Below are 72,033 nucleotides of genomic sequence, written 5' to 3' on the forward strand. Positions count from 1 at the left end.
GCAGCTTCAAAGAGCTTTAAACCATACCAGACGAGGAATAAGGGTCTTATCTAGCGAAATGATCTGTCATTTTCGAATAAAAATGTAAATGTATGCTTTATATGTAAACAAATGATCTCCTTCCAAGTGGTTCTGCCAAAACTGCACTTCAAAAAGTTTACGCTGTATGTCCTACGCCTTCCCTATTCAACTTACGGAAAAAATGTAACTGTCGCTGTGTTCGTTCCATAAGTAGAATAGGGAAGGCGTAGGACATACAGCGTAAACTTTTGAAGAATACGAAAGTGCGGTTTTGGCAGAAGCACTTGGAAGGCGATCATTTGTTTATATAAAGCATATACATTTACATTTCTTCGAAAATGACCGATGATTTCGCTAGATAAGACTCTTATTCCTCGTCTGGTATCATTTAAAGCTCTTTGAAGCTGCACTGAAACTGTAATTTTGACCTTCAACCGTTTGGAGTCCACTGAAGTCCACTATAAGGAGAATAATCCTGAAATGTTTTAATCAAAAACCTTAATTTCTTTTCGACTGACGAAAGAAGGACATGGACATCTTGGATGGCATGGGGGTGAGTAAATTATCAGGAAAATTTTATTTGAAAGTGAACTAATCCTTTAAGCTTGTTTAAGCGTGATGCATTATTTGGCCTGATCTGTTTGTCTACATAGAAGGCTGCTTTATTAATGTTTTAATAATGTCTTTTAATATCACTGTCTTGATGCATTAAGTGTTTTTTTATAATGGTATTTTAGGAAAATGCTTAACTTGTTGGCTAATTAATTGCGTTAATTTTGTGTGCTCATCTGCTTATGTAGCTACATATACTTTATTACAGTAATAAGGTGTGTAGGCTACTGAATTCAGGCCTCCAATATCCCTGTCTTAGTACATTAAGCCACATTGAGAGTTTTTCACGTTAAGTGCTTTTAAGAATGTCTCGCGTTGCTGTGGGCATGTTGCCGTCAGTATCGCGACAGCATTTCGCTTGGGTATCAGACCCCTCATGAGTGAGAATGGGTTGACTTTTTAATGGGAACAAGAGGGGAGCAATGTCACTCATCATCATGTTGGTACAGGTGTTCTGCAATGCCCGTTTCAGTTTTAAAATCAAGTCATGTATTATCATGGTTTCAGAGTAATGGCTCTCGAAAGTGTGGGAGAAACAATAATTTAACAAAAGAACTTGCAGATTGACATTTTTTTCGACATGAATCTGTTAATTTTTAATTTTAGTTTATAAAGATGCAAAACGTAATTAAAAAATCTAAAAATTGGTCAATATTTTATTTTGTGCACATGAAGTTTGTGTATACGGGTTTAATTTAAATTTTGGTATTCCACATAGCATTTAAAAATACAACAAGCATTCTTTCTTTTTGCTTCCATGGTTAAAAAAGGAAAAATAGAATGGATGCAAGAGTACACAGACCCGTACCATTTGTGTATTACTTAGTTGTTTTTTTATTGTTACATTTATTTATAATTTTTTTCAGGTTTGGTCCTCCAGGGAATAACAATGAGCAATATATTTATAACTTTTGTTAAATAAAAATGTAATTATTCATTGATTGTTAGTTTTAGTTTCATTATTTTAGTTTTAATTTAGTTCATCAACTAAATTTAAAAGGTACAAATTTTGATTTTTAGAATTTTAAAAATGTTGAAATTAACATTAACTAAAATTAATAAATGCTTTACTTATTGGTGAAAGTTCAAGTTAACTAATGTGAACAAAGTCTTTGAGAAAAGTGTATGTACTTACATTGATAATGTATTTGATAATCAGTTGATTATAAAGCTAATAAAGATACCAGTAAAATCAAAGCTTTGAAAAATAAATACTTACTGCGGGGACATCATTTCTAGTCGATTCACTTCACCTGTATTGGACATTAAGCATTTTCAAAGATTACTCTAATGATAATTTATAACTAACAACATGCTGCCTGTAAAAAGGTAGCTTAAGTGATTGCAAAGGGTTTTGTCTTTTGTTTTGTTTTTAGGAAGCTAGAAGCAAAGCTGATCAGGTAATATAGTCATCATCATCAGATAGAATGGTTTACTAACTTCATTGCTGACCAAAAATGGTACTTTATTATTAATAGATGATTTTTACCTTTCTTTGCTCAGATCAGAAATTATGAATTAAAGCACATATATGATTTAATGTATTTCAGTGTTAATAGTAAATGTTGCTGCAGCTAATCCAAATTAAAATGAACCCAAACTAAATGAAGAATCAGCATACGGATCTGAAAAATGGTTACATGCTTCATGCTGCAATACATGATGGAAGCTATGAGTTTTAGTCTTTGGTGAAATTGTTGAGATTCATATGCTGATTCTTGATGTCTGTGTGTGTCATAAGATTTTTTTCCTCCATAATTTAAAAATTCTAATACAGAAATTCTGATCTGTTGCAAGAAAGTATTGTTTGTGAATATAATCTATTAATAACCACTTTTGATCAGGGATAATAGTATTCAAAAAAATCACACCTGATTTTTTTTCTGGACCACCCTTACAGAATGAAAGTATATTTCCTTATATGTATGATCAATATATTATATAGTGTAAATATACTGAATAATATATGAAATAATGTATTATGGTAATACTACATTATATTGAATAATACATAAGGAATTGCTTTTCATATATTGAAAAATGTATTTACAGTATATTTACACTGTAAAATGTCATTAGGTGAGGATATACTTTGAGAACATGAGGAAAAAAATAAATTTAAATTTCTCAAGGATGTTTTACTCAAAGTTGTAGGTTTCTAATATAAAAACATACAAAAGAGTGTCAGGACGATGATAGACTGTGTATTTATTAATCTGCAAATACTTTGTGTGTGTCTGAAACTTAAATAAAACAATTAACTGAAACAATCAACTTAAAGTTGTTAATAGAAATGAATGCAATACACTTATGGCCTTTTAAATAAAGAAACATGCAGCATATCATCAATGTTTCTTTGTCTTCTGCTGGACTGGAGAACAGGCTATACTCTTTAGCACAATGGTGACCCACAAACTCAGACCCTTTAAATCCCAACAGGTCATTAAACACTAGATCTATCAAGATCTCATCAGAGGAGGGTTAAACAACAAAAACATTACCATTTAGATGGGCTCTTCAATTTATAACATTAGTTTTTCTCTAGCTGCTTTAACTATGTGTTTATAATACACAGTCTTTACAGCAAAAAGCTGAAAGAAATGCAGGGGATTATTTGTTGGGTGGTTATTGAAGATATACTCATCATCATTAAATATCTTGTGTTACAGATTTCACCCCAAGGTTCAAACATCTGTTAGATCATCAAATGGATTTAAAATAATGTATTTTAAACAGTGTAATACTGTAACGGTTTTTGACACATTGTGCACAAACCATATTGAAATGCAACCATTTTTAGACACACACACATACATCAAGAATCAACATATGAATCTCAACAACGGTGAATGCTGCAATTCATGCTGGGGACCATGGATGAGTTTTATAATATAGTAACTTCCAGCATGCATTGCAGCATGAAGAATGTTTTGTGTAATATATTGTATGTTTTTGTATTAGCAGCTTACAATTTTTAGTAAAACATCCTTGAGAAGTTTAAGGCAGAAATGAGTCCTTACATGATGTTGAAAATATATCTGCAATGACCAGATATGAAGTAGTTTTTAATCTTATACAGTGGTCCCTTGGATGTCTTAAAAATACATTATAAATGCTTTCATTTTGGGTCCTCAGGGGATGTCTTTTCAATGTTTGACAAATATGGCATAATGAAACAACATTCACAACATTCACAACTGAAAAAGCCAATACTCTCTTTGTTGCACATTTTTTATTTAAATTATAATATAAAAGTTGACTGCGTGCACATACTGTATTTGGAGTCCTCCAATTTGTGTTATTAATGTATTACCAAAATCACCTAAATTTAATTACCTAAAATTTTCACCTGTTAATTTTAATGTAAAAATTATTAATGTAAATTCAACTCACCTGGAATACGTATTAGCTGCCTAATTGAACCTCACGGAAGATCTCAACTATTATCTGTAAAACAGTGCAGTTATATTTGCACATAAACAACCAATGTATTTGTTTGTAAGAGGAATACTATGCCCTGTTAAATAATTTCAAGAAAGGAAAAAAAGTATTTTTACACACATTGATTCTGTGAAGATTGTCTGGCTGAACAATTTTCAGCTGAAATACTGCTCTATTTATTGAAGAATTAAGTCCCTCCCAACCAAATCCAATTGGTGAGTATGCAATACACCTTTATACTGTATATGTGTGCTTTCAGAAATGTGCATTTACATTTATTCATTTAGCTGACACATTGTTGTATTTGTTACACCCTTCGACTAATAACCAACTATGTATAGTTGGTTATTAGTTCTGATACAAGTTTCATAATTTATAATCATCATAAAGAGGAGGAACTTATTCATCACCCTATTTGGTAGAAGAAAAGAAAAACATAGTTCATGGAAGGAAAAAAAAAAAAAAGCTATAGTAAACACACACACATACTCCCCCTCAGTTTCCTGTTAACCTTTATATTCTATAGTAAGTATAAGCTAAAATGCATAGGATGCGTTTTCCTTCTGCCTTCAACCGTTGGTGGTTTCCTCAATCTACAAAGAGATACATAACACGTTGCATAGCAAAAGCGAGCAACTTTAACCTACCAAACTTCTAGCTTCTTTGAACTACACACACATTTCATCTGGCCCCAATTGTTTCCAAGACCACAACAGGAAGTCAGTTTTACAGTCAGTCAGTAACAGGCGAATTTCTATGCACAGTAATACACAGTGATGCAATTCCCCCTCCCAGATAGAAAAACTGGCCCAGATCTGGAGCAAACTTTGCACTTTCATTTGGCCCACTTTTAGCAGGAATGATGGCTCTTGGGCGGTCCGCTCCTGTTTTCCAGATTTGGGCCACAAGCAATCCATACCAATGCCGCATGTCAGCCATAAACAAACGGATAAAGCAGAACTGGCCCACTTCTAGGCAACAGTTTATTTTACTTCTGGCCCAGATCCAATACTTTGCTCTGGCCCACCAACCAGATGGGTGTCCGCTCCTGTTTTTCAGATTTGGGCCACAAGCAAGCCATGCAAATGCCGCATGTCAGCCATAAACAATACGAATAAAGCAGAACTGGCCATAATCAGGGCACCAGTTCATTTTAATTCTGGCCCAGATCCAACACCTTGCTGTTACCCAGATGTGAGCCAGTTCTGCTTCATTTGTTTTGTTCATGGCTGACATGCGGCATTACTGTGGATTTCTTATGGCCCAAATCTGGCAAACAGGAGCGGACCACACAAGTGCCATCATTCCTGCCAAATGTGGGCCACATGAAAGTGCCAAGTGTGTGCCAGATCCAACACCTTTGCTCTGGCCCACATACCTCATGGAATGATAGCACTTAGGCGGTCCATGCCTGTTTGCCATTTGGGCCACAAGCAAGCCATACCAATGCCGCTTGTGAGCCATGAACAAAATTAATAAAGCAGAACTGGCCCATATCTGGGCAACAGTTCATTTTAATTCTGGCCCAGATCCAACACCTTGCTCTGGCCGACAAACCGCGTTGAATGATGACATACCGCGTTGAGTGGTCCACTCCTGTTTGCAAGATCTGGGCCACAAGCAAGCCTTAGAAATGACACATTTCTGTCACAGTTGATTTTTATTCTAATCCTGGTCTTTCCCACACTCCGCATGTGGCTCACATGCTGCCTAGAATGGTGACATTTTGGCAATGCATTACTGTTTACCAGATCTGGTCCACAAGTCAAGTCATCTTTTTTTTAACACTTCATAGACTGTTTCAAAGCAGCTTTACAGGTATAAACAGGAAAAAAATTAAATTATTCCAACAGAGTTCAATTCTGCTGTAAAGCAGCTCTAAAAAGAAAATAGTGACATTGTTCAGCTAAAGTCAGTTTAGTTTTAATTCAGTTCTGTTCAATAGCTGTGTAGAGTTAATCAATTATGAAATCAGTTCAATTCATTGTAAAGTAGCTCTGCAGAAAACAGTGATGTCATCGTCCGGCTCAGTTCAGTTCTCATCTGATAGTGTTAGCGCAATCAAATCAATATTATTGCTGAATATCAAGTGTCCTTAACTTAGCAAGCCAAATGCAACAGGTGACAGAAATGACACTTGGCATTACCACAGTATCTCTTAGTTGAATCAAAAGTTTAAATTAGAAATAATAAAAATATACACTCTTTCATGACATGTATGTTTAAAGAGTCTTGCTGTTGTATTTACAAATTGGCTAGTTGACATGACCCATGTGCCTCTGCATGTAGAAGTTGTAATGGTCGTCTGTTTTGTGTTTTTAACATATCTTTAATTTTATATCTTTATTTATTTATTTTGCAGAATCTAATGTTGTAACATCACAGGGCTGCTGCAATCAGAGATTGAGCTTAGAATGATATCAGTATACTTTATACTATAAAAACATAACATCTGAAAATATTTTCTCTGTGCTTTATGTGCCATAACAAATTGTTTTCTAAACACAAAGTTAAAACAGCCAGAGAAAAAGTGCTGTTAAAAAGTCAAAGGGTCAAGAACCCAACTAAAGGAAACACTGATCACCATAACGGTGACACAAAATGGTGACTCTTCCCTTCAGTGATTCTGCTTGTTCAAATCAGGTGTTCATCACTAATGGACATTCATTACTCAATCACTTAATGATCTCGTTACCTTTAACACTGCTTCAGAGTTAATTTTAACACTCTTGAGTGTGGACTCAAATTCTGAGGAGTGTTAATTTAACACTGAGGTATTTGCTATGTTGTGTGAATAGGCTTGTTTAAGATGCATTGTCGCTGCACAAACAGATCAGCATATGACATCAAAGTATCAAAGCGGGAGCAATTTGAAAGTATAAGGAGACGTAGGCTCTCCAAATGCTCTTGCGGTACGTTGATGTCATACGCCAATCGGTCACAGCACCAATGTATCTCGAACAAGCCTAATGTAATCTGGAAATCATGATGTCATTGTGTCACAGTCACAGTCTGTCTCACCTTCCCCGGACTCCGTTTCCCAGCATCCCTCTGGTTCTTCACCTGCACTCACCAATCACCTGCATTTGCAAGCTATCACCATTGTTAACACTCATCAGCACACCACTACATAAGCCCCATGTTTACTCCACCACGTTGTCTGGTCTTGTCAATGGAAAGCACTACATCTCACATACCTGGAATCCTTACATGTTACTCACCTGAGATTCCATATCCACTTCCATTTGTCTTTCATCGTCTGTTCTCCGTTCCCTGTTGACCTTTCACCTATAAAGACATCATCCGTTATTCTCCAGCTAAGTGAATTTTCTAAAGTGCTTGATCATTCACTCGCCTACATTCTTGATCTGCCAGTGTCTGTGCCTCTGTCTAAATAAACCTGCCTGCCTCCGTCTGTGTCCCTGACAATTGTCATGTGAGTTACCAGCATCAGTTGCAATGTTTGGATCAGGGTACATTTTTCCTACTGTTATATGAATAATGTGTGAAAAGGAGCATCTGGCTTGAAACCAGTGGGACTGTTGGTGAGAACAGATCCAGAGTTTTTATTGCAGATCCAAGCATGAATTTATGGGAGTTCATGAGCATGTGTAAACCAGTGTAACTGAAACTTTACCACAAAAGTGAAAGAAGATCACCCATATTTATTTCTTTGTATTTCTTCCCATAAAACAAAATCACGCCAGGAGAATCAGTAGACTAAGCCTTTTTCATTTTTTCTACCACATTTATTTGTCTCCACATCTTTTTCTCTGTTGGTCATTGCTACTGTAATTCTTTTGAAACATGTTAATTTGAATGTGCCTAATTTAAAGTGCTTTGTTTAAAGCGATTACAGCTTGGGGAAAGAAACTGTTTAAATGGCGATCAGTAGAACATTTTACCGAGCGATACCTTCTCCCTGAGGGAAGCATCTCAAAGAAGGCCCCTGCAGGATGGCCTGAGGCATCGTTAACAAGTTTTAATGCTCGGTTCAAGAGTCTAGCTTTATATGTAACCTCCAGGAGCGGCAAAGTGCAGCCAATGATCCTGCTGGCTGAGCGAACCACTTTGTTCAAAGCCTTCTTCTCTTTCAGGGTGAGATTACCATACCACAAAGTAATACAACTAGTTAGAACACTCTCAATTACACAATAGTAAAAATTCAAAAGAATCTTAGTGTTTTGAGTAAACTCTTGAAGCCTGCGTAAAAAGAAGAGGCGCTGTCTCGCTTTCTTAGCAGTGCTAGTCGTATTAGAGCTCCAGATCAAATCATGAGAAAGAGTCACACCCAAAAATTTACATTTCTCAACAATCTGCACATCAGAATCATAGATAGTAATAGGCAACTGATTCCTGTTGTGACAAAAATCAATAACAAGTTCACACGTTTTTGAAGTGTTCAAAAGCAAGTTATTTTTTTTTACTCCATTGAACAACATTCTCCACTTCCTCGCGATACTGAGATTCATCATTTGAACTAATCAGCCCAATGATAGTTGTATCATCGGCATATTTGATTATCACATTATTATCATAGGATGCTACAAGGTCATGAGTATACAATGTGAACAATAGGGGGCTCAAAATACACCCCTGTGGTGAACCAGTGCTAACATACAACTCATCTGAAATACAGCCATTAATTTTGACCCTTTGTGGTCGACAAGTGAGGAAGTTTAAAATCCATTTACAAATGGCATCATCGAGTCCAAGACATTTCAATTTGTGAAAGAGCTTTGTTGGGACCATTGAGTTAAAAGCTGAACTATAGTCTATAAATAGCATTGTTGTAAGATGCTTATAGACAGAGTTCAAAGCAAAGGAAATGGCATCCTCAACACTTCTGTTTTTCCTATATGCAAATTGTAGTGTGTCCACAGACATAGGGATTTGATCTCTAACAAAGTCCAACACCAACCGCTCAAAGGTTTTCATCAAGACAGATGTGAGGGCCACTGGCCGATAGTCATTCAAACACGTCACAGGTGTCTTCTTGGGCACTGGAATTATGATTGATCTTTTAAAACTAACTGGAACAGTACACTTCCCAAGTGACATGTTAAAAAGATCAGTCAAAACAAGAGCAAGTTGCTCGGAGCACAGTTTAAGGACACGAGGAGGAATACAATCCGGACCAGGTGCCTTCCTAACCTTCGTCCTGGACAGGATCCTCTGGACATCCTCCTGAATGATTGTAAAACTCTGCTCATTACAAGCCGAAAAAACAACAGGTTCAACATATCCAGTTTCAAAACGACAATAAAACTCATTTAATTCGTTTGGCAAGGATGGATCAACATTAATGATAGATCCTCCTTTAGGTTTCCAATCGATGATAGAATTTAACCCTTGCCACATATGTCGAGGGTCCGCCTCCATGAAATGTCCCTCTATCTTAGCTCCATAGCTTCGTTTAGCAGCTTTAATAGAGCGCTCCAAAGAGTATCTGGACAACTTATAAGTAACAGCATTACCAGATTTAAAAGCCACGGCCCGCTGTTGTATTTTCCTATTTACATCCGCATTGTACCACGGGTTCTGACTAGCATGCCGTTTTATTACCTTTTTTGGAACACAGCAATCAATGCAAAAGTCGATGTACCCAGTCACTGCATCACAATACTCATCCAAATTTTCTGAATGGAACACAGACCAATCAGTAGCATCAAAGCATCCCTGTAATTTCACTTCACTCTCCTTCGTCCAGCACTGAACAATACATGACGAAGGTTTTGATTGTTTACTCCTCTGTATATATGTAGGAAGAAGTAACATAGAAGAGTGATCTGATTTTCCAAAAGCTGGTCTAAGACTAGATTGATAAGCAGATTTTACATTACTGTAACAGTGATCCAGGATATGTGCTCCCCTAGTTGGATGTTTAACATGCTGATAGTAGTTGGGAAAGACAGTTTTAAAATTACACTTATTAAAATCACCAGCTACTATAGCCACGGCATTAACATAGGAGTTCTCAAATTTGTGTACAATGTCACTTAGTTCACTCAAGGCAACAGAAATGTCCGCCCGTGGATGTATATAAACACCACACAGGAATATTACCGAAAACTCCCGTGGAAGATAAAAGGGGCGGCATTTCAAAATAAGACATTCCAAGTTAACGTTGCAGGTTTTATTCACGATGACACAGTCCATGCACCAAAGTTCGTTAATTAAAAAACACACACCTCCACCCTTCGATTTCCCGGTACGCTCCTTCACTCTGTCCAAGCGGTGGACAGAGAAACCCGGCGGCTGGAAAGAAGAATCCGGCACGCCGCTATGTAACCACGTCTCTGTCGGCAAAACACGGAGCAGTCCCGGGCCTCACGCTGGGCCTTAATACGACTCAGTAGATCGTCCATCTTATTTGGCAATGACTGAACATTCGCCAGGTAGATGGCCGGCAGCGGGATCCTCGACTGATGGCTGCGCAGTTTCACAAGCAACCCCCCTCGCTTCCCTCTGTGTCTGCGCTTCTTCCGCTGGTAGCCTGTAATGTCCTCGCTCAGGGGCTCAAATGTACGGCGTGTGTAGCGAGTCCTCCGCCCAGTTCTTTCTCTCTGCTCCCGACCTCCACGGCCCGACTCCTGGCCTCGCTTGCCTCAAGTGGGGCACACATCGAAATCAGCACACCTTAGACCAGTATTGATGAATGACAATCCACAACCTTCCTCACGAATCCTCAACAATGTCTCGCGGCCGTAACTTAAAGTGGCAAGTGCATTGAAGACAAAAACAAATAAAAAACAGACAGCGCACAAAAGAGCTCTTGCTACGGCGCCATACCTCGGCGCCATCTTGCGCAATCAAGTGTGATCAAGTGTCAAGTGTCAAGTCTTGACAACACATACGTTTAAAGAGTCTTTCTGCTGCTGTATTTACAAATTGGCTAGTTGACATGACCCATGTGCCTCTAAGTAGAAGTTGTAAGTCAAGTCACCTTTATTTATATAGCGCTTTTTACAATGCAAATTGTGTCAAAGCAGCTTTACAGCGATAACTGGTATATAATTTTGGCTGCACAGCAGCTCTTAAAGAATAGTGTCAATGCAAGCAGATCAAAGCACTGTTGAATATCAAATGTCAAGTCAAATGTCAAGTGTCCTCAACTAAGCAAGCCAAAGGTGACAGCGGCAAGGAACCCAAACTCCAACAGGTGACATCAGGTGGCAAATAGGTGTTAAAATGGAGAAAAAAACCTTGGGAGAAACCAGGCTTAGTCAGGGGGCCAGTTCTCCTCTGTCGAACAGTGCTTTGTTACGATTCAGGTTGCTGTCATAAGTCCGATAGGATCGCAACATTCAAAGTATTTATTTCAGTTCAATCCAGTTGAGGATTGTATTCATCACTGCGGTATGGACGGTTTGTTGAGGAACTGTGCTACTGTCTTTCATGTCGATGAGGCCTTCACAGGGGATGATCTAGTTCAGTGGTTCCCAACCACATTCCTGGAGGCCCACCAACACTGCACATTTTGCATGTCTCCTCAATCAAACACACCTGATTAAGGTTATCAGCTCATTAGTAATGACTCAAAGATATAAAATGGGTGTGTCAGACAAAGGAGACATGCAAAATGTGCAGTGTTGGTGGGCCTCCAGGAATGTGGTTGGGAACCACTGATCTAGTTGACTCAATCTCTGCTGATACTTCAGGGCTGCGTTGTGGTCGTGTCAAGGCGCCGGTCCTCGGTCTCACCTGGATACGGCCCAGATCCGGTTGACTACGGTAAACCTCGGGATAAACAGAAAGACTAATATTAGCGTAGATGCCATTCTTCTTCTGATGTAACGAGTACATCTGGTGTTATAGGAAGTGTTCCCGGTTCCGGCTGACCTAATTTATGCAGCTTAATAATCCTTTAACGGATTTGAAAATATAAATTGATAATGTGTTATGTGTATGCCAGGTTAAAGAGATGCGTTTTTAGTCTAGATTTAAACTGACAGAGTGGGTCTGCTTCCCGAACAATGCTAGGAAGATTGTTCCAGAGTTTAGGTGCCAAATAGGAGAAGGATCTACTGCCTGCGGTTGATTTTGATATTCTAGGTATTATCAGCTGGCCTAAATTCTGAGATCGCAATAGACGTGAAGGACTATAATGCTTTAAGAGCTCGCTCAGGTACTGGGGAGCTAAACCATTTAATGCTTTGTAAGTAATTAGCAAGATTTTAAAATCTATACAATGTTTAACAGGAAGCCAGATGACAGAACTGGGCTAATATGGTCATACTTCCTAGTTCTAGTAAGAACTCTAGCTGCTGCATTTTGTACAAGCTGTAGTATATTTGTCAAGCGAGTGGAACGACCACCCAGTAAAGCGTTACAGTAATCTAGCCTTGAGGTCATGAACGCATGAACTAACTGTTCTGCATTTTTCATTGAGAGCATATGTCGTAGTTTAGATATATTTTTAAGATGGAAGAATGCGGTTTTACAGATGCTAGTAACATGGCCTTCAAATGAAAGATTGGTATCAAAGAGCACACCCAGGTTCCAAACTGACGATGAAGACTTAACAGAGCAGCCATCAAGTGTTAGACAGTATTCTAGGTTATTACGTGAATACGTTTTTGGTCCAAAAATTAGTATCTCTGTTTGCGGTACTCCATAGTGAACTTGTGATCTCTTCGTTTACTACTACGAACTGATAGCAGTCAGATAAGTATAATTTGAACCATGACAATGCAATTCCACTAATGCCAACATAATTTTTGAGTCTATTTAAAAGAATATTGTGATCAGTAGTGTCAAATGCAGCACTAAGATCCAGTAACACTAATAGAGAGATACAACCACGATCTGATTATAAGAGCAAATCATTAGTAACTCTAATGAGAGCAGTCTCAGTACTACGGTACGGTCTAAATCCTGACTGGAAATCCTCACAGATACTATTTCTTTCTAAAAAGGAACATAGTTGTGATGATACTGCCTTTTCAAGTATTTTTGACAGAAAAATGAGATTTGAGATCGGCCTGTAATTGACTAAATCTCTAGGATCAAGTTTTGTTTTTTTAATAAGAGGTTTAATAATATCCAGCTTAAATGTTTTTGGTGCGTATCCTAGTTATAAAGATGAATTGACGATATTAAGAAGAGGATCTATGACCTCTGGAAGCATCTCTTTCAATAGCTTAGTTGGTATAGGGTCTAACATACATATTGTTGATTTTGATGATTTAGCAAGTTTAGACAATTCTTCCTCTCCTAAAGCAGTAAATGAATTGAATTTTTCCTCAGGGACACGACAATGGACTGTCTGACTCGTTACTGTAGTAGACGGTTGCATGGTTATAATTTTTTCTCTAATATTATCAATCTTGCAAGTAAAGAATTTCATAAAGTCATTACTGCTGTGCTTTTTGGAAACATCAGAAGTTGAAGCTTAATTTCTTGTTAATTTAGCCACTGTATCAAATAAATACCTAGGATTGTGCTTATTTTCTTCTAAAAGTTTTGAAAAATAGGCAGATCTAGAAGTTTTTAAGGCCTTTCTGTACTCAATCATTCTCTCTCTCCACGAAACGCGAAAAACTTCTAGTTTTGTTTTCTTCCAGCTGCGCTCCATTTTTCTGGCTGCTACCTTTAGGGCCTGAGTGTGCTCATTATACCATGGCGTTGGATTAATTTATTTAATCTTTTTTAAATGCAAAGGAGCAACTATTGCTCATTACAGTCTATTGTGCTGGAAAAGACAGAGGCAATAGTTTCTGTTGCAACATCGAGGTCTTCTAAGCTGCCTGGTATGCTAAGGCAATGAAACTGATCAGGAAGATAATTTATAAAGTGATCTTTAGTGGTAGAAGTGATGGTTCTATCATATTTATGGCAGGGAGGCAGTTTTGCTGCCTTGACTAAATGTAGTATACACGAGACTAGATTATGATCTGAGATGTTTCAACAGCATCAATATCGATTCCATGTGACAATATTAGATCTAAAGTATGATTACGACAATGAGTGGGACCTGACACGTGTTGTCTAACACCAATAGAGTTTAGAACAGTGGTCTCAAACTGCCGGCCCGCGGGCCATTTATGGCCCGCCCTCCCTCTCTACCCGGCCCGCAACTGATCTCAAAAATAAAACATAATCCGGCCCGCTAAATTATTATTATTATTCTCTAGTTGCTACCTGTCTGATATGCAAAGAAAAAGTCGCCGTTCTATGGGATCATTCACATATCGCGTCACATAAGCGGCTGAGCCGCATTCTCCTTCTTTCCAAAGCGCTTTTGCTCCAGTGGCGTCTGTCGTTGCTATGCAACCATGAGCCGCGCTCTCAACCGCGTCGCTTCTATTATGAGCGCGCTTGCCCAAATTACAGTAAAAGCACTCGACTTTAAGTCACGAGCGTCGATTTAAACCACTGAAACACGTCTGATGCAGCCATTAAACGTTACCGATGCTCAAGCGGCATCTTGGACAAATGCGCTGCCAGGTGTCTGTCAAGTAACAGAAGAGTGTACAAATGTATTCAGGGATTGTATTTGTTCAGTACAGTGTTGGTCAGTGCAAAATTTTAATGTTATTTAAGCTAACATAATGTAAGGGAAAATACTTCCACTAAATATTAAAAACTAATAATGTATGTAACAATGAGAGATTTTTATTTTTTGGCAAAATAAAGTTGATATATATAGCTCCAGTTTTTTGTTTATTTCTGACCCCTCCACACCACAAGCGTTGATGGTTTTGTTCCTAAATTACTATATTTTTTTTATTCCATGTTGGATGTGAGAATTTGCACCAGACTATTGCAATTAATAGTATATTAGGCCTAGTAGTATTATATTAGTAATAGTATTATATAATTATATTACACTCTGTAACAATGAGAGAGACACTGCTGTTTACATTTAGTATGGTAAATAGAATATTTAGAGTATAGGTATAAAGATATTTTAGTAGGCACATTTGATGTAAATGAGAAATAATGCAAAGGAAAGTAAATTTTCTGAAATGTTGCGCTTTCTTGCGCTTGAATGTTATGGCCCTCCTATGAGGTGTCAATCACAGAAACGGCCCCCCGCCAATTTGAGTTTGAGACCCCTGGTTTAGAATGTCTGCAAATGCCAATCCCAATGAGTCTTTTTTATTATCTACATGGATATTAAAATCACCAACAACAAGGACTTTATCTGCAGCTAGTACTAATTCTGATAGAAAATCGGCAATTTCTTTGATAAAGTCTGTATGGTGTCCTGGTGGCCTGTATACAGTAGCCAGCACAAATGTCAACTTACATAATGTTACGTAAAGTACCATCACTTCGAAGGAATTATATTTGAAAGACTTCTGGCTGATACTGTAAATATTACTATAAATTACAGCAACACCACCCCCTTTGCCTTTCTGACGGGGATTGTGTCGATAATCATAACCTTGAGGGCTAGACTCATTTAAAGTAATGTAATCGTCCGGTTTTAGCCAAGCTTCCATCAAACACAGCACATCTAAAATATCATTTTAGATGTGCTGATAATATCATTTACAATTAATGCTTTTGAAGAAAGGGATCTAATATTTAACAAAACAAGCTTTATCATTTGTTTATCATTATTATTTCTATTTTTTATTTGTTGAACATCAATTAAATTTTTACCATTAAATGGGTTTGGAAGTTTTTTGTTTTTACTAATTCCAGGTACAGACACAGTCTCTATGTGATAATATCTAGGTGTAAGAGTTTTTATGTGTTGGGAATTATCTGACTTCTGTAACATGAGGCAGCTAGCAGATGGCCGGTTTAGCCAGTCTGTCTGCTTCCTGACCTGGAACCCAGTTTGTCATGTTTTAGTTCTAAGACTATGTGCCATATTACTAGAGAGAAGAGCAGCAGGTCAGGTCAGGTCTGCCCCAAAAACTTTTCCAATTGTTTGTGAAACCTATATTATTCTGTGGACACCACTTAGACAGCCAGCCATTGAGTGATGATAATCTGCTAACTATCTCATCACTCCGACGAACAGGAAGGGGGACCAGAGCAAATTACTAATGTGCCGCGTCACCCCCTGGGTGGTTTCTGCCGCGACCACGTAACACTTTCTTGGTCATGAGCCACTTCCTCTATTCATATTACTCAACTCCTGTAAAAGGTTTACCTTTATAGATTCAGGAGGAGTCAGGTAGGCGTACAATATTTTCTTTTTAGATTATATTATCTCAGGGTCTACTTCTGATCACTACCGTACCTCCTAGGCCTACAGTTCAGTTATCAACCAAGCCTACCTGGGTGGGGTGGGTTAGCCTTCCGTTAAGTGCACCACAGCTGGCTCTTCGCCCTCAGAGGACAGCTATGCCTGCTAATGCACTTCCACGGCCCACTCTGTTGCGACTGGTTGGCAACCTTGACTGACTTTGTAAAGTCCGTCGGGATATCTTTATAAAAATCTTTATATCTTTTTCAGACAGTCAACTTCTGATACCCCAAAAGGATTTTCACTCTACAACAATAAACAGACTGAGACAGTACTATCAGAGTTTGAGGGCAGTCCCCATTCTCATTTTATTATTTCTTGCAAAGGCAAAAGCTAAATACACCACTTTATGCCAGCTAAGCTGGAAGTTCCATGGGCCAGATAAATAATTACATTTTTAAAGCTTACCCTCTTCTCTATTCAGTATATGTTCTTCTCTAAGAAAATCAGGTGTCTTCTTTGATCTTCTGAGGGCTGTGGTCTGGCGAAGGCTTCCTCTTGCTGCTTGCTTGTATGCTCTTTCTTTCTTCAGCAAAACTACACAACTATTCTATTTCTCCTACTACAACTACTATTTCTATTCTCTTCAGAGAGCTAAAAAGGCCCCAATATTTGTATTCTCTTTTGACGCACTTTATCTCTTCATTTACGCACATGTGGTTTCTACTTGGATCAATTGCTAGGTTATTTGTCTATCACCTTTTTTCACTTGCGTCAATGCATTTCCTGTTTGCGTCAATGGCTTAAGCAATACACACATTTTTTTATTATACATTTTTATCAGATTTCTACCTTACTAGACATTTATTTCCTAACTGTCTTCATTCTTATCAGTTACACACGACAATGTCTCTATCCCCCAGAACCCATGTTCACTTACACACATAAAGCAACATCTGTCATTTTTACAGGATGTGGTATACACTTCACTTGAGCTCACAGCATGTGTTTTTGCATGTCTCATTTATGAAAACTTCATAGACCCCAGAGATTCTTCAAGTTTAGCAATTTTCTGCTTTTTATTATATCTTTTAAAATCTTTATCAAATTGTTTGGAAGAGAACACTCCATTTCTCTTGACACCCCCTCCTTGGAGTGTGATCTTCCCATTATAATTCCCTTCTCTTGCTTGAATTACTATAGTTTCCCCTGTACGTTTGTTCAATAAAATATACAATTTTCCTAACATCTGGTAAGTTACAACTTCAATTCCTTGCTTCAGCGGAGTCTCATCTCGGTATACCAGCCAATAACGTCTTAAAAATCGACCTTTTGTTTTTATTTTTAATATCAAATCTATATATACATTTGCAATTGGCAACCTAACCACTTCATTAATGAGGATGCGTTTTTCACGAGTAACCCAAATCCCGTAGTCTGGTGTACCTCGCTCGCATTCCCCACACTGGACCTGAATTCAGGGAGTTAAAAATTTAGATGCCACAATCATGTCTCTTAAAAACATAACATTTATTAAAGCCAATTCTATCCTGTTGATTGGCATCTCAACTTCTCTTGTCAAAGAGGTTCACTTTCCGGTGAGGCCCCTTTTAAGACAGGTTCTGCATAGGGTGCGTTTTTCACGATTAACCCAGATCTTGTTGCCTGGTGTATCTCGATCGCACTTCAAATGCTAGACCTGAATTTTTAGAGTTGTTAGTTCAGCTGCCAATACTCAGGAATCCCCTTTTCATTTATACTTTTTAATATTTTACCCCCATGGCTGATATATCTTTCTGTGAAACCCCCTGAAAGTCTATTCCACACTATTTCGCATGTTTTTAGTTCTAAATCTCTCTTATCATAATAAGGTCCTCTAACTAAAATTTCTCTTTGCCTCTGTCCAATTACTTTGGGTTCTGGGTTTTCTTCATTTACAACAATTTTCAACTTTTCCTCTTTTACTATATATATTCTTCCCATTTTCTCCTTTTCCTTTTGCTCCATCTCCTGCTCCCATTCTTCCAATTTCTCCTCCATCATTTTCTCCACCTATTTCAACATACTACATTAGATCTACTGATCCTTTTCCTGACATTGCTTCCCTAGCAGTACTTCTATTATTTTAAGTTTGCTCTCTGCCATACTCCAAATTGGTACTATTTTTTCTATAATAATCTTTACAGTTTTTGCCACATCTTCTATCCACATTTGCTTTCTATCTTCTACCATCTGCCATTCCCGTTGATTCCTGTACTTCAACCCTCTAACTATCCTAACATACCCAACTATCACTGCTTCTATTTCTCTTGCCAAATCTATCTCCTCTTGTTCTCTTTATCCAATCAAATTGGCCAAACAGTCTTCTAATTTATCAATATTCTCCAAAATTTTATCTTCCTCCTGTCGTGCTCTTTTTCTCTCTGTGGCAGAATCATCACTACTCCCATAGCTATACTCTTCCTCCACTGTGTCACTCTGGTTCAAGATTTCATCACATTCTTTGATCAAATCAGCCAATCGATCACATCCTCCACAATCTTTAAAATTATCAATTTCAGGCATTGACAAATCTGAGGGTTCTATATCAGTAAAATCATCATCATTGAAATCTTCTTTATTTTCACCCCCATTGATCTCCATCAATGTACGACTATCAATTTCTCTAAGAGGGTAATCTAAATAATTTTGGGATAAGGTTTCATGCTCAGTGAGATCCATCACCCCTCTAATTCTTCTTAATGAGGAGCCCATAGGTCCCCTAGGCAGCCCCCTCTCTTCTCCTCTGTTGCTCACGAAGCTCCCGTCTTCATCTGACATTGTTCCTGTCTAAGAAAGCCCAATGTCGTTAACTCTTTCTACTTTTTGCCTGTGGAACAACACTTCAAATAATCCCAACCACAAAATGATCAACATTTCAATTTTCTTTACTTTATGTGCAATTGCCAATATGGTCAGTACCATTACCCACATTATTCCTTTACCTATTATTATTTTAGTCTCCAATTTTTTCACATGTCCTTTCATTAATTGCTTAATTGGGTTCACAAGATCTGAAACTAGCATTATAGCAGTTGTTATCTCTAGCACACTGAAGGCAATCATCAGATTTTCAATTCTTACTTGTGGAATTTCAATTACACAATCCAAAAATCCATATGTAACCAGCATTGTTCTTTGGAAGTCTCCCATGCTTCCTTTTACAAATTTAAATCTGGTCATAAAACTCAAAATCCATAATTCCAAAATCAGGTTAAACCTGTTGTAGACTAATCTTAATATTTGTTTAATTATCATTAAAAGTCCAATTCCAATCCTCATGCTATTTTCCTTGTTTGGGTACCAGGACCCTGGTAGGATGCAGTACATCCACCAAACAAAAATTCTTAAGGAAAATCTCACCCATTCCAAATTGTCTTCAGTGCATTCATAAGTTCTGGTGAAGTTGCTTGAATTGCTTGCCATTGTTCTCTTTTTCTTCAGACCCTTTCAGTCTCGTGTCTTTGGTCAATAATATGTGTAAATTGAAACACTTGCCTTTTTATACTCACCCCCTCCTGCTACTTGTTGGGCGCAAGTTACCCCTCAAGTTAACTTTCGGTCATGGCCTTTTGAACTTGAACTCTTTGAACCTATTGTTTGGAACACTGCCAATGCTCACTCTTCTTTGAATGCCCTTTTCACCTCGTCTTCACCTGCGCTTGTGGTTTTACACCTCTAGCAAGCTCTCCAGCGAAGCCTGTCTGCTTTTTATATGTAGTTTGGGTCCCACTTTATATCAAGCAGCCCCAATCACCATGCACCCACGTCAAAAAATAAGTACAATGCACTTATTGGGTTCATATTGAATTGCAAAACACTTTTGCTGACAATGTAGAAACATGTATGTACACAACAAGTGCATTGCATCAAATGATTAATTTAAATGTAAGTACATAGTAGTCAAGGCCACCCAACACAAAGCGGGTCTGTATTTTGCCTAATTACCATAGGCATATTTTTCCCTGGCCCATGGAACTTTGGTATATCAGCCTGCCCACTGCAAGCCCAGCTCTGTCCTGCCCTAAGTCATTGTGGCTGTACTATCTCTTTTCCTCTAATTTGTTTTTCCTTCCTGTACATCTTTCAATATTTCCATAATTCCTTTTTTTTATGTACCATTAATTTTGTAGATTTCCTGATTTATTATTTCAGACCATTCCTTCACATTACAATTTTTTTGCTATATAATTTTTTTATTATTCCAATTGTTCTATCTTCATTAGCTTGTGGAGTGTAAGGAGGGGAATAAACTCTCTCAATACCATGATTTGCACATAGCCCATCTATCAGCTTATTCCTAAACGGCGTCCCGTTGTCGGTTCTAAGCTCTCCAGGTGGACCAAACATTCCCACTGCTCTGTCTAATAATGTTTTCACCCTATTTGCATTAACTACCCTACAACATTCTATCATTGCATAACCACTTTTACTATCTACCAACACTATAAAGTATTTTTCTCCTCTTTTTCCCCTTACTGATAACTGATAACACTGCCCCATACATTTCTCGATTTGATACTCAATATTTCCTTCCTTTTGGCCCTTCTTCCTGCATTATGCTGTGAACAAACCTCACATTTCTGTAATACATTTCTTTCTTCACGCAAAGTTAAATCATAGCCCAGTTCTTTAATTTTATTATAAGTTGCATCCCTTGATGCATGTCCTATCTCTTCATGTATTCTAATAACCAATTCTTCTTTTAATGCTTCCGGTACCACAACCTTTCCTGACTCGCTCATTTCCCAATCTTTAGCCCCTATCACCACTAACCTTTTACTTTGTACCAACTTATCTACCTCGCTGTTTCCTTTCCAATAATCTCTCTTTTTTACATGACTTTTTTGATGATGCACTTCTATACTTGCTTTTTGTCTTAGCTCATTTATTTTCAGCCATTCCCCTTCATGACTTACGACTTTACCTTTTGCTGTCCTAAATCCATTCTCAATCCATACACTTAAGTCATCCGTCAAGGCCTGGTAGCAATAATAACTATCCAGGATTACCTTATAGCTTCTGATCTTAAGCTGCTCACATAGGACCATACCCTCCAACAGTGCTTGCACCTCCACTTTCTGCACACTCCTCTCTACTCGGCCTTTCTTAGTTTTCATAGTTCCATTTCTCTTCATTAGGCCTTACATTACATTATATATAACTTTATCTAATCCATTCAACAAGGAGGTGATGCCACACTGAGTGTAGGCCCTCTTGAGTCTTTTAAGTAACATGCACAAATCAGGATCCCCTTTGCCTCAGGGTCCCTGACCAGACAAATACCACAGACAATTAACCAAGGTCCCTGCTCTGGTCTCAAGAGCCTTCTGTATTTGCCTATCCTCTAGGCTGCCTTGCTGTAACAGCCTTCTGACCCTATTGTCTTTACCTTGCCATCCAGGTCCCACCAGCACAATAGATAGTTTTACCATCATTGTCGCACTAATGAGGCTTTCAAATAATAGACTTGCGTCAAACGCCCTAAGTAGTCTTGATCAGCAGAGTTCTGGTTGCGCTCTGTCTGAGGGACCCTCTACTTCGTTTCCTTAGCAATCCTATTTGAAACAACTATCCACACACAAAAGGTAGGCCGTTTTCCTTAGCCACCTAAATTCAACACAGAGTTCGCTCGTGCCCTACACGTTGGGCGCCAAAATGTGCCGCGTCACCCCCTGGGTGGTTTCTGCCACGACCACGTAACACTTTCTTGGTCACGAGCCACTTCCTCTATTCATATTACTCAACTCCTGTAAAAGGTTTACCTTTATAGATTCAGGAGGAGTCAGGTAGGCGTACAATATTTTCTTTTTAGATTATATTATCTCAGGGTCTACTTCTGATCACTACCGTACCTCCTAGGCCTACAGTTCAGATATCAACCAAGCCTACCTGGGTGGGGCGGGTTAGCCTTCCGTTCAGTGCACCACAGCTGGCTCTTCGCCCTCAGAGGACAGCTATGCCTGCTAATGCACTCCCACGGCCCACTCTGTTGCGACTGGTTGGCAACCTTGACTGACTTTGTAAAGTCCGTCGGGATATCTTTATAAAAATCTATCTTTTTCAGACAGTCAACTTCTGATACCCCAAATGGATTTTCACTCTACAACAATAAACAGACTGAGACAATACTATCAGAGTTTGAGGGCAGTCCCCATTCTCATTTTATTATTTCTTGCAAAGGCAAAAGCTAAATACACCACTTTATGTCTTGCAAAGGCAAAAGCTAAATACACCACTTTATGCCAGCTTAGCTGGAAGTTCCATGGGCCAGATAAATAATTACATTTTTAAAGCTTACCCTCTTCTCTATTCAGTATATGTTCTTCTCTAAGAAAATCAGGTGTCTTCTTTGATCTTCTGAGGGCTGTGGTCTGGCGAAGGCTTCCTCTTGCTGCTTGCTTGTATGCTCTTTCTTTCTTCAGCAAAACTACACAACTATTCTATTTCTCCTACTACAACTACTACTTCTATTCTCTTCAGAGAGCTAAAAAGGCCCCAATATTTGTATTCTCTTTTGACGCACTTTATCTCTTCATTTACGCACATGTGGTTTCTACTTGGATCAATTGCTAGGTTATTTGTCTATCACCTTTTTTCACTTGCGTCAATGCATTTCCTGTTTGCGTCAATGGCTTAAGCAATACACACATTTTTTTATTATACATTTTTATCAGATTTCTACCTTACTAGACATTTATTTCCTAACTGTCTTCATTCTGTCACAGACACGTCAGGTTCCAACATCCACCAATCACAGCGCACACCTTCCCCAGAGTATGATCACCGCCACCTGCACCTCATCACCTCACTCATCAGCAGCACCATAAAGAGCACACGCACACAGCACTCCATGTCCGGTCTCGTTCGCATATACCTGTGTTAATGCTTACCTCAAGGACTCTTCTCTCCATACCTACCAGTCTCCAGCGTGTCTCCTTCCCTCTGTGTGCCTCGTCTACTGTGTGTGTGTGTGCTTCTGCCAGCTCCAGTCACCTCCAGTGATCTCCAAGCTCCAGCGTATCCATTCATCTCCACATCTGAAAGAAAAGGACAGTAACTATCTCCATTATTATCATCATAACATCCTTTGACTCACCTCTGCTTACCTGTTGAATGCTCCGTGCTCTACTGGTGTCAAATAAAGACGAGTTACCTGTTTATATCTGTGTCTGCCTCCTGTGTACCGTAACAGAAGACCGGACCAACACCGCAGACCCAGTATGAGCCAGCCGGATCCATTCCAGGCCTTGGTGGATGCGCTTCGGCGAACCCTCACCACCAATCCACCGCCACCATCTCCAGTCACTTCTCCCTCACCTGCACCAGCGAACACCACCGCCAGCACCACAGGACTTTCTTCACCGCCACCGTACGCCAGTCCCATGGCCAAACCGGCACCCTACTCAGGATCGGCGGAGGATTGCAGCGGATTCTTGCTGCAATGCGAACTGGTCCTGGAGATGCAGCCGCACCTGTACCCGAGCGAAACTTCTAAAATCGCCTTCATCATCTCTCAGTTAAGCGGCAAAGCATTGAAATGGGCCGATTCCATCTGGTCACAACATGGTGCCATAACACAGCCCTATCTGAGCTGATGTGACATCACTTCCAAACACTTCCGGTTCAACGCTGCTCAACGCTGCTGCCTGCTGTCTGACCTACGCTCGGAGCTTCGTGGAGTTTATCCTAAATCCTTCTCTTTATTCCTATTCACATAATATAACTTTCTTGTTTTTCACTAGATTACTTAACCTATTGCATAGTATTACTAAACGGAACGATTTATTACTAGTAATCTACCAGCGTAATCACCTAGTGTCAGCCATAGCCCGCTAGCCTGCTAGCTACCGTCTTTTTTTTCCTCTAAACTAACCTTCCTTGTCGATCTAATGGCGGATTTATCCGATGTATGTTATTCTGATCTGTCCTCGCCAGATCGGGAAGCTGTGGAGACTTTGCTGCCCGGCATTCATAGATCCACTGTGAGGTACAGCGTCCCGCACATCACCCTTGCCCCAGGCACTGGCAAGCGACCGAGACATCCAGCTAGCGAGTCCCGTGTGCGATGCAGTTTTTCGGACGGCGTTAGCGATCAAGTTCATCAAACAACTGTGGGGAGTCAGACTACTCTACAAAAACACGGTCAGTCATGTCCGACGATTATCATGTGCATTAAATGCAACATGTACAGCTTAGCTCTTTCTGTCAGCAGTGAGACTTACACATGTGATAAATGCAGGGATATTGTCAGGCTGACAGAGAGAATCTCAGAATTAGAGACACGCATCCAAACTTTAATTGAGGATAGTGAGAATGAAAGGGCCTTAGATACTGCTTTGGATGCGACTAGCCTAGTAAACACTGCACATTCGGTTCCGGTTGTAGAAGCCACGCAGCAGACTAACTGGGTGACTGTGAGGCGGCATAGTGGCAAGAACAAACACCACTCTTCCATTCCGATTAGAACATCAAACAGGTTCTCCCCACTCAGTGACGCACCCACTGAGAATCCTGTTGAAAGTGCCCTAGTTATTGGCGATTCTATTACACGGAACGTGAAAATAGAGACACCAGCCACCATAGTCACATGTTTGCCGGGGGCCAGAGCACCTGACATCAAAGCAAATTTAAAAGTGCTGGCTAATGCTAAACGTAAATATTCTATAATCATTATCCACGTCGGCACAAATGATGTTCGACTTCGCCAGTCGGAGATCACTAAAATTAACATTAAAGAGGTGTGTGAACTCGCAAATTCAATGTCAGCAGAAGTAATTTGTTCTGGCCCTCTTCCTGTTCGTCGGAGTGATGAGATAGTTAGCAGGTTATCATCACTCAATGGCTGGCTGTCTAAGTGGTGTCCGCAGAATAATATAGGTTTCATAGACAATTGGAAAAGCTTTTGGGGCAGACCTGATCTGTTGAAAAGAGATGGTATTCATCCCTCCCGGGATGGTGCTGCTCTTCTATCTAGAAATTTGGCAAATAGTCTTAGAGCTGAAACATGACAAACCAGGGCCCAGATCAGGACGCAGACAAACTGGCTAAACCGACCGTCTGCTAGCCGCCTCACGTCACAGAACTCAGATAATTCACAGCACATAGAAACTCTTTCACCTAGATATTATCACATAGAGACTGTGTCTGTACCTCGAACTAGTAAATACAAAAAACTTCCGAAACCTTTTAAGGGTAAAAATTTAATTGATGTTCAAAAAATGAAAATCACAGATAAATCAGATAAACAAATGATAAAGCTTGGGTTACTGAATATTAGATCTATTTCTTCAAAAGCACTTATTGTAAATGAAATTATCACAGACAATAAACTAGACTTGCTGTGTTTGACAGAAACCTGGCTAAAACCAGACGATTACATTATTTTAAATGAGTCTAGTCCTCAAGGTTATGACTATCGACACAATCTTCGACAGAAAGGCAAAGGGGGAGGTGTTGCTGTAATTTATAGTAATATATTCAGAATCATTCAAAAGAATTTCAAATATAATTCCTTTGAAGTGATGGTGCTTTATGTAACATTATGTAAGTTGACATTTGTGCTGGCTACTGTATACAGGCCACCAGGACACCATACTGACTTTATCAAAGAATTTGCTGATTTTTCTATCAGAGTTAGTACTGGCTGCGGATAAAGTCCTTGTTGTTGGTGATTTTAATATCCATGTAGATAATAATAAAGACGCATTTGGATTGGCATTTGCAGACATTTTAAACTCTATTGGAGTTAGACAACACGTGTCAGGACCCACTCATTGTCGTAATCATACCTTAGATCTAATACTGTCGCATGGAATTGATATTGATGCTGTTGAAATTCTACAGCAGAGCGATGATATATCAGATCATTATTTAGTCTCGTGTATAATACAGTTAGCCAAGGCTACAAAACCACCACCCAGCCATAAATATGGTAGAACCATCACTTCTACCACTAAAGATTGCTTTATAAATAATCTCCCCGAGCAGTTTCATCGCCTTAGTATACCTGACAACTTAGAAGAACTCGATGCTGCAACAGAAACTATTGGCTCTCTCTTTTCCAGCACATTAGATGCAGTCGCTCCTTTACGTCTAAAGAAGATTAAGGAAACTAATCCAACGCCGTGGTATGATGAGCACACTCGGGCTCTAAAACGAGCTGTGAGAAAAGCTGAACGTAGTTGGAAGAAAACAAAACTAGAGGTTTTTCGCCTTTCATGGAAAGAAAAAATGATTGAGTACAGAACAGCTATAAGAAATGCTAGATCTACTTATTTTTAAAATCTCTTAATAGAAAACAAACATAATCCTAGGTATTTATTTGACACAGTGGCTAAATTAACTAGAAACAGAGATTCAACTGCTGACGTTTCCAAAGAGCACAGCAGTAATGACTTTATGAACTTCTTTACTTGCAAGATTGACAATATTAGAGAGAAAATTATAAACATGCAACCGTCTACAGTTTCGCTTCAGACAGTGCACTGTAGTGTCCCTGAGGTAAAACTAGAATCATTCGCCGCTATAGGAGAGGAAGAATTATCTAAACTTATCAAATCATCAAAATCAACAACATGTATGTTAGACCAAATGCCGACTAAACTACTGAAAGAAATGCTTCCAGAGGTCGTAGGTCCACTTCTTGATATAATTAATTCATCTTTAACACTAGGATACGTGCCAAAAACTTTTAAGCAGGCTATTATTAAACCTCTTATTAAAAAACCTCAACTAGATCCGAGAGATTTAGTAAATTACAGGCCAATCTCGAATCTACCTTTTCTGTCAAAGATACTAGAAAAGGCAGTTTCAACACAACTGTGCTCCTTTTTAGAAAGAAATGGAATCTGTGAGGATTTCCAGTCAGGATTTAGACCATACCATAGTACTGAGACTGCTCTCGTTAGAGTTACAAATGATCTACTCTTATCATCCGATCGTGGCTGTATTTCTCTATTAGTGTTATTAGATCTCAGTGCTGCTTTTGACACTATCGATCACAACATTCTTTTAAAAAGACTTGAAAACTATATTGGCATTAGTGGAATTGCTTTGGCATGGTTCAAATCTTACTTATCTGACCGTTATCAGTCTGTAGTAGTTAATGAAGAGATGTCGTATCGATCACAAGTTCAATATGGAGTACCACAAGGCTCAGTACTAGGACCGTTACTTTTCACTCTGTACATGCTGCCCTTAGGAGAGATAATTAGGAAGCATGGTGTTAGTTTTCACTGCTACGCTGACGATACTCAGCTCTATATTTCCTCGCGCCCTGACAAAACCTACAAATTCACAAAACTAACAGAATGCATAGCTGACATTAAAAACTGGATGACAAGAAATTTCTTATTATTAAATTCAGAAAAAACTGATATCCTAATCTTTGGACCAAAAACTTCCTCACGAAAAAACCTTGAATACTCTCTAACACTTGACGGATGCTCCATTAAATCTTCGTCCTCAGTTAGGAACCTGGGTGTGCTCTTTGATACCAATCTTTCATTTGAATGTCATGTTTCTAGTATCTGTAAAACCGCCTTCTTCCATCTAAAAAATATATCTAAATTACGACATATGCTCTCAATGACAAATGCGGAACAGTTGGTTCATGCATTCATGACCTCAAGACTAGATTACTGTAACGCTCTACTGGGTGGTTGTTCTGCTCGGCTTTTAAACAGACTACAGTTGGTCCAAAATGCGGCAGCTAGAGTCCTTACTAGAACTAGGAAGTATGACCATATTAGCCCAGTTCTATCATCACTGCATTGGCTCCCTATTAAACATCGTATAGATTTTAAAATCTTGCTACTTACTTATAAAGCTCTAAATGGTTTAGCTCCCCAATATCTAAGCGAGCTCTTGGTGCATTATAGTCCTTCACGTCTATTGCGATCTCAGAATTCAGGCCAGTTGATAATACCCAGAATAACAAAATCAACTGAAGGCGGCAGATCCTTTTCCTATTTAGCACCTAAACTCTGGAACAATCTTCCTAGCATTGTTCGGGAAGCAGACACACTCTGTCAGTTTAAATCTAGACTAAAAACACATCTCTTTGCTCTTGCATACACATAACACATTATCAATACATAAACATTTTTTCAAATCCGTTAAAGGATTGTTACGCTGCAATAATTAGGTCGGCCGGAACCGAGAACATTTCCTATAACACTAGATATACCTGTACATCAGAATAAGAATGGCATCTACGCTAATATCATGCTCTCTGCTTATCCTGAGGTTTGCCGGGTGCTGGATCCAGGCCGTATCCAGATCAGATGAGAACCTGTGTCTGGACCTGACTACAACGTAGCCCAGGAGACAATGGGCCTACAGATCCAGTTCTGGCTGCATCTATAATTCAGATTTTTAATCTCCGTATCCGCTTACATATATTTATTTATAATCTATTTTTATTCTCTATAATAAAAATGTATAATTCAGATTTTGATCTCCATATCCATTTACATATATTATATATATCTTCCAAGGGTTTTTTTCCCTCCTAGGACTTTTTTCCCAGTGTTAGCACGCTGGGTTTTTCTCCTAGGGGTTTTTTTCCACCCCTGGGAGTCAGCCGACATTGGCTTAATGTAGCACCATCTTGTATATGTTACATATTACCACGCTTGCTTGTACAGCTTATTTTTAACCACTTCTCTTTTTTCTGTGCTTCTAATATGTAAAGCTGCTTTGAAACAATTACCAATTGTAAAAAGCGCTATATAAATAAATTTGACTTGACTTGACTTGACTTGACTTAAAGGAACACCACGTCCTGTATCTGATTGCTTATGGATGTGCTAATTCTTTTTTTTCCAAGACGTATGTTCTGGTTATTGTGCACTTAGGCTGCTCGATTGCTCCTGTCTGCCTTGCTGCTCAGAGTGGTTTGCGTCTGTAACTCCGTATAGCTTTGTTTTGAATCTCTTACTTTTATTAATTGTTGCTTATATTATTATTACCTTATATATAATATTGCCTACCACGTTAATCTGACGTCACTAGCTTGTAATCTTTGAATCTAAATCGCTGTTACAACGCATTTGCATCTTGCTAGCTTGTTAATAGCTAGCGGCATCAGTCTCTCGCACGCTCCTTTTTCAACGTGTTAATCAAACAGCCGTGGTAACTTGGATCAGTCTACAAACACGGTGAGTCATGTCATCCTCTCCTAGCATTGTTACCTGTTCCATTTGTCACATGTTCAGCATAGCTCTCTCTGTCAGCGACGAGGGATTTACATGTCATAAATGTAGGGAAATAGTCAGGCTGACAGAGAGAATCTCAGAATTAGAGACACGCATCCAAACTTTAATCGAGGATAGTAAGAATGCAAGGGCTTCAGATACTGTTTTGGATGTGACTAGCTTAGTGAACTCTGTACATTATTCGGCTCCAGCTGTAGAGCCCGCACAGCAGGGCACTTGGGTAATGGTGAGGCGGCCTAGCCGCGGAAAACACCACTCTTCCGTTCCAATAAGAACATCAAACAGGTTCTCCCCACTCAGTGACACAGCCACTGAGAATCCTGTTGAAAGTGCCCTAGTTACTGGCGATTCTATTACACGGAACGTGAAAATAGAGACACCAGCTACCATAGTCACATGTTTGCCGGGAGCCAGAGCACCTGACATCAAAGCAAATTTAAAAGTGCTGGCTAATGCTAATTGTAAATACTCTAAAATTATTATTCACCTCGGCACTAATGATGTTTGACTTCACCAGTCGGAGATCACTAAAATTAACATTAAAGAGGTGTGTGAACTCGCAAGTACAATGTCAGGAGAAGTAATTTGCTCTGGTCCCCTTCCTGTTCGTCGGAGTGATGAGATAGTTAGCAGATTATCATCACTCAATGGCTGGCTGTCTAAGTGGTGTCTGCAAAATAATATAGGTTTCATAGACAATTGGAAAAGTTTTTGGGGCAGACCTGACCTGTTGAAAAGAGATGGTATTCATCCCTCTCAGGATGGTGCTGCTCTTCTCTCTAGTAATATGGCACATAGTCTTGGAACTGAAACATGACAAACTGGGGCCCAAGTCAGGAAGCAGACAGACTGGCTAAACCGACCGTCTGCTAGCTGCCTCACGTTACAGAAGTCAGATAATTCCCAACACATAGAAACTCTTACACCTAGATATTATCACATAGAGACTGTGTCTGTACCCCGAATTAGTAAAAACAAAAAACTTCCAAACCCATTTAATGGTAAAAATTTAATTGATGTTCAACAAATAAAAAATAGAGATAATAATGATAAACAAATGACAAAACTTGGGTTGTTAAATATTAGATCCCTTTCTTCAAAATCACTTATTGTAAATGATATTATCACAGACAATAATCTAGATGCGCTGTGTTTGACGGAAACTTGGCTAAAACCGGACGATTACAGTCGTCTAGCCTTGAGTCTAGCCCTCAAGGTTATGATTATCGACACAATCCCCGTCAGAAAGGCAAAGGGGGTGGTGTTGCTGTAGTTTATAGTAATATTTACAGTATCAGCCAGAAGTCTTTCAAATATAATTCCTTCGAAGTGATGGTACTTTACGTAATATTATGTAAGTTTACATTTGTGCTGGCTACTGTATACAGGCCACCAGGACACCATACAGACTTTATCAAAGAATATGCTGATTTTTTATCAGAGTTAGTACTAGCTGCAGATAAAATCCTTGTTGTTGGTGATTTTAATATCCATGTAGATAATAAAAAAGACTCATTGGTTTTGGCATTTGCAGACATTCTAAACTCTATTGGTGTTAGACAACACGTGTCAGGACCCACTCATTGTCGTAATCATACTTTAGATCTAATATTGTCACATGGAATCGATATTGATGCTGTTGAAATTCTGCGGCAGAGTGATGACATCTCAGATCATTATCTAGTCTTGTGTATACTACATTTAGTCAAGGCAGCTAAACTGCCTCCCTGCCATAAATATGGTAGAACCATCACTTCTACCACTAAAGATCGCTTTATAAATAATCTTCCTGATCAGTTTCATCGCCTTAGCATACCAGACAGCTTAGAAGACTTCGATGTTGCAACAGAAACTATTGCCTCTGTCTTTTCCAGCACATTAGACTCAGTTGCTCCTTTGCATTTAAAAAAGATTAAGGAAATTAATCCAATGCCATGGTTCAATGAGCACACTCGGGCCCTAAAGGTAGCAGCTAGAAAAATGGAGCACAGCTGGAAGAAAAAAAAACTAGAAGTATTTCGCATTTCGTGGAGAGAGATTGATTGAGTATAGAAAGGCCTTAAAAACTGCTATATCAGCCTATTTTTCAAAACTTTTAGAAGAAAATAAACACAACCCTAGGTATTTATTTGATACAGTGGCTAAATTAACAAGAAATAAAAATGCTTCAGTTTCTGATGTTTCCAAAGAGCACAGCAGTAATGACTTTATGAACTTCTTTACTTGCAAAATTGGTAATATTAGAGAAAAAATTATAACCATGCAACCGTCTACTACAGTATTACGTCAGACAGTGCATTGTAGTGTCCCTGAGGAAAAATTAAATTCATTTACTGCTTTAGGAGAGGAAGAATTGTCTAAACTTGTTAAATCATCGAAATCAACAACATGTATGTTAGACCCTATACCGACTAAGCTATTGAAAGAGATGCTTCCAGAGGTCATAGATCCTCTTCTTAATATCGTCAATTCATCTTTATAGCTAGGATACCTACCAAAAACTTTTAAGCTGGCTATTATTAAACCTCTTATTAAAAAACCACAACTTGATCCTAGAGAATTAGTCAATTACAGGCCGATCTCAAATCTCACTTTTCTGTCAAAAATACTTGAAAAGGCAGTTTCATCACAACTATGTTCCTTTTTAGAAAGAAATAGTATCTGTGAGGATTTCCAGTCAGGATTTAGACCGTACCGTAGTACTGAGACTGCTCTCATTAGAGTTACTAATAATTTGCTCTTATCATCAGATCGTGGTTGTATCTCTCTATTAGTGTTACTGGATCTTAGTGCTACATTTGACACTATTGATCACAATATTCTTTTAAATAGACTTGACAATTATGTTGGCATTAGTGGAATTGCATTGGCATGGTTCAAATCATACTTGTCTGACCGTTATCAGTTTGTAGTAGTAAACGAAGAAATGTCATATCGATCACAAGTTCAGTATGGAGTACCGCAAGGCTCAGTACTAGGACCGTTGCTTTTCACTCTGTACATGCTACCCTTAGGAGATATCATTAGGAAGCATTACGCTGATGATACTCAGCTCTATATTTCTTCGCGCCCTGACAAAACTTGCCAATTCACAAAATTAACAGAATGCATAACTGATATAAAAAATTGGATGCCCAGTAATTTCCTACTACTAAATTCAGAAAAAACAGAGATTCTAATTTTTGGACCAAAAACTTCTTCACATAATAACATAGAATACTGTCTAACACTTGATGGCTGCTCTGTTAAGTCTTCGTCATCAGTTAGGAACTTGGGTGTGCTCTTCGATATCAATCTTTCATTTGAAGGCCATGTTTCTAGCATCTGTAAAACTGCATTCTTCCATCTTAAAAATATATCTAAACTACGACATATGCTCTCAATGAAAAAATGCAGAACAGTTAGTTCATGCGTTCATGACCTCAAGGCTAGATTACTGTAACGCTTTACTGGATTGTTGTTCCACTCACCTGATAAATAAACTACAGCTCGTACAAAATGCAGCAGCTAGAGTTCTTACTAGAACTAGGAAGTATGACCATATTAGCCCAGTTCTGTCAACACTGCATTGGCTTCCTGTTAAACATCGTATAGATTTTAAAATCTTACTAATTACTTACAAAGCACTAAATGGTTCAGCTCCCCAGTACCTGAGCAAGCTCTTAAAGCATTATAGTCCTTCAAGTCTATTGTGATCTCAGAATTCAGGCCAGCTGATAATACCTAGAATATCAAAATCAACTGCAGACGGTAGATCCTTCTCCTATTTGGCACCTAAACTCTGGAATAATCTTCCTAGCATTGTTTGGGAAGCAGACACACTCTGTCAGTTTAAATCTAGACTAAAAATGCATCTCTTTAACCTGCCATACACATAACACATTATCAATTTATATTTTCAAATCCATTAAAGGATTATTAGGCTGCATAAATTAGGTCAGCCGGAACCGGGAACACTTCCTATAACACCAGATGTACTCGTTACATCGTAAGAAGAATGGCATCTACAGTAATATTAGTCTTTCTGTTTATCCTGAGGTTTACCGTAGTCAACCGTATCCAGGCCGTATCCAGGTGAGACCAAGGACCTGCACCTTGACACGACCACAACGCAGCCCTGAAGTATCAGCAGAGATTGAGTCAACTAGATCATCCATTGTGAAGGCCTCATCGACACGACAACCAGTAGCGCAGCTCCTCAACAACCGTCCATACTGGCGTGATGAATACGATCCTCAACTGGATGGAACTGAAATAAATACTTTGAATGTTGCGATCTTATCGGACTTGTGATAGCATCCTGAGTCGTAACAAAGCACTGTTCGCCAGAGGAGAACTGGCCCCCCGACTAAGCCTGGTTTCTCCCAAGGTTTTTTTCTCCATTTTAACACCTACTTGCCACTTGTTTGTTATCTGATGTCACCTGTTGGAGTTTGGGTTCCTTGCCGCTGTTGCCTTAGTTGGGGACACTTGACATTTGACTTGACATTTGATATTCAACAGTGCTTTGATCTGCCTGCATTGACACTATTCTTTAAGAGCTGCTATGCAGCCAAAATAATGTACCAGTTATCAATGTAAAGCTGCTTTGACACAATCTACATTGTAAAAAGCGTTATATAAATAAAGGTGACTTGATTTGACACTTACGCCAGGTCAAAAATGCCATAGATATGCACCTGCTTCACGGGGAACTAGAGCTGTCAAAGATTGGTTTTGGTTGTGTACATAGGGTCTACACTACTCTTCCAGAAGATTGGAGTGGAAGATGTACTCTAGTAACTTTGGAAGAATATTCCATGGTTATTAGACCACAAAAACCTAATGTTATGATAAAACAGAAAAAGAAACGCTCCCTCTCTGGCCGCAGTTCAACTGGTAGTTTGAGCAGAGATAATCCAGTACCTATGCAACATCGACTCTGGACTGGTACTGAGAGATTCTTTGAAGCAATGTTTCCAGGAGTATGTGTTTCTAGTCTTCAGATTGAAGTAGAGGTTACAAGATATGAATTAATTTAACTTATTAATACTACAAGAGATGCTCCGTTTAACGGCCCTGCAAAACAGGCTGGTCTTAGATCAGTTAACTGCGACAAGAGGAGGAGTGTGCATTATGGTTGGAACATCTTGTTGTACCTATATCCCTGAGAATGACACAGACGGCCATTTAATCTTAGAGGGTTTAAAAAATATGACTAGAATTGCTCAAGAATTACAAGGTCGAGAGGTTGATGATAATCAAAGTGGGTTCTTAACATGGCTCACATGATAGCAACAAATGCTTGTATCTGCCTTAATTCCTATAGGTGTAATCCTATTAATTATCACATTTATTAGGGCTTTGATTAATTGTGCTATGAATAACTTTGTATCCTCTCAATATGCTTTGATGAATAAAACTGTCAAGCGTTCTTGGATCCCCAGGAAAGCATGGGTACCTGACTGGGAGATGACCATATTTAGACTTGTTTTTCTATATGTATCACATTCCTGTACCATGAGGTATATGATGTATTCTCTCTCTCATTAGTTAAATCTATACCACACCCCTTGTACTCTTTCTATATAATCTCTGACCCAGCTAAATAAAAATGAGACTTTATACTCTCCTTCAGCGCTGAGATTGTTCATTCAATTGCCAATTAAGAAGACTGGGATGAGGCACACCTCAGGAGCAATAATCTAACATCATGTTAACATTGCCGAAAGTTTAAAATGTAATAGCATATAGTTATGGTATATTGCTTAGAGGGATTTTCTAAAGTAAACACATTTAAATGTTCAAGATCTTTGAAGCAGAATGAACTCTGATTGGCTGTCAATGATTTTATCATTCACCAGCTGAAAAAAATAAATAAATAAATAAATAAATAAATAAATAAATCAAGTGATTCCAATGATATTGTGTCACATTTATTAGTTTATTTGTTCTTGTTTAGAGTTTGTTTTGTTCATGTCTGTATTTCTAGGTTGTTTATTAGTTCAGTTCTTCTCGTTTGCCTTCTTGTTTGTCTCCTATTGTAGGTTACTGATTTGATTAGAGTCCTTAGTTCAGGTGTATCTTGAAAATTAGTCTCATTAGCTCTTCTGTTTGCTATAAGCCTCTAGTTTCAGCCTGTTCTTTGCCTTGCGTTGATGTTGTGAATTTAGGTGTATGTGGTTATGTTAATTCCTAGTTGTTCTCCTGTTCTGTGTGATTCATGTTAGTATTAAAGAATATTGGGTAACACTTTAGAATAATGGTCCGTTGTTAACAGGTAACTATGTAGGAAGTAATAGGTAGTACTACATTAACACTTAACTTAATACTATTAACTAATATGGAAGCAAGATTAACTAAGCAGTAAGTAATAGCAAATTTAACACAAAGATAGTTCCTTATTAGGTATTCGATAATTACTAAATAAATACATTCTCTTTGAGAACTACTTGTTAACTATGACCAATTAATAAAGAATAACCAATTACTTACTAATCATAAAAGTAACGCCCTGTAAAGTGAACAATTGTCTTTTTTTACTCTTAACATAGTCATAACATTTCAGAAGCTTGCGCCTCAAATGGGTTCATTGTGGAAACTAATTATTAATGTTATTTCCCCCCAAATATGTTAGCTACAGGTTAGTTCGTACGTGTTGTTTATTAAAAACTTAAACATAGAATAATACAAATAATGAAAATTTGATTAAAATTTTAAACAATTAGGAAGTGATGCTGACATGCTCATGCTTGGATTAGTTTACTATTATGAGCTCTGTTCAGTGTCAGTTAAATATGTCTCCAACTCCAAAAGACCTACCTTTAAGTAACAGTAGCCTGGGGAGGACTTCTCTTCAGGATATGAATATAAACATTGATGTTCTCGTCTCAAACAATTTGCATCCTTAATGAAGACATTGGCTGCATTTGTGTTGCATTAAGCACAAAACCTCATCTTCCAGATTACAGTATTTGTTAGAATATCATTAGTGGCTCACAGAAAGGTATGGCTGTACGGTATGTTTCAGATATAAAATTAAATTTAAACTTATATTACTTGTGAAATCCATGTCAACACCTCACTAATTAGTAATTACTCAAGCGTTACCTCGTCACCCCGCAGGAACTACTAGTGATCTGGACCATTATTTTAAAGTGAAAAACAAGTTAACCCTTTACTAACGTGTCACCCCACAGGAACTGTGCAACATAAAACAACTGCAGTGATTGAGTCTAACACGGTTTTAATTACAAGCACTGAAACATTTCCATATGATCATCATAAAAGAAAATTATGCATTATGTATGCACATTATGTGTGCAAATAATGCACAACTGAGTGTGCAAGAATAAAGCACTGTGTAATATATGTCTGAATTAAACCTAAAATTATATTTGCCACAGTTGTGAAACAGATGAGAAACTGAGCCACAGTATTATCTCCAACAAAGACATGCACATACACACCAAACACACAAAGGCTCAGCCACACACAGGTACAATCAATTTATTTTAGAGCATTCTCCAAGATATTAAACTCTGTATTGTTGTCTACACTGTAATGAATTGCTGTAAAAATTACAGCAATATTTTACAGCCGATGGCTGTATTTTAATAATACAGCATATTGCTGTAAATTGCAATGAATTCCGGGGGCGTGGCGGTTTGAATCAAATTTACAGAATATTGCTGTAAATTTCAAATATACAGAGGCATTGTGGGATCTCCAACGGTCAAGATTCGAGTAGCAGCAAGAGGAGTGATTTACAACTGTGGTAAGTGACTTATTATTTCATTTCCCCCTCAGTCTTTGGTAAATATGTATGTATTTACATTCGCAATTCATATTGGTAACCCCGGATTGACGCATCCTCCGTCCGCGGGGCGCGAAGCAGACTTGCGCGGGGTTTTCCTCAGCGCGATCGCGGTAGGATCTCACACATTCCCCGGCGCTTTAGCATAGCGGCTGTGGGCCGAAAATTAATAATTAGAAACAGTTGGAATTCACGAGAACTTCGTGTTCATCAGCGCACTTGGTCGTGATTATTTTATGGCGTAAATCACATTTGTACAGGCAGACAGTCATCTGTTAACACGGGCCGAAACGAAAAAGCCTCGCGACGCGATCAGGCCGCTCACGGAGGATGTGTCACGCAAAATGGTGCTGCTTCATGCTGTTAACGTAACCAATGTGATGTATTTGTGGACATTTGCTAACTTAAGGTAATGCAAACACTTTAACATCTCTGTTTGATTTCAGTTTGCCTTGTATAGTTAATGTATTAACGTACCATTACGAAAACAAATCTTTTTTAACTTGAAATGAAATGTGCTATTTACAGATATGAACAAACTGATCATCCTGTACTTGTCTTTTAGATGTACATTTTATATCTATTGAGGCCTTTAACACAACTACAAACTATTTGTTTCTCAACTAGATTAGACATTTATTTTTTAGGGTGAATGTTTTAGATGTCTCTCTATTTGACCCTGGCAAACAAATTAGTTAAATAAGGTGTTGATTAGTGGGACATCTAAAACTTTCTGGGAGGTAAGTATTCAGGACTGGAGTTGTAGGCTAATACTGCTCTACCACATGGTATAATTTCATAAACATGATTACATGCCTCAAAAGCTAAAACCAATCTGAATTCCTGACCCTTTATGCACTTTGTAGGTATTTATCTGGAGAGAGGAACAAAGACGAAAGGAAAAGTGCCATCTAAAACAACAGGCAGACAGTTCAGAAGAAACGGGTTGCGTTCAACCTACATGTGGCCACTCTTCTGTGCAAAGTGATGGATTTTCAGTGGAATTTCTGAAATGTAAGAAATACACACACACACCAAGATCTATTTTTCCTTTTATTATATACTTTTATTATTCTATATCTGTATCTGACTGTATCTATCATCCCTCTATCAGTCTCTTAGGGTGCGTTCACACTTGTCATGTTTGGTTCGATTAAAAGGAACCCTGGTGTGATTGCTCGGTTAGTGCGGTTCATTTGAACATATGTGAACGCTGCCATCCGAACCCCGGTGCGCACCAAACAAGCGGACCGAGACCGCTGAAAAGATGGGTCTCGGTCCGCTTCCAAACGAACTCTGGTGCGGTTCGAATGATATATGAACGCAACATGGACCAAAGACATGTAACCGAACCAAAAAAAGGAAGATGAGACCGTAAAAAGGACAGAAACCTCACGCATGTCGGTTTTTCTCGTCATAGTTTGCTCATCACAGGCATCAGACGCGCGTCTCCACACAGCAGATCGTTTGTGTGTGTGACGGATGGATTCCTGCCGGTGTTTTGACTGCCTTACACATTTTATAAGCTCTTCACTAGTTCCCAACTGGCCAAAATACCATCACATGCAGGCTACGCCCCGCTACGCACACACAACGAGCGCATTTACCTCAGCAAACAGCATTGTTTTGGATGTTCGGTAAGTTCCGTCTCAAAATAGGCAATACGTCATAAAATCCGACCAATCACGTTGTGAATGTATCCCTGTGCCTTTAGGTTCGGTATCTTTTGGTTCGGTGATAAAATTGCCAATCTGAACGCTAACCGGACCAGGACTAAATGCTTTTTTTTCTTCTTTGGTCCGGACCAAATGAACCAAACAAACCGAACTACAAGTGTGAACGCACCCTTAAAGTATTATGTTTTGTAATATATCTAATGTATTGTCCTCTTTGTTCCTTTCAATATTTCTAGCCTCTCTTTGAATCCTGGTATGGAACATCATCTGGAGCAGAATTGTTCTTTTTTGATCAAGTTTGTTGGACTTGTTGTTTGGCCATGTTGGTATGTTCATGAAGTGATAAAAGTGATGTGGGTTTTAAGAAATGTTTTTATATGACCCTGTTGGTCAAGTTATAGTTATAATTGTATTTCTTTGTGTGAAGGGCCATGATGGCCAATAAGTAATTTAAAAACATTTTCATGATACAATTTTGTCCCTTTAAAAAATAAAATGATTTTCTAAATAAAAAATAAATTCAAAATAATACACCTTTTATGGCATTTTTTTAATGTAAATTTGAAAGATATATTTATTACATTTTGACCTGTTTTTCAAGATTAAGAAGCATCAAATATATATATTTTTTTTTGGGAGGCGGGTGAATTAAGTTATGCATTATACAACACTTTATGCAGTTAAAATTTGTTTAAAGTTTATGCAGTTAATAGATTAAATTTAAAATTCAGCTCCCAGTCATTAAGTGAGCAATAGGGAAAATATATTGTATACTGCATTTTACATATTCTACTTGACTAAACTACTTGAATGTGTGTATTTGCTATTTAAAGAAGTATGTTAAATGCAGTATACAATATATTTTTTTGTAAAAATGCAGTATACAAAATATATAAATTACTGTAAATTTTACAGTAAAATACTGGCAGCAGGGTTGCCAGCCAGTTACTGTAATTTTTACAGTAGTGTTTCTGTAATTTAATTTACAGAATTTTACTGTATTCTCGATTACAGTAAAATTCTGTAAATTAAATTACAGAAACACTACTGTAAAAATTACAGTAACTGGCTGGCAACCCTGCTGCCAGTATTTTACTGTAAAATTTACAGTAATTTTTTAACAGTGTAATATCTTTTAGCAAACGTCCTAGAGGACCATCACTGTGATTGTGTCCAAGCCAGTATGTCCACTCAATGCAGGTCAAGTGTTCCTTTAACAGCTTTTCTGTCCTGTTGCCTCTCAACCTCCAAACCTGGCTTTTATATGTTGACCATGCTCTTTCTATATTCTGGGTGTGGCCTCCATGAATTGGGTCCACAAACCACCTGCTATGATTTACAGTGTAGTGTGTGTAGCCATGTGTGGTCAGAGCTCTCCTGTAGGGTCTCCATTCATCACTCAAAATGGTTGATCCCTGGCGAACATGTCTTGCTATAATTGGAATCAGGTGATCTCTTGAGCGCTGTTCAACAAGCCGCAAAATTGGTCGTCTTCTGTCTCCCTTAATGGCCAAGATACCAAAGACCCACTTTTTTCTCCTCCAAGTTTCGCCAGCTCTTCCTCGCCCATACTAAAAAAAAAAAAAAAGTAACATTAAATAAGTGTCATGCTTTCTCTTTTCCTGTGTGACGTGTTGTGTACTTTTGTCTCGGATGACAAAATATTCAAGATAACATCACAGTCTCCATACTTTTTATAACTGTTTTGTCTTTAAATCATTCTATTAAAACAACTGTCTAGAATAGCTAATATAACTTTTGCTCAAGCAAAACTCAATGATCAAGGTGTGTATGCCAAATCATATTGCTCCAATCATGCTGCTCCTTGCTTTGTTTTATCTTTTCAGCAGGCAGTTGAAAGTAAAGTTGCTCTAAATCCATTATATATTATAGCCTAGCATTAGAAATAAATGTAGATATCCTACCTTTCTTTTGTGACGGAAGTTGCTTTCATCTATGACGACAAACTCTGTCCTTCCCCCCACAACCTGTCCTGTCTCTCTTTTGTGCTTTCTCAAAGCTTTTCTGCAGACCATTCTTAGCTTTCTTGTCATTTTGCTCAGTGTTGCTGAGCTTCCAGCTATGCCGTCCTGGATCATATCCACCTGCCGTAGTCTCAGTCCTTGACAATATCTGTTTACAAGAGTGAAAACAGATTGTGTGTAAAAAGATTCACATTGGTTATTACAGTATCACAATGTTTGCTTTATCTTTGCTGAAACATATTTAACCTAAGTTAAATTATTCAAGCTACCAATATGACAGGGTTTTAGTACCACTTAAAATTAAGTCTATGATTATGAGAATAGAGTTGTAGCAATATAATGAATACTATTACGAGGATAGTCAAAATTATATGAACAAGGTCATATCACAAGAATAAAGTTGTGGCAATACAAGAATTAAGTCATGATATTTTGAGAATTAAGTGTTATATTGTGTGAATATTTAATCCCTTAACTGTCCCTTTTTGAGAATAGATGTGAAAATGCATAATCCAGAATTAAATGATTGTAATGACAATTCAAGAATGCTTTGGAATGTAGACTTATGTTTGGTCTTGTTTTCAAGAAGACACCCAGCACACTATTGCTTTTGTGAAAACTCTTCAAAAATTAAAGAATGAAAAGATATGGAAGTTTAAATTCACAGTTAATCAAATGTACTGTTCTAAACATTTTTTATTTGTTTTTCTATTACATTTTGTTTTATATATATATATATATATATAACCAAGTTGGATTCCAAATTTGAAGTTAATATCACAATTTAAATTCCTTTGAGATTTTGTTGCGCTGTACCAAAAATAGCCACTGGGTGTCACTCACATTCCATTTAATGTTTTTTCTTTGTAGTTTTTTTATGCATTCTCCTGTAAGTGTAACAAATTTTAAGCACCTTTTCCATGGTAACGCAACATCCAATTTTAAAAAAGTATGAATTATGAGTTTGCAAGCTTTCGAATAATACCTAATTTATGATGATTATCAAAATATGTGATACAAAAATAGTCAATAGCCTACATAAAAAGTGCGCAACGCATCCCGTTAAGGGGTTAATAGATGTTTTGATTAAATATCACAATATTACAAAAAACGGCATTATCACATGAAAAGAACTCTCTCGGTCAGGTGATTGATTTCATTTTCCCATAATTGTTATTATTAGCCTATTTTCTGCTCTATAAAATAAGCCAGGTGCATTTCTGCCTACATACCGGTAAATAAAAGTCATCCAGCTTTGTAAGCTGGTCCTGCTGTTTTCGAATATTGATCCAGCTCTGCAGTTCTTTGTAAATTTCCTAGAATGTGATCTTCTGCGGCATACCCTAAAAACACCACATTCAACATTAGTGTAGGAGTTTATAAAATTAATTTAATAAATTATTTATTTTTCTTTACCATTGATATCCATCCCGTGTATGCGTCTTTTGTAGTTTCATCGATTTCTTACAGCTCTTACATGTCATTCTTGTCTTCATTAGTTTGTTTTTGTAAAAAAATCGATCATTTTTTTGGTCCCTTTTCTATCCCTGCGATTACAGAGAGAGAGGATTTTCTTCGCAAGTCCCATAATTGCAGGCAAGTTACCATCTACTACCAACTCTAAACCCAAGGCGTAGTGATTTGGCGTGTTTACGGTGACTCCGGAAGTACTGCATGAATTAATTTCTAAATACTTTCCTATGGCATAATTAAGTAACAATTTGTATATTTTTTTAAACGTTTATATTCTTGTAACTTTTTTAATATTCTTGTAACTTTTTTAAACACTTTTTTACTATTATCCTGGTTCAATTGGACTTGACTCAACTGAATCAACTGAAAGGTCACAACACACAACATGACACTGATTCAATTTAAAGGAGAAAATGTCAAAACAAAGAACATAATTAAAGTTTTGGAAGGCTTAAAACTGAGTGGATTGATGCCTACGGCCAACTACATGTCGTATTGGGACAGTACACTCGACGAATCGTGTCCATCAGTAGAATTCGCGTGCAGAGATGGAAGCTTCTGCAACATTGTATTGACGCGTTGTCATACTGGAGTTAGCATATGCGATTCACAATCAGAAGACAGCAGCATGGCGACGGAGCGAGAGCACAAAACTGTGCGCAAGAGAGCAGCCCCTAATCGACTAATTGAGAATAACGACGAAGAAACCGGTAATGTATTGTGGCATTTATGTTTCGTTGATGTTGTTATTGTGTAATTCAGGATTCTAGACTGTGGCCATTGAGATCCAATTTCCTGCAGAGTTTAGCTCAAACTCTAGTCAGTCTCACCTTTGTGTATCTTTCTAGAAATCCTGAAGATCTTGATTAGCTTGTTCACGTGTGTTTGATTATGGTTGGATGTGGATCTCGAGGGCCAGAATTTGAACCCTGCTGTAATCAAATCTTAAATTAATCTGATTAACATTATTGGTTATAATTAAGCAGCCATTGACAATTTACTAGCAAGCTAGCTAGGTTGTTTAGTATAGACATAGTTTTTAATCATATATAAACATTTTGCGATTTTCATACATGTGTAAGTAAATATATAGGTCCCACTTTATATTAAGTGTCCCTTATACCTGTGAACTTGCATGGTAACTAGATGTGTATGTAGCATGTAACCACATTGTAAGTACACATTGGTACATAGTATCTACAGCTCTAATACTGGTGTAACTACACACATGTAACAACCCACTGAATAGAATGTGTAAGTACAAATGTGTAACAGGTCATTGGTAATAACACTTTTTTTCACTTCAGAAAGTACACATGTGTAAAAAGAATTATGTAACTACATTTTGAAACAACAATATGTACTTGCACAAGTTTTTACACTTCCACACGGAGACTTCAATACTGCAGTTACCAGTTTGGAATAGCCTGAAAATGTATGGAAATCATGATGATTCCTATGTACATACCATGTATTTATGAACACTGAATTAGAATTAGACTGGCAGTGCTAATGCTGAATTAGAAAGTTTCACCTTGTGATACCAGTGTACTTACATGGTAAATCCTCAGGAACTGTCCACTTAATATAAAGTGTAAAATGGTCACAATTTACTGTGTAATATGTAAAACCTAATCCTCTGTGCCACACTTTAATAACAGTGTACTTACATGGTAAATCCTCAGGAACTGTCCACTCAATATAAAGTGTAAAATGGTCACAATTTACTGTGTAATATGTAAAACAAACCTCTCTGCAACACTTAAATAACAGTGTACTTACAATGTAAATCCTCAGGAACTGTCCACTTAATATAAAGTGTAAAATGGTCAATTTACTGTGTAATATGTAAAACCTAATCCTCTGTGCCACACTTTAATAACAGTGTACTTGCATGGTAACACTGCAGGAACTGTCCACTTAATATAAAGTGTAAAATTCTGGACACCAACCACAATTTATATGTAAAGCCTAACTCGCTGGGTGCTGCTGTGTAACATCAATGTTGTTACAAATTATATTCACTGAATTTAAAGTGTAATCATTCAATCATAACTGTGTAACACCAGAGAATTTACACCGTGAATACACAGGAATTGTTTACTTATTATAAAGTGTAACTGTATTTGTTGCATTGCAGTTACACTGTTCTTACACAGGAACAGAGCACTGTAATTTACAGTGTGACTGTAAAGTCAAATTGGTAATCAGAGTGTCAGATCAGAAATGGAAAATTAAAAAGAAGAACAAAGGAAATAAATAGTAAATCTGTGCTGTGCAATAATATCCCAATATCTATATCAAAGCAAAACTATCACATTCATATTTCAAAGTTTATTATACATTCTGCAACAATGTGTATGCATATACACTCCTAAGTAGTTTGAGTAAGCTATAAACTTAGCAAAACAAGTTAGAAGTTGTTAGCATGATATAGTCAAATTTCAGAATCTGAAGAAATGTCACAACATAAACAGTTCAAAAACAGAGACTGTCTAGAGCCAAAAAAATCATGCATTTGGGGAAGATACACCTTTAATGAAATCTAAATCTGTATGTTCTTCTAATGTCATGGATCAGCTGTGCCAAGGCACCTTTCCTATTTCTTCTTCCCAGCCAATAGTGCCACTGGATGAACTTCAAATGTTCTCTTAATAGTTTTGTAGTCTTGTTACCCCTGAATCTTGATACCTGTGCCTTGATGGCTAGCCAGGCCCGTTCAATATGCTGTGTGTGACAGCCAGTTTGGGGATCAACAAAATTTTCACTGTGGTTTACAGTTAGGTGTCTGTATCCTAGTGGTTGTAGCGCATTAAGATATGCCCTCCAATTGTCACTGTAAACAGTTGACCCCCTTCTGATGTGCCTTGTGATAATGGGCATCAGTGTGGTCCTGGAACGGTCCTTTACCATCTTTAAGACTGGTAGGCGGCGAGCTCCTTTAACTTCCATCATCCCAAACACCCAGCCTTTTCTTCTCTGCCAAGTAGTACAACAGCGGCCACGATTAAACTGAAAATGCATAAACACAAGAAAATATTAAGAGCAGTAAATCCCGGTATGTGCCAGAGAAAACATACATTTGTATTCTGATCTCCCCATGATCATTTAGGGGTTACTCAAGCCATTCCTCAGCACACGTGTATCTTCATTAACCTAAACATTAAACAACTGAATAACAACAAATAGGCTGAGGAGAACTTGTTGTTACCTTTTGGAACATCGTCATTCAATCATGTCTTTTGATTGCTTGTGGTATTTTGATGTGATATTAACCCTGGAAGTATTATTGAATGCAACTAAACCAACTTTAGTATTTCAACATGGTAAAAAACTTCCATTCTTTTTTATTTTTTACATCAGATGTACCTTTCTCTTGTGAGCAAACTTAGACTCATCTATGGCCACAAACTTCTGTCTTGACTTCCCACCAACTCTAAGACCTGTTCTTCTTTTCAGATTCTTCAATGCCTTGATGCAAACCTGTAAAAAGTATGTGGCCACAGAAGAATTAGTACAAACAAAATTAATTACAATTCAACTGGCTGAGCAATGTACTACTGAAGACTCTTGTGCAAAGGCTAGGATTTTATACAAATGCCTGTGACAAAAAATAAGCTACCTTTCTGAGCAATTTGTTCATTCTGGACAATGTTGTTGAAGTTCTGGCAACACAGTCTTCCATCAGATCAATTTGTCTTAAATGTAGACCCTGGGAAAATCTTAAAATAAAAATAATTTTGGTTAATTAAAACAATAACCAATGATGCAGGGCTCGACAATAAGGACTGCCCAATGGCCCGGGGCCAGTGTGTACGACGCTCGGGACAGTAGACGGAACGGTCACTTGCCCGATTGGGCCAGTGCTGTAGGGTGTGCGATATATATCGTCTATGATATCGTAACTGTTGATTTAACGATCTGATATTATCGAGTATGTCCCTCACTTTACAAAAAATAAACAAAAACACACACATTGAGTGCACGCATGCACTACGTGACGTGGTCTAGTAGGTTAGACTAGTGTATGCATTCACTGCGTGATTTATTAGTCTATTAAAATGCATTTAAGAAGCCCCAGAATTGAAGATAAGGGACAAAAATGACCCTGTATATCTTTCATATTTATATAATTTAATATAGTTAACCAATATTAAACAAAGAGAGACGTTGTTCTCCAAATATTACCACTTTTTAATTTCACATTTAAAGTGTCTTCATTTTTTTTTAATAATTTCAAATAACAGTATTTAACGTTTTAATTCAACATCAAAAACATTTTTAAATCTGTAACTGCTCTCAGTACGTGTTTGCAGAGAGACGAGGCAGAACGATTTCCACAATACATTAGATCTTTATAAACAAGGCAGGAACACCAACATACAACGTTAACACAACAGAGAACGGACCAGGAGTGAAGGGAGTGAGTGCAATATATGGGGATCTGAAAAAGTCCATGCAGGTTGAGTTGAAGAGGAGCTGCGAGGGAAGTGATCAGGTGTGGAAACAGGAGGACTTGGGAAATGGAGTCCAGGGAGACAAGGGATCTGTAACACTCAACTGATTAACTTTAATAAAGTTTAATCTATTCTGTAGTTATATAGTTATACATTACAATTTCTGTACCTGAAAATCTCCTGTTTAAACCTACATGAAAAACTTGAAAAGCACCATTTATTTCATTTATATGTTCTGATGTATTTATTTGTGCTATTACTTGTAATTTGATTATTTGTTACTATTTTATTACTTACTGTTTATTTGTCTAACAATATTTAAAATATAAGTTAATCTAGTGTCATAACCCTATTTATTGAGGTTAAATGTAACAAAGACAACGAAAACAATAATGCTTATTTTATAGGCCCATTTTCTTGTCTTTTACTTTTATTGTTGTGGGGCCAGTGAAAAAAAATCCTTATCGTTGAGCCCTGTGATGTATTTTTCTTTATCACTATTCGAGTAGCTTCCGAAAATAACAGAAAAAAGTACAAAAAATACTGTCCAAAGACTGGAGAAATGTAATGTTTTTTGTACTTATTTTTCTGCTATTTTCGGAAGCTACTCGAATAGTGATAAATATCTAGCAGTTGATCACGATCAAAGGGTATGTCATGTAATGTCATCATTACATATATGTAGTTATTAGGTACCTAGATTCTTACTTACCTGTATATGTATTCCATCCACTTTACCAGGGGAATCCTAGAGTTATAAAACAGTGATCCATTGCGAATAGAGAGTGTAATCCTGCGATGCGTGTTTCTTCGACATGTCCTGAGATAACAGTGCAAAATATTAGTCTAAAAAGCATGCTGCCTAAAATTGCGTTAAGGTTACCTTTCCAAACAGTGAGTTAAATTGGGTTACTTACCATATGTAACCATCACGTCCATTGTGGGCTTTAATTCTCATCTTTTTTCCACAGTGGCGACAAGGTGGTGCTTTGCAAGCAAGCCTTTCTTCTGGCCATTTGATCATTAATTTCTTATGTTTTCCACCGCTGCAAAGACGTATTAACTCATTTAATTGCCTTGAATACATAGTAATCTAGATACTGCTAATTAAAACAGAATGATCTTGTTGTCCTATTTGAAATTTTGGCGCTTGTTGGTAACTGGTAGCCTGACTACGTGATCACTTCCGCTATTTCATTTCGCTTCTGTACTCAGTCTGATACAGCGTCAGAGCTTTGTGTTTGCCACCGGTCTGGAAACACCGGGCAATCAACGAACAGGGCGGGCTGAAGCCGTGACGTAGATTAAGCGCCGAGTTTTCATTGTAGGTTAGAGAAATCGAAAACCGAAACGACCGCGGAAATGGGAAACGAGACACGGGATGCAAATTCGGGATCCATTAACTTCGCATAATTGCAAAAGTCGTTTACAGCCATGTTCATCCGGCATTTCGCTCACATATCATGTGTTTACAACAGGTTTACAGTGGAGTTCAATCATAGATTTGAGTTCGATGCATGATGTCTGTGCTTCGATGCGGCTGTAAGGCGGATAACAGTCATAATAAACGATCTGATTGGCTTACGGGTAACCTGATTTTAAACTTCAGACAAGCGTCCTAGCGAGATTTGAAAAACTTCTCTATTGCCATTCAAGACTCTGTCTACGCAAAGTGAAGTAGCAGAGTTGTATTACCAGGCTGGTAACTGGCTGCCTACAACGAAACGTGACAGTTGTCCCATGACGTTACGTAAGCTTTGATTGGCCTGCTGCCTGAACCGCCAACTTCATCCCTATCAGGACTCAGGAGGATATTTTTTTTTTTTGACAGGAAACAGTTACCATTAGCTTGCTTCTCCGTTCATTTATATATAATATCTAAAAAAAAATTCTATACTTTAAAGCAAAATTTTCTTCAGTATGCCACGAAAAAAAGGATTTTCTTTGAAGAGGAACTGCCCCCAACGCAGCGAACCTGACGCCATGGACCTCTTGAACGAAGGTAACTTAGCTAACGTTAGTTAACATGTCAGCTCGTATGTTAGCTTTACTACTTATTTATCATGATGATTCTGTTAGCTAGCCAGTATCTACTGTGCAATTTTGACTAGCAAACGTTAGATATCAGTCCACTTTTTGTGTAATATTGCAAAGGTACTGCAAAGGCCATTGTAAAATGCTTAACGATGGTTTGAACCATGGTTTTACTACAAAAAACAAAACATGATTAACGTTACAACAGTTAAACCATGGTAACCACAAATTAACCATGGTTTTGCTACACTATCATATAGCCATGGTATTTGTAGTAAAACCATGGTTATACAAATAGTAGTCAATATGCAAAAAATAAATAAATAAAAAAATACAAAAAATAAAACAATGGTTTATTTCTTGAAAGGGGTGAAAAAGCTTAAATGGCTTAAAGGTGCCCTCGAATCAAAAATTGAATTTTCCTTAGCATAGTTAAATAACAAGAGTTCAGTACATGGAAAAGACATGCACTGAGTTTCAAACTCCATTGTTTCCTCCTTCTTATATAAATCTCATTTGTTTAAAATACATCCGGAGAACAGGCGAATCTCAACATAACACCGACTGTTACGTAACAGTCGGGGACTCCGCCCCCAATATTTGCATATGCTCATGATCCAGGCCAGGCGGAACCGCCCAGCGGAATCATCGGAAGTTCTGCAGGCAGAGTGGAGAAACAAGCCAAGCGAGGATAACAGTGAAAATGGCAGATCATGGAAATAAATGTTATGTTCCAGGCTGTGCAGGGGATGTGAAAACTTTTCATAGTCTTCCTCCAGAAAAAAACTGTCAAAAGGCATGGCTGATGTTTATCTATAACCGGATACCGGAACAATTTAACTCAAAGTTGTTAGTTTGCTCTGCCCATTTCACCGCGGACAGCTTTTCTAACCTGGGACAATATCAAGCAGGCTTTGCTCAGCGTTTGACACTGAAGAAAGGGGCAATTCCAACTATATTCCCACAAGCAGTAAGTAGTGCTTTTATCCACATCTTGGCTGTAGAAACTATTTCTGATTAAATGTAAAGTTTCTTAGTGAGCTAACAACATTAACGACCATGTACCCAGTGATGTCTAGATCCAATGCAAGATGCTAGTACAGTAACAAATAGCAAAGTTTACGTAACTACTATTAACGGTGAGGTTAAAATTTATTACTGTCTTTGTTATATAAATCTATAACATAACCGTAGATACATATGCCAATTCTCTTTTGTCGGATATAATTATAATTTGACCTATATTTAACCAACAATACATTACACCGAAGCTAACTATGTAAGTTTATTGGCTAAATAAATCAAATTTAAAATCATATCGGTAATGTCAATATATTAGAAACAAATTTCCACGCTACACAGTTTGTTGTTTAGAGTTGTTATTGCAAAGTGAAGAAGCTATCATTGTAAAACCATACAGCGACACATTATTACAATTATTTTTTTTTACAATGCTAAAAACAAAGTTGCAAATACTGACGTTATGAGTTATAGTGTAAAGTTAACGCTATATTCTAGTTCCATTGACGTAACAGTTACGTTTTGCAGGTTCATACTGAAAATAAAGACAAACTTACCACTCAGAAACGTCCATGGCCAATCGCAACAAAATTGGTTGTTCCTCTACATCTGCATCTTTGTCAGAAACCGGCTCAAACATATAAGGTTGAATACCAAAACTCTCCATCGTTCACGCCGTACAGTACAGATTTGTTCGCTATCAGTGTGAGCTACTGGAAGGAGCCGAACAGTGAAACAGCCAATCAGAGCGGAGCACCATATTACTATTCATGACCCTTCCAAATAAGGCAAAAACAGACCTTTTCATTCTAGGGGCTATTTGTGGGGTTATAAATGGAGCTGTAAAACCATATCTGGACAATTTTCGACCATAAAAAAGCCACATACCCTCTATGTAGATATCAGGGAACAATTTAAAATGTTTTTTCAAATCACTCAAGGGCACCTTTAATGCCCCAAAACTGCAATCAGTGATTAGCAAATTTGACCACAGATTTTTAAGATGGGTGAGACCTCATAACAACAGATGTGTGAAGCAATATGGTGATCTTTGATCATACTTTTGGTGTATTATGCCAAATTAAACTTTTTCCTTATAATGAGCCTCAGTGGAGGAAATAAATGCTTAGGTAAAGTCCATACTTCAATTTAGATTTTCTTGACTGGTGAAAGTGTTAATGAAAGAAAATGTCAGAGAGAAATTTGATGATAATTGATCATATTTTTGGAACACCGAGCCAGGTTAAGCTTTTTCACAATAAGTGTTTTAGAATGTCCCTGCTTCAGTGTTGCTGTAGTTTGGCTTCATTTGTCAGACAGGAACATTAACCATTTCCTTTTATATTTTTACAGACCAAGCTGATGTGGCCCAGCATATAGATGAAGAACACCATGGAAAAGATGGCGACAATGACCTTTCTGTTGTTGCAGTGGCAACTCCAGAACCAGGTGAGTTTATATTTACTTACTGGGAAATTAAACAGGTTGTATGTATTTTGAATTTTAGATCATGGTCACGTGAGCCAGATGTAGTCTCCTCTTGGTTACTGTGATTGACATGAGAAGCTAACTTGTTTCAAATCATGTGAAAACTTCTGTGTTCTGTGTTCGCTTCTAGGGTTGGGTAATATACTAAAAACCTACCAGGACAAGAATTCTTATTAAAAAAAATATTAAATTATTTTAATTAATTATTTTTAAAAAAGTCAGCTCGTTAGGGAGCAACTTTCATTCTGTGCAAGCACATTTTCATCTGCAACCCTTTAACCAAAACTACAACAGCCAATCACACTCTTGTTCCACTGAGCATATATGGGAATATAAATACTTAGTCTAGCACTGATGACACCCTTAGGCCATATTACACAAGGGAAATCCATTGTATTGCGGTACATAAAGTTTAAAATAGAAGAAAGTGTTTTACTGTTTGACCATATGAAAAGCTGTGATACAGCTGCTCTTCTATTACTTATCTTACTTACTTATATCCTGGTGATGATCTTACATTGTTTTTAAAGGACAAGATAATGAGACTTCCTCCTTGGCAGAAAAAGACAAGCTGATGTTCATGGCCCAGGCAATAAAGGCACTTGAAGAAGAACGAGATTTTCTCCGTCAGATGGTCCTAAAACTCTCAAGTAAGAAACATATATCTGTTTTGCTCTATCAACTTATTTTATTACAGAATTTAACAATTACAGAAGAAACTGATTTCTAAACTTCCACATCAATTCCAAACTGCTTTTTTGTCCATTTTTTGTCCAAAAATGCTCTGTTGTGTGGTGTCATTACAATTATTTAACTGCTTCCAATGAAGTGTCCCCAAAGTCAAATTGTAAATATTAAACATGTTTGATATTTTTGACTTTTGATAGGGCAGCCTCTGACGTGATACCTCCGATAGCCAATGAGAGTGAGCAAGCAGCACCTACCGGATGTTGCGTGCTTCTATAGCTGAAACTTGGCAGCCACAAATATGTCACGAAAGCAGAGTACTGAGAAAGATATATTTTTTTCTTATTCATATTATTTTTTATACCTAGTTTTTTACTGTGAAACAAAATGCATGCCAGGAGAGCCAGCTGACGACATCGATTGTTCTCCATTTGTTTTCCTTCTCTAGTCACGTTTGAGTCTCTGTAAGATCTCATGTCACTGAAATCGTTCTTCCAGTCAACAAATGTGTGGTCTCGCGGTCTGGGCGAATTGTCTAGTGTGTGCATTCAGGGGATTATAAGGCTAAAAATTGGTTGAAAGTGTATTCATGTCTGTGGTCTCCCATGGTTTTAAAATCAGTTAAGATTTAAAAATCATCTAGTGTGTGGCCACCCTAAACCTGTGTACCTTTTTATGTAACTAAATGTGTTATTGTTTCCTTAGACAGAGGTGCAAAAAAGCAAGTAAAGAAAATCTTGGATACGAGCACTGAATGCAGCACCAGTGACACTGATGAGGAGTCCCTGATTTCTTCCTCCTCTTCAGAGTCACCTGATAGTGACATTCCTCGGAAGAAGAAAAGAGGACATAAAAAGAAGACAAAGAGTGCTAGCAGGTCAAAATCTGCCAAACACAGCTCACGTGGTAAGCACATATCCTGTTTTTGTATCTTATAATTCTGTTGATGTGCACTTAATATAACAAACCAAATATATGTTATTGGTCTGCTTAACTAAAAGTGCTACTGGTATCGTCCCAAAAAAATAACATATCGGTTGACCTCTAGTGTTGATGCATTTATTGAGTTGAAGTGTAAATAGAAGGCAGTGGCTTTGGAAGCAAAACTGTTTCTTTCTTATTTTTATATTCAAAAAATTTTGCTAGCCGTTCAAGAGTAGTTCCTGGTGCCTTTAGTGTTACAAGCACCAATAACAATATTTGATGTTTGAGTGGTCTATGCATTTGAAAATTTGATCTATTTGATACAAGTCTTGTTTTTTTGGGAGGTTTTTTTTTGTTTGTTTGTTTTTTTTGTCTTAAGAAGCTTTGATCTTTCTACAGCAACAACCCCAGACGATGTACTGAAGCGGTACAATAAAGTTTTTCGTGCCTTCAACAAAGAAGGGAGCATCAGTAAGGCATGCACCAAAGTTGGGGTTGACCGAAATACACTCGCATTAACAGCTGTTGTGGCTGAAATACAGCTTGTTGATCCAGAGTTTTACCGAAACATCCCGAAGTTCAGAGCTAAGGAGGAGAAACTCTTCGACTTTGCAAAGCGGTGCCTTCAGTCACTGACAGCAGACATCAGATCTGCCATAGAAAATGCCAAAAAAGAGCGTAAACTACTACCAATAACATATAAGTTGAGATAGAGAGACACAAAACCTCCAAGCTGCTTATTTCATTATGTTTAGATGTTGGTTTAAGGTAAATGTTGTAATTCATGTCAGTTCACGTTGGATGTAATTCACATTGAGTTCCCAGTTTTGGTTGATGATATACAATTTAGTTGTACAAGCCTTTTTTTTCTTTTTCTTATTTGATAATGTATAATGTATTTCATTTCCAACAATGTCAGTATGTTAAAAGCATATTTAGATTCACAATAGCAGAGTTTTTCTATTTCTCTTTTTTGTTTTTTATTTTTTATTTTTATTTTAGGCAGTCTAAAGGCCCCTATGCTGTTTTAATGGTAACCCAGCTGCAGGTATACTTTCTTCTGTACTTCTATACTGCAGGTATACTTCTAAAGTTTTACTTTAGAATCTGTTACACTGTTGAGTGTAATATGTTAATAAACATTGTTTAGCTGTATTGCATTCTTTTTTCATTTTTTGCAGTCCTCTATACTTTACATACTGAGAAACAATCAAGGTTTAATACTTGGGCATTTAATTAACATGTAACATTTCACAATGTAAGGGGGAAGTTCCTATGAAATTATCATGTAAGGACACTGATGGCACACAACAATGACCCTAACAATTACACTTTATATTAAGTGGTCAGTTCCTGCAGTGTTGCCATATAAGTACACTGTTATTAAAGTGTGGCACAGAGGATTAGGTTTTACATATTACACAGTAAATTGTGACCATTTTACACTTTATATTAAGTGGACAGTTCCTGAGGATTTACCATGTAAGTACACTGGTATCACAAGGTGAAACTTTCTAATTCAGCATTAGCACTGCCAGTCTAATTCTAATTCAGTGTTCATAAATACATGGTATGTACATAGGAATCATCATGATTTCCATACATTTTCAGGCTATTCCAAACTGGTAACTGCAGTATTGAAGTCTCCGTGTGGAAGTGTAAAAACTTGTGCAAGTACATATTGTTGTTTCAAAATGTAGTTACATAATTCTTTTTACACATGTGTACTTTCTGAAGTGAAAAAAAGTGTTATTACCAATGACCTGTTACACATTTGTACTTACACATTCTATTCAGTGGGTTGTTACATGTGTGTAGTTACACCAGTATTAGAGCTGTAGATACTATGTACCAATGTGTACTTACACTGTGGTTACATGCTACATACACATCTAGTTACCATGTAAGTTCACAGGTATAAGGGACACTTAATATAAAGTGGGACCAATATATAAATTTACATTTTAAATAAATTTAATGATAATGATAACAGGCTGTCAGATTAAAAATAAATCATCCTTATCTCCCAAAGACATGAAAGTGAGTTCTGTGAGCTTTAAGACAATTTATGTAAACTTAATAGTTTATGATCAGTGTGTGTTTCATGTGGAAGACACATTCTAAATTATGTTTGACAGATTATTTGTTTGTTTTATATTCCAGCACAAGCACCAACCCAACTGGTGACCATCAATAAAGTCAAGGAAGAAAACTTGTTCTTGAAATCTAAAGTTTATGCTGCGTTCCAGGCAACCCGTAACCCGTGTTTTTCCAACCTTCTACCCGTGAAAGTGCACTGGAACAGCAGTCAAAGCCGTGACTTCCCACCCGTGAACTCGTACTAGATCGATGTACTCCCAGTTACGGGTTCTGACGTCACATAGCCCGCGAAACAACAATGGCAGCCCCTACGGATGCAGTGTTTATGCAAGTGCACGGTAAAATAAAAGGTATAACAGCTTCTCTTGCCTTACGTGCCGTTTTCCTCCTCTGTTTCCCTCAAATAAGCAAGGAGTAAGCACCTTTGGCGATAGAAATAATTGTTAATGAGCATAAGCCCCGTACGGTCCGCCATGTTGGTTTGTTTACACTTTTATGCAGTTTGACGTGACTTTCCTGGAACGCTACAAAGTCGTGAGTCGTGATTTGAAATCGTGACTTACGGGCTCAAAAACCTGCCTGGAACGCAGCATTAGTTCCTTGAAGAAAAATGCAAAGATGTGGAAAATGAGAGGGATTTTCTTCGGAGCAGTTTAACCAATGGTGAGAACTGTTCTAAAGTGTTAGCAATTTTGTATTTGTCCACAATTATTTTTATTATTATATATTTGTTGGCAAACATTTGCTTAAAAACACAATATGTTAGTGTGAAAAAAAAAAAAAAAACAACTGCTGTGGATTCTGTCTGTGGAAAGCTGGTTTGAAATAATGACTATTTAAAAAGCACTACACAATGGGTTTTCAGACTGTTCCTGAAGCCTCCCCAGCAGAAGGTCTCCCTTATTTAACATAGCTAAATTAACTTATCTGCTGATTAGTACCAAAGTCCATTTCAAGGAATTAGTCTGTTCACTCGGCGGCCATATTTGCGACGCCTCCGGGCAGCTATTTCGGGCAACCAAGTCCTATTTATTTGAATGGGGGAATCCTGAAATCTCAAAAACTGCTTGGCAAACTCCCAATTAAATTAAATATTTCAAATCAGCAACAATATCTTAAATGAACCTTCCCATAAATGTTGTTTCATATGCTAAAATAGCATTAAAAAAGCCTATTTTTCAGGGTAGATGAGCCAATAGGCACGTGCCGTCTAAAGTGTGAGTCTCAGGTTTCTATGGGAACCGGAGCCTCTAACGGCAGCTGCACTGACACAATTATTAGCTATTAACAAGCTTGATTTTCCAAACAGTGATTGGCTCTTTTACTTAGAAGGCGGGACGTATTCCTTGACTAATAGGAGTGAACCGTCTTTCTATATCGATAGTCTGTTATATATCTACTCCATGACCTGAGCTGGGTGTGTCCAATAAGGGTGACATTCAAAAAGTGCAGGAGGTATCAGGAATGGTTTGACTGCAATGCACTAACAAAATTTCCCTAAATGATTCTTCTTTTTTTTTTTTTTTTTCTTTTTTTTTTACAGCCCTGTCAACCAAAGAAACAAAAGAGTCGAAGAGGTCTATTGTGATCACAGATTCTTCTGATGAGGACCATGTACGAGCAGAAAAGAAAAAGTACAGAAAGGGAAGCAAGAAGTCCAAAAGAGACAACTCACCTTCTAGTTCATTCCAGTCCTCATCTTCCTCAGATTCTTACTCTTCTTCATCACCTCACAAGCCTAAGAAGAGCAAGAAGGGAAAGAAAGCACAGAAAAGTGCAAAAAGCAGAAGAGGTATGTTCAATGGCCTTTTAACATTCTTTTAATGTGCCTTTATTGCACTTTGTGCTTGCTTCATTTCCATTCCAAATATTTGAAATATTTGAAAGTATTTGAAATTCCTGTAAATGTTGATAACATATGTGACCAGTAGGACATTGGCTCAATTTAAAACATTTTATAGTGTAGTGTAAAAGTAAATTAACAGTATATTTTAATAATTTGTATAGTATTATATTATACTGTTATATATTATTATACTCCAAAACCCTCAAATATACATGGGTGGCTGTGGTGCTACTCCCATGTAAGGTCTAGATAGATAGATAGATGGATAGATATGCCCAGATTAGATAGATATCCCATGTAGAGTCTCTCTATATGCTTTGAGTATAACTAAAAATTATGATATGGATTTTAGTGTTATAATGAGTGACTTTTTTTTTTTTTTATTAATGATGTATTATAATCTAGAATTTTTTTTATTTGTCAGTATTTTTACCAGAGCAAGTCATAGGAAGATACAAAAAGGTCCTGAAGTACCTGTCAAAAGGAGCAACCAAAACGGAAGCATACCAAAAGTGTGGTGTGGATAGGAAGACAATTGTCGATACGTCTGCCATTGCTGAGTTGGAAGCCTGTGACATCACAGCGTACAATAAATTACGTGCTGCCTTTCAAAAAGGGCAAAAGCTGTCCGACTTTGCAGACCGTTGTTGGAAGTTGTGCACACAGGAACCAGTGTGCACTGCCATTGAGGAAAAAAAGAGAAATGGGGAGCTTATAGACATTCCACAAAAGAATAAATAACATGTTACCAATGTTCTAATGTACATTCTCAGTTTATCCTCTTAATCTAATTGTGTTTAAGGTTATTTTTTTTTTTTTTTTTTTTTTTTTTTTTTTAAATTTAGCCACCATGTTTGGCTCAGTTTCTCATCACAGTTTGTTGAATGTGTTAATGTTGTTTCATTCCGAAATACAGAATTTTGCTTGTGGCTAGTTTCATCATTGTGCCAAATTTAATTTAATTTAGAATGTTCAGACATCATATTTTGCACAGTGCTTTATTCTTGCACACCTAGTTGTGCATTATTCGCATAATGTGTAATTTTCTTTTATGATAATCATATGGAAATGTTTCAGTGCTTGTAATTAAAACCGTGTTAGACTCAATCACTGCAGTTGTTTTATGTTGCACAGTTCCTGTGGGGTGACACGTTAGTAAAGGGTTAACTCGTTTTTCACTTTAAAATAATGGTCCAGATCACTAGTAGTTCCTGCGGGGTGACGAGGTAACGCTTGAGTAATTACTAATTAGTGAGGTGTTGACATGGATTTCACAAGTAATATAAGTTTAAATTTAATTTTATATCTGAAACATACCGTACAGCCATACCTTTCTGTGAGCCACTAATGATATTCTAACAAATACTGTAATCTGGAAGATGAGGTTTTGTGCTTAATGCAACACAAATGCAGCCAATGTCTTCATTAAGGATGCAAATTGTTTGAGACGAGAACATCAATGTTTATATTCATATCCTGAAGAGAAGTCCTCCCCAGGCTACTGTTACTTAAAGGTAGGTCTTTTGGAGTTGGAGACATATTTAACTGACACTGAACAGAGCTCATAATAGTAAACTAATCCAAGCATGAGCATGTCAGCATCACTTCCTAATTGTTTAAAATTTTAATCAAATTTTCATTATTTGTATTATTCTATGTTTAAGTTTTTAATAAACAACACGTACGAACTAACCTGTAGCTAACATATTTGGGGGGAAATAACATTAATAATTAGTTTCCACAATGAACCCATTTGAGGCGCAAGCTTCTGAAATGTTATGACTATGTTAAGAGTAAAAAAAGACAATTGTTCACTTTACAGGGCGTTACTTTTATGATTAGTAATTAATTGGTTATTCTTTATTAATTGGTCATAGTTAACAAGTAGTTCTCAATGAGAATGTATTTATTCAGTAATTATCGAATACCTAATAAGGAACTATCTTTGTGCTAAATTTGCTATTACTTACTGCTTAGTTAATCTTGCTTCCATATTAGTTAATAGTATTAAGTTAAGTGTTAATGTAGTACTACCTATTACTTCCTACATAGTTACCTGTTAACAACGGACCATTCTTCTAAAGTGTTACCCAATATTGTATTTGACTCATTCATTGTGCAAATCAGTAACTCACTGTGTAATCAATAATTCATCACAGCTCAATGTAAGAAAACACATTTGCATTATCTGATCTCTGCAGAATTCATGTGGACATTAATTTCACATTTCTCTTCTTTCATAAATAATTTCCAGGAGCACAAGCCTTGTTGTCCTACAGAGAGAAAATGATATTTGCAGTAGATTTTGTTGCACAAAACTGGACAAACATGTTTATTGGTGTCATAAAATGTTAAAATGGAGAGGGTTAGGTAGGACACAGACAATCAGTCAAGTTCAAAGTCCTGCACACATTGTTACTCAGCAATACAGACTGTGCCTATACCTTCCCTCTGTAATTACATTTTTATATCAGAGAAAATATATGTAATAGGCAAAAATAAAGTTACTTCAGAATTTAAAGGAACACGACACTATTTTTGAAAATTGGCTAATTTCCAACTGCCCTAGAGTTAAACAGTTGAGTTTAACTGTTTTCAAATCCATTCAGCTTAGCATAGTTCATTGAATCTGATAAGACCAAAAGCATCTCGCTCAAAAATGACCAAAGAGTTTCGATATTCTTCCTATTTAAAACTTGACTCTTCTGTAGTTACATTGTGTACTAAAACCGACAAAAAATGAAAAGTTGCGATTTTCTAAGCTGATATGGCTAGGAACTATACTCTCATTCCGGCGTAATAATCAAGGAACTTTGCTGCCATACCATGGGTGCAGTAGGCGCAATGATATTACGTAGCACCTGAAAATAGTCCCCAGCTAGGTAACTTCCACTGTGACTGGCACTAAGTTTGTGTAGTTGCAGAGTTGCAGCTGGCAAATAGATATGGTTCAGGATCTGCACCAAAGTAAATATCTTCTGAATTGTCTCTCACAAATATCTCCATGGTTGCAAGGCACGCTGTTGTGGCAAAAAATCATCAACCCGACTCTACTGCATAAGAGACAAACACATCCAATTGTCTTTAAAGGTTTTATTTCTTACAAGAAAGGTCAGACAGGTCATACAGAAACACAAGTAGCTGCAGAGTGTAAGACCAAGAACGAAAGCTTCCCCTCACTTTTATATCTCTAACCTCCAAGGCCGAAGCCTCTGTCCTTTTACCATATTAGGAACATCTCTTAGCGACTGTAACTTTCCATTGTTAGCACAGACATGTTTTTAACATACATCTTGCATGTTCCCATACCATATCTTGCTCTTTCTATTTCTAACATCATATCATATTACATAAGCATTATATTTCATAAGAATACAGGTAAAAATCATGTGAAAAATTAAAATTTCCACAACACACGCTCCCTGTGCAAGCAGGTTGGTTATTTTGACAGAAGTTAGCCTATTTTCAGGTGCCTAGAAAACTTTTCATTTGTTGTCGGTCTTAGTACACAATGTAACTAAGAAGAGTCAAGTCTTAAATAGGAAAAATATCGAAACTCTTTGGTCATTTTTGAGCAACATGCTAATGGTCTAATCAGATTCAATGAACTATACTAAGCTATGCTAAAAGTGTAACTTAGTGAATACTAATCACAGAAAAATTACACTTATGTCTAAAAAAACGTTAAGATGTCAGGTTTTAAATCATGTAAGTCAATTCGAAAACAAACCTTCTGTGTTTATGTAATCTGTATGAAAAGAGAGCCATGTCAGAAGTCTGTGATTCAGCTCATTACCCGCTAATGCGGCCACGCCCATGGAGCCAGCACTATTCAGACGCAAATTCAGAGGCAATACATGCATTCATCGTCTCAATCGTGTATTTATTGTCTTGAAAAGTGTTTATCTGGATGTAAAAGTCATGGTTAGGGAGCTCTAGAAGACATGCAGTTAGTTCCTGTTTTCTTTTCTTCTATAGATGAATTTTAGATGAGTTTTTGTTTCTTTAGCGCCCTCCGGCTGCAGTATGAATTGGAAACTCCATTCATGGAATAGCCTCTTCTTCTTTTAGATGAATTTGTGGACTAAAAATGCACAGAGAGCGCCCTCTGACTTCAAGTATGAATTGAAAACACCAGCGCTCATAGTAATGACAATGAATATTAAATAAATATAACTCCTCTGTATAGAAAATTGACATAAGCATATGAGAATCCAATATTTCTCCAAATGTGCATGCTTTTAAACTAAAAGCCTATATTCAGACTCTTTGCATCACAGAAATACATTATATTTTAAAGTATAATATAAAACCATTACTTTATATTGTAATAATATTTTTCTGTATGTTTCATATAGCATGATGAGCTTGAGACATCACAGAAGGTTTTTTTCACAGCCTACCTGACTGAAATGCCTCATTAATATGCAAGTCATTTCAGCTCATTACTATGCAATTCTTTTGTCTTCTCAGGTGAGAATGGCCCATTATTCAGTGGTGATTCACACCTCCATGCATACTGTGTTTCTTGGCAAAAAGTGTCTTACAAAAACTAAATCAATATATTGTTTTATATGAAGGAGTAGGCAGCATAATTTTTACATAATTTTGAAGCAAAAACTTTAGTCTACAACCTCCAATACCCTAAAGTATTGTAAACACAGATTTACTATACTTTTTTTGGCCTTATTTCAGTGACTTAAGTTTTTTGTTTTTTCAATAACCACGCATAAATGTTATTCCTTCAAAAACACAAACATGTACATACATGTTCCTCACATATTATTGTAGTCTAGTTTGTGCTGAATACAGTGTAATGACACTTTTTCCATTAATATGTTTATGAACAACTGAAAAAAGCACAAATGTCAGGGCATGTCAAAACTTCTCCAGGCCCCAAATCAGACCTCTTTCCAGAGACCCTGGCATTGTTGTATATTATCAGTATATAATTTCCTAATTCCCATTAGATGTAATATAACTGATGTTAGTTAATAACAAATAATCTTGTTTATTTGTTTGGTGCATAATAAGGTTCTCCACCTTATTATTTTCAGAGAAACAGTTTGTCTTTCCATAAGATAACGTAACTCTTCCATAGCCACACCCAACTTAATCACTTGTATTCTATGTATCTTACGCACTTTATTCTTTTATCATTCATGGTATTCATTTAGTAGTTGTGTTAGTTATTCTTGTTTATCTTTTTGTTAATAAAATTTATTTTTATTACACTTGTGTCTTCCTTGTGCTGATAATACAGAAGAGGTTCTACAAGTTAGCAATATCACCAATCTTTCAAATAAATCAGCTGACCATTTTATGTTAACTCTAAATGAATGAAAAGCCCCTGTTGAGAGTGTTCTCATACCACCAAGGTAAAAGACCTTGACTGGTGCCCTGAACTAGGGGGGGAAGTGGTCCTCTGATGTACTCATAACCACACCTTAAGAGACGTGTGATCCAAAAATCACAACGTCAGCGGTGACGTGAGTGACAAAATGTTTGTTTTGCGCCCTGGGCCCACTGTTGTTGCGCTTGCGCCAAACGCCGTTCTCATGGCGAACAAAATAAAAAAACATACATTTTCAAAAAGGGAGCAAATTTCCTCTTCCACACTCGTCGGTGCTCAGGCCCCTACACAGCAGTCTGTCAATCGACCTAATCCAACCACTTGTCATGCGGGCGAGGCTTGGCAGGTTGGGTTTCAAGTTGGGTGCTGGGGATAATAAATCAAGGTTACTCGCTGCAGTTTGCTTGAAGACCCCCACGCTTCAGCGGAGTGGTCCCCACTTTGGTAAAACTGAACAACGCTCATGTCTTTCATGCTGAAGTGATGACTCTGTTAGGAAAGGGAGCCTGAGCCCCCTCAGAGAGTGAATCTGGGTTTTACAGCTGATATTTCCTCATCCCCAAGAAAGATGGTGGTCTCAGACCCATCTTAGACCTCAGACTCTTGAACTGCTCCCTCATGAGACGGAAGTTCAGGATGTTAAAGTTGAAACAGATCCTCGTGCAGATTTGCCCCGGGACTGGTTCTTCTCACTGGACCTAAAAGAAGCATTCTTTCACATCCAGATAGCCCCCCATCACAGACGATTCTTGAGATTCGCATTAGAGGTAGTGGCTTACCAATATACAGTCCTTCCCTTCGGACTGTCTCTAGCTCCTCGCACTTTTACGAAGTGCATAAATGTGGCACTTTCCCCTCTGAGACAGATGGGAATCCGTGTCTTGAATTATCTCGATGACTGGCTCATATTGGCCCAGTATCAGACCAAGCTAGAACATCACAGATCTGTGCTCCTAAGACACTTGGAGTGCCTAGTTCACTGCTCCCCTGCCAGTGTATATTGTTCCTGGGTGCAGTTTTCGACTCAGTCCAGATGAGTGCTGTAGTCTCGCCAGAACGCACCCTGGCCATTCAGCAGCTCATGACTTCAATCAGGAACAAAACCCGTCTCCCTCTGAAGTTTTCCCAGAGGATGCTAGGGCTGAGGGCTTCCGCCCTCAGTTTTGCAGCTCGGCAGGGACGTGCACAGGAATTTTGAGGGGCAGTTGCTCTGACCTAAAAAAAGGGCTCTCCCCTACCAACAACCCCCCCCCCCCCCCCCCCCCCCCCCCAAAAAAAACAAAAAACTTACGGGCTATATGAAGGACTGAGAATAACCGTGGTATAAGCGGAATAATTGACTCCGCTTCGAGTCGTGACTCGTGACCGAATCACCACCTCAGGTGTGCATTATTTTTCTAATAATTCAACGGCCCGTCGTCAATTATTCCTTACTTGAATCACAGCTTAAATAGTGTTTTGTCATCGACAACCCAAGTGAATTTTACCTCAAACTTGCGTCTAGTTAACTTTCTAAAGTAGCAATCGCTTCTCGGGTCGACATTAACACACTGACAAAATTATATTCAGAATTAAAAATATTTTTATACCACTTTTTAATGTGTGATTGTGTAAAGGTTTTCATGAGACACCAACCTTTCGCGAACTTGCTTCCAACACTCGTTCTCACGGAGGCGCGGTGTGCACGGAGGGGAGGGGCTGTGCGCGCGCGAGTATGTGAGAGAGACGCGTGAGTGAGAGACGCAGGGAAATGAAATGCAGCTGAACGTTTGCTCTATGAAAGAAATTGACAAAGACGAAAACTAAGGACATTTAATCTATAATTTTATTTTATTTTAGTTAGTTTTGCCAAACACACATTACAGTTTTGGTTAGTTATCGTTTTTTTGTAATGCCTCGTTTTTATTTTTATTTTAGTTAACGACGATGTTTTTTCCCACCTAGTTTTCGTTTTTTCGTTCGTTTTCTTTAACGATTATAACCTTACTCACCTTTCTGACAACGTTAAGTCGTCTCATCCGACAACCGCGACAATCTCCTTCTAAGTGCCGCTCATGCAGGCTCAGCTCAGGTGCCGGTCGCGTGCAGCGCTGCAGCCAAGCAAACAGAGTTTGCCCTTCCCCTACTGACTTTCACTTTAGGACGGATGCCCGAATATGGAAGTGAATGAGGCTTTGAGGCTTTGCGATTTTTTTATTTTTTATTTTTTTATCTAGGCCTACGTGAAATTCTGCATCCATTGTACGATTTTTTTATTTATTTTTTCCACCTCGGAAGGGCAAAGTGAGTCGAGAAGGGCATATGGGCAGTTGCCCGGGCAACCTGAGCAACCCCCCTGTGCACGTCCCTGCAGCTCGGCCTCCTGCGGATGCGACCTCTGCAATACTAGCAAAACCTTCGGGTCCCACCTCACATTTGATTTACACGTTAGATTTACACGGTTGCTTGGGCTTAACACATGGTTTTAAAAAACCTGCAACTTAAAGGGACTGAATTTCATTGACAACTTCAATCTTTTCTGGAGTCAGAGACAAATGTTCACTCATGATGGCCTGCACCCAAACAAACTGGGCTCAAGAGTCCTAAAGGACAATATCTACTTCTCCCTCCATCATCCTTCAGCAGTGTGTGCAAATCCATTCAACGTGAATGGCACAAACACATCTACACAGAGTACAACTGACCACAGGACTTCATTTCAGCACCTGAATGGACATACGGTTGACACATCCCACAGGGTCAATGATAACACCACGCAGCCACAACAACCACTGCTCACGGACACAATCCTGACTGAGCCCTGCCCACAGAGCTCACTGATAGGAATTCAAGATGGCGCCGCGGATGGCCGCCTCGGTTTGTAGCGTCTTGGTACTTTTGTTATTTTTGTTTGTTTGTCCTGTTTTGAGTAACTTTTTTCCGATCAGCTTTACTAAGGACGAACTCCTAGATATCAGAAACAACACACCAAATAACTTTTTGCTGACTTTTGAACATTCAGACTTTTTACTGGACATTCTAGTTGGAGGAGCTGCGATTGCATACAAGCGCTCCAAACAACGCAAATGAGGGAAACGCGCCGGCGCGCTCGTGAAATTCCGACAGCGCGGGTTTAGGACTCCGCTACCGAGTATTCACGGAAACCTGGCTGAAAGGAGCCATCCCAAACAGCGCGCTTCATCTGCCGGGCTTCCAGCTGTTCAGAGCGGATCGCGTCACCGAGTCGTCGGGGAAAACGAAAGGCGGTGGATTATGTTTTTATATCAACGAAGGCTGGTGTACAGATGTGACAGTGTTGAAGGAGATGTGCTGCCCTAATTTGGAGGCTCTTTTCATTAACTGTAAGCCTTTTTATTCACCGCGGGAGTTTTCTTCGTTCATTCTGGTGAATGTTTACATTCCTCCTGATGCGTGCGTGAGTGCGGCGCTCGAACAGCTGGCCGATCAGATCACACACACAGAGCAGTGTTACCCAAACTCTTTCATTGTCATTCTCTGTGATTTCAATAAAGCTAATCTCACCCGTGAACTGCCTAAATACAGACAGCACATCACATGCCCCACCAGGGACAGTAACATACTGGACCATTGCTACACTGCTTTAAAGGATGCATACCACTCTGTCCCCAGAGCGGCTTTGGGACTCTCTGATCACTGTTTGGTTCATCTTCTACCAGCCTACAAGCAGAAATTGAAATCTGCTAAGCCTGCAGTAAATTCTGTAAAGAAATGGACTAGCGAAACAGAGCGGGCCCTACAAGCCTGTTTCGACTGCACTGATTGGAGTGTTTTTGAGGCTGCAGCCACTGATCTGGATGAGCTCACTGACACCGTGACATCCTACATCAGTTTCTGTGAGGATGTGTGTGTTCCCACCAGGACTTATTTAACATATAACAACGACAAACCTTGGTTTACTGCAAAACTCAGACAGCTTCGCCAGGCCAAAGAGGATGCCTACAGGAGCGGGGACAAAGTCCTTTACAAACAGGCCAAATACACACTGAATAAGGAGATCAGTGTAGCAAAGAGAAGCTATGCTAAGAAGCTAGAACACCAGCTTTCAGCTACTGACCCAGCATCAGTGTGGAGGGGCCTGAAAACCATCACCAGCTACAAGACCCCATCCCCCAGCACTGTGGAGAACCAACATTTGGCCAACGAGCTAAATACATTTTACTGCAGGTTTGAAAGACCTGGTCTCACACCCCACACCCACTCTGACCGGCTCACCACACAGCCATCAACACCCTCACCCCTCTCCCTCCCCCCTCCTGCTTCTCAAACTGCACTTCAGATCAGTGAGAAGGATGTATGCAGAGTCTTCAGGAAACAGAAGATAAGGAAAGCCAAAGGCCCAGACGGTGTTTCACCAGCCTGTCTTAAAGCCTGTGCTGTACAGCTGTCATCCATCTTCACACTGATCTATAACAGATCACTGGAGCTGTGTGAAGTCCCCTCCTGCTTCAAACGCTCCACCATCATCCCGTACCCAAGAAACCAAAAATTATAGGACTAAATGACTACAGACCTGTTGCTTTGACGTCTGTAGTCATGAAGTCATTTGAGAGACTGGTGCTGGCCTACCTGAAGGACATCACTGGACCCCTGCTGAATCCCCTGCAGTTTGCTTATCGTGCAAACAGGTCTGTGGATGATGCAGTCAATATGGGACTGCATTATATCCTACAACATCTAGACAAACCAGGGACTTATGCAAGGATCCTGTTTGTGGACTTCAGTTCGGCTTTCAACACCATAATCCCGGATACCCTCCTGAATAAACTGTCCCAGCTCTCTGTACCCACCTCCATCTGTCAGTGGATCACCAGCTTCCTAACAGACAGGCAGCAGCTAGTGAGGCTGGGAAAACTCACATCCAGCACCCGCACCATCAGCACTGGAGCTCCTCAGGGCTGTGTCCTCTCCCCACTGCTCTTCTCCCTCTACACAAACGACTGCACCGCTAAAGACCCCTCTGTCAAGCTCCTGAAGTTTGCAGATGACACCACAGTCATCGGCCTTATCCGGGACGGAGACAAGTCTGCTTACAGACTGGAGGTTGAACAGCTGGCTGTCTGGTGCAGTCTTAAGAACCTGGAGCTGAACACACTCAAGACAGTGGAGATGATCGTGGACTTCAGGAGAAGCCCCCCTGCACTCCCCCCACTCACCATCATGAACAGCACTGTGGAAGCAGTGGAGTCATTCAGGTTCCTGGGCACCACCATCTCTCAGGACCTGAAGTGGGACAATCACATTGACTCCACTGCGAAAAAGGCTCAGCAGAGTCTGTACTTCCTTCGCCAGCTGAGGAAGTTCAACCTGCCACAGGAGCTGCTGAAACAGTTTTACTCAGCTGTTACTGAGTCAGTTCTATGCACTTCTATAACTGTTTGGTTTGGGTCAGCCAGCAAATCGGATATAAGAAGACTGCAACGGATTGTTAGGACAGCTGAAAGGATAATTGATATGCACCTGCCCAACCTTCACGACTTGTACAACACCAGAGTGAAGAAACGGCCAGGTAACATCATCACAGACCCCTCTCACCCTGGACACAACCTGTTTGCACTTCTGCCCTCAGGCAGACGTTACAGATCTCTGTGCACTAGAACGTCTAGGCATAAGAACAGTTTTTTTCCCCAATGCTATCTCCAGCCTAAACAGCTAACATAGCAATTACCCCTGTTTTAGTATTCACTTTTAGTACTTGAGAGAGAGAAAAATTAGTTGGCGTAAATATGTATATATATATATTCTATTCATCCTGCTGTATATACAATACAAATCTGTATGTCTTCTGATCCAGATGTATACCACTTTAGTATTATTTATTTTATTTTACTTATTTATTTTTTTTATTTATTTTCTTAGTTTATTTATTTAAATGTTTCTGTTCTCACGTCATATGTATGTGTGTACCAAGAGCTTCTGTAGAAAACCACAACAAATTCCTTTGTGCACACTTGGTGAATAAAGCACATTCTGATTCTGATTCTGATAGACAGTGATGTGTTAGAACTGCTCCAAGATTCAGCACCCAAGGACGACTTTCGGGTAAACAGCTCTCAGTGATGTGTGTCGGGTCACCGCTATGATAACAGTGACTTTATCACCCAGTGGAACCCAGTGTGCCTGTTGCTTTCTCTATTTCTGTTTTATTACGTGATAGAAAGCCTAAGGCCTTCTCAAACCATTTGGCAAACCCATTTAATCTGCTCCCTATTACACGTCAAACTAAGATTACAGTAGAGACAGAAAGTGAGAGTGTTAAGTTAGCGCTTTTAAACATCTGTTCACTTAAAAATAAATCACTTCTAGTCAATGACTTAATAACCACAAACAACCTAGATTTTATGGTTCTAAATGAAACATGGCTTGAAGACAGTTGCAGTTCAACAATCCTGAATGAAACAGCCCCTCCTAACTTTTATGAGTGTCTGCAGAGCTTTTAGGAGAGGTGGAGGTGTAGCTGCTCTATTTAAAGAGGTCAAGATGGCGGCGCGCATAGACGCTGCGGCTCAGTGCTTTCACTTTCGGTGTTTTGTTTTGTTTCGGTTTTTTGTTTTATTAGTGGGTTATGTGCTTCTCATTCACAATACATTCTGTTGGGCAAACAATGTCTATGACCGGCACGATCTCCTAAAGATAGGAGTTTTGAGCGAGAGTAGCATTACAGCAGAGTTTCTCAGCTCACACAACATACCGGTGGATATAGCGAGGAGTCCCGGCTCTCCGTGGACTGTCATCCCCGCGGGAAGGAGGCGGAGGCGGCGGCGAGAGAGGAGGCAAAGACGAGGCTGCAGGGCCGGCGTGCTAGCGAGGCTACGTAAGCAGCCATACAAACCACCACTTCCCAGCCTTTTCCTCACCAACGCAAGATCCGTCGTAAATAAAATGGATGAATTGAGACTGCTGGCTGCTACGAAATTTGCCAGTAGGGACAGTTGCATTTTACTTGTTACTGAAACCTGGTTACATTCATCCATTCCGGACTCTGCTATCGAGCTAACAGGCTACACGGTACAACGTCATGATAGGACCAGTGACTCCGGTAAGGGCAGGGGAGGGGGACTTTGTGTGTACATTAATAACAACTGGTGCACTAACATAGAGACTGCAGCCAGTCACTGCTCCCCAGACCTGGAGTGTGTGACTGTTAAATGCAGACCCTTTTACCTACCAAGGGAGTTTACTGTGGTCATGATAACTGCTGTGTACATTCCACCGGATGCTAATGCTAACTTGGCTCTTGGACACTTGTACAGCAACATTAGTTTACAGCAGAGCATGTTTCCCGACGCCGTGCACATAATTGCAGGGGATTTCAACCATGCAGATTTTAAAGCAGTGCTCCCTAAATTTCATCAGCATGTAAAGTGTGCTACCAGAGGAGCTAATATACTGGACAAGGTCTACACAAATATAAAACTGGGCTATAGAGCTAGACCATTACCACATCTGGGTCAGTCTGACCATATGTCCCTGCTCTTAACCCTCAGGGGTCTGAGGATTTTTGGGGCCCTGGAGAAATTTTGACATGCCCTGACATTTGTGCTTTTTTCAGTTGTTCATAAACATATTAATGGAAAAAGTGTCATTACACTGTATTCAGCACAAACTAGGCTACAATAATATGTGAGGAACATGTATGTACATGTTTGTGTTTTTGAAGGAATAACGTTTATGCGTGGTTATTGAAAAAACAAAAAACTGTCACTGAAATAAGGCCAAAAAAAATATATTAAAACTGTGTTCACAAGGATTCTGGGTATTGGAGGTTGTAGACTAGAGTTGTTGCTTCAGAATGAAGTAAAAATTATCCTTCCTACTCCTTCATATAAAACAATAGAGAGATTTAAATTTTCTAAGACACTTTTGGTCAAGAAACACAGTATGCGTGGGGGCGTGAATCTGCATGAATAATGGGTGATTCTCACCTGAGAAGACAAAAGAATTGAATAATAATGACCTGAAATGACTTTCATATTAATGAGGCCTTTCAGTCAGGTAGGCTGTGAAAAAACCCTCTGTGATCATGCTGATAACAGGATTAAAGTCCACTCAGGACAAAAAAAAAACATGATTTTTGTGATCTCATGCATGCACGTATTATTGCACATGATATGAAGAAAATTTTGTATAGGCCTATGTTAAATTACAGTACCAGTCAAAAGATTGAACACATTGCCATTATAATGTTTTTAAAAGAAGTCTCAAGTCTCTAACCAAATAATGGTTTTCTATTTTAATATACTTTAAAATATAATGTATTTCTGTGATGCAAAGCGTCTGAAAATTCCTACCTCTAGGGCATTTCATATAGGCTACTATATTTGTTATATTATAGATCCTAAATGTTGATGTGCAGTTGACAAACTATACATCATTAAAAAGATCTAAGACTCAAGCTTCAAATTTTGACTCTTAAAATCTTATATTCACCATAATTTCTTAATATGCTTAAAAGCATACACATTTGGAGAAATATTGATGGATTCTCATAAGTTTATATCAATTTTCTATACAGAGGAGTAATATTTATTATTCTATATTTATTGTCATCATTATGAGCGCTGGATGCTGTGTTTTTAATTCATACTTCAGCCGGAGGGCGCTCTGCCCCTTTTGTCCACAAATGCCTCAGTAAAAGAAGAGGCATATCATGTGACAATCAAGGAACTAACAGAGGCAAGAGATCGCTAAATATGGCTATTCAAAACACTTTTGAAGACAATAAATACACGATTGAGATGATGTATGCATGTATTGACTGAATTTGCGTCTGAATAGCGATCGCTCTGTGGGCGTGGACGCATTAGCGGATAATGAGCTGAATCACAGACTTCTGACATGGCTCCCTTTTCATACAGATTACATAAACACAGAAGGTTTGTTTTCAATTTGACTTACATGTTTTAAAACCTGACATCTTAACGTTTTTTTAGACATAAGTGTACATTTTTTGTGATTAGTATTCACTAAGTTACAGTTCATTTTCTGAGAACTATCAGATTGGACTTCCTTCAGAGGGAGACGAGAGATCACGCATCATGTTAGTTTTCTTTATTTTACAAAAAGCACAACATTGTGTTTTTACTCTGAGTGTACACAAATGAAAGAAGATATTCCACAGATTAAAATGGTGTATAACTCTTAATTGTATGTGCAACATTGACGGAGTATTTTAAGGTCTCTTTCACACTGATAAGAAAAAAACCACGGTGGTATCGCCGGCGATACCCTCAGACCTCAGAGTGTTAATCCCGGCATACACCCCTCTCAGGAAAACTGCTCTTACCACCACCAGGACTGTCAAAACCTGGCCAGTTGGAGCCTCTCAACAGCTGCAGGATTGCTTTGACAGAACCAACTGGGATATCTTTGAACACCAGGACCTTGAAGTGTTTACAGACACTGTCTTGTGTTATATAAAGAACTGTACTGTCATGATCCTGGCTTTTTCCCTCTTTCTCTGTCTCCCTCTTGTGGTCACACACTTCCACTTCTCCGCTCATTATCTCTTTCAGCTGTTTCCCCTTTCATTCCCTTCTCCTCACCTGTCCCTGTTTTCCTCTTGATTTTCTCTGCTTCTTATTCCCTCTTCCTAGCCCTGTCTTGTTGTCGGATTATTCAATGACCTCTCGTGAGAAACGCCAGCACTTGTTGTCTTGTCTTGTCCCATCTGAAGTTACTATTGCTGCTGTGAGA

The 72,033-nt window shown here is 38.4% G+C and overlaps 5 protein-coding genes and 1 long non-coding RNA gene across 7 annotated transcripts in view; 3 read left to right on the forward strand and 3 right to left on the reverse strand.

The window, feature by feature from the left end:
* The window catches only part of LOC125264377 (apolipoprotein L3-like), a 22,866-nt gene extending 5,430 nt beyond the window's left edge, over positions 1-17,436 (reverse strand). The window contains exons 1-4 of one of the 2 annotated variants that reach the window (XM_048183640.1): positions 16,691-17,436; positions 7,296-7,362; positions 4,027-4,080; positions 1,853-1,886 (exon numbers count right to left, since the gene is read on the reverse strand). In XM_048183640.1, coding sequence (XP_048039597.1) covers positions 1,853-1,866 — 14 coding nt within the window. In that variant the 5' untranslated portion in view covers positions 1,867-1,886; positions 4,027-4,080; positions 7,296-7,362; positions 16,691-17,436. The other variant, XM_048183638.1, reaches the window with a different exon arrangement.
* An 18,815-nt stretch (positions 17,437-36,251) lies between these two features.
* LOC125264378 lies at positions 36,252-42,556 on the reverse strand. The gene is made up of 5 exons (XM_048183641.1): positions 42,354-42,556; positions 42,170-42,280; positions 40,878-41,085; positions 40,081-40,523; positions 36,252-37,016 (listed from the first exon to the last, which is right to left on the reverse strand). Exons 1-5 carry the CDS (start codon positions 42,431-42,433, stop codon positions 36,995-36,997), a joined length of 864 nt encoding a protein of 287 aa, XP_048039598.1. The 5' UTR covers positions 42,434-42,556; the 3' UTR covers positions 36,252-36,994.
* Positions 37,018-39,481, forward strand: LOC125264379. Its single transcript, XR_007184074.1, has 3 exons — positions 37,018-37,237; positions 38,143-38,290; positions 39,189-39,481. It is a non-coding gene; the product is annotated as an uncharacterized LOC125264379 (long non-coding RNA).
* Positions 42,557-42,754: 198 nt separating the features above from the next.
* LOC125264380 (coiled-coil domain-containing protein 106-like) lies at positions 42,755-58,082 on the forward strand. Its single transcript, XM_048183642.1, has 5 exons — positions 42,755-43,120; positions 55,184-55,257; positions 55,717-55,783; positions 56,664-56,912; positions 57,391-58,082. Exons 1-5 carry the CDS (start codon positions 42,796-42,798, stop codon positions 57,705-57,707), a joined length of 1,032 nt encoding a protein of 343 aa, XP_048039599.1. The 5' UTR covers positions 42,755-42,795; the 3' UTR covers positions 57,708-58,082.
* On the reverse strand, positions 44,521-47,852 carry LOC125264381. The gene is made up of 5 exons (XM_048183643.1): positions 47,785-47,852; positions 47,580-47,687; positions 46,033-46,132; positions 45,780-45,893; positions 44,521-45,422 (listed from the first exon to the last, which is right to left on the reverse strand). Exons 1-5 carry the CDS (start codon positions 47,823-47,825, stop codon positions 44,946-44,948), a joined length of 840 nt encoding a protein of 279 aa, XP_048039600.1. The 5' UTR covers positions 47,826-47,852; the 3' UTR covers positions 44,521-44,945.
* On the forward strand, positions 48,587-54,168 carry LOC125264382 (coiled-coil domain-containing protein 106-like). The gene is made up of 5 exons (XM_048183644.1): positions 48,587-48,869; positions 51,275-51,370; positions 51,940-52,059; positions 52,802-53,002; positions 53,420-54,168. Exons 1-5 carry the CDS (start codon positions 48,788-48,790, stop codon positions 53,731-53,733), a joined length of 813 nt encoding a protein of 270 aa, XP_048039601.1. The 5' UTR covers positions 48,587-48,787; the 3' UTR covers positions 53,734-54,168.
* Positions 58,083-72,033: the final 13,951 nt, after the last annotated feature.

The sequence above is a fragment of the Megalobrama amblycephala genome, linkage group LG3 (assembly GCF_018812025.1).
Source record: "Megalobrama amblycephala isolate DHTTF-2021 linkage group LG3, ASM1881202v1, whole genome shotgun sequence".
In the NCBI taxonomy this organism is placed as follows: Eukaryota; Metazoa; Chordata; class Actinopteri; order Cypriniformes; family Xenocyprididae; genus Megalobrama; species Megalobrama amblycephala.

Coding starts and splice junctions, on each gene's coding strand:
- LOC125264382 (XM_048183644.1), top strand. CDS start 48,788: ATGCCACGAAAAAAAGGATTTTCTTTGAAGAGGAACTGCCCCCAACGC. Junction 51,371..51,939: donor AGTGGCAACTCCAGAACCAG/GTGAGTTTATAT, acceptor TTGTTTTTAAAG/GACAAGATAATGAGACTTCC. Junction 53,003..53,419: donor TGCCAAACACAGCTCACGTG/GTAAGCACATAT, acceptor ATCTTTCTACAG/CAACAACCCCAGACGATGTA.
- LOC125264378 (XM_048183641.1), bottom strand. CDS start 42,433: ATGAAGACAAGAATGACATGTAAGAGCTGTAAGAAATCGATGAAACTA. Junction 41,086..42,169: donor TGGATGACTTTTATTTACCG/GTATGTAGGCAG, acceptor TCTTGTAAACAG/ATATTGTCAAGGACTGAGAC. Junction 40,524..40,877: donor ACTTCCGTCACAAAAGAAAG/GTAGGATATCTA, acceptor TTTTTTTTTTAG/TATGGGCGAGGAAGAGCTGG.
- LOC125264381 (XM_048183643.1), bottom strand. CDS start 47,825: ATGAGAATTAAAGCCCACAATGGACGTGATGGTTACATATG. Junction 47,688..47,784: donor GGACGTGATGGTTACATATG/GTAAGTAACCCA, acceptor CTGTTATCTCAG/GACATGTCGAAGAAACACGC. Junction 46,133..47,579: donor TGGATGGAATACATATACAG/GTAAGTAAGAAT, acceptor TTTTATTTTAAG/ATTTTCCCAGGGTCTACATT.
- LOC125264380 (XM_048183642.1), top strand. CDS start 42,796: ATGACACTGATTCAATTTAAAGGAGAAAATGTCAAAACAAAGAACATA. Junction 55,784..56,663: donor TCGGAGCAGTTTAACCAATG/GTGAGAACTGTT, acceptor TTTTTTTTACAG/CCCTGTCAACCAAAGAAACA. Junction 56,913..57,390: donor AAGTGCAAAAAGCAGAAGAG/GTATGTTCAATG, acceptor TTTATTTGTCAG/TATTTTTACCAGAGCAAGTC.